Raw genomic sequence first — 72,089 nt, forward strand, 5'->3', positions numbered from 1 at the left:
GGATTAAAATAGTATTTCTCAAATGTGCTCATAAAATGGTATACTCAGAAATAGTTAAAACATAGATATTTGTCTTAACTACGTTCAACATTGGTCTCAGATTTAATTGACAGGCTGTGTGGTCAATACAAAAATATTTGACTATCAAAAAGGACTAGATTATCAGCATTTTGAATGCATCTCATTTTCAATTAAGAATTATCAATATGCCTCAATGCCTCTGTAACAGCTGAGATGACCCCCAAGAACTTGCTGTATCTGTGACAAAGTATGAAATGATTTTCAAAAATAAGTTTACTTGGGGGTCTGGCCCTGTGGCCAGTTAATAGCCTGTAGCCTGTTACAGCTTCATCCTGACATGCTGGTATCCCATGTCAGGGCCAGTTCAAGTTCCAGCTGCTCCACTTCTGATCCAGCTCCATGATAACACTCTGGGAAAGCCGCAGAAATATATGTAATTGTGATTTTTATCTCCTTACATTTTTATTGAATTGATTAGTCACATTTCACATACAACATCCTACAAATCAATGAAGCATGCAGAAAGCCTATTTTCTAAGCCCTTGTACATGCTAGTTTTCTAAAATATACCTATATGTAGATTGACAATTAAGTCAGGTAGTGCTATAATTTTTGTTTTAATCATCAACTGCTTTGCAAAAAAGTCAAGAGGTAAATAATTTACCCAGATATTTACCAAGCCTTTGCCCTTGGTACATAATCAACATTCCAAGTTTCTGACTGGCATTATTTCCATTCAGTCTTGATCATTCTTGCAGTACCAATCCTTTAAGGGAAAATATGATAGTAAAGTATTCCCTCAGATTTTCTTCAGTTGAAAATGTTTTTATTTCACCTTCATTCCTTCAGTGAAGTTCCATTGGCTATAGATTTTTACCTTAGCACTTTAAAATACTATGCCCATTTTTTTCTCTCTAAGTGCCTGTCAGAAATCTGTATTCACAGGGCCGGCACTATGGTATAGTGGGTAAAGCCACTGCCTACAGTGCCAGCAACCCATATGGGTGCCAGTTTGGGCCCTGGCTGCTCCACTTCTGATCCAGCTCTCTGCTAAGGCCTGGGAAAGTAACAGAAGATGGCCCAAGTCCTTGGGCCCTGCACTCAAGTGGGAGACCCAGAAGAAGCTCCTGGCTCCTAGCTTCAGATTGGCACAGCTCCGGCCATTGTGGCCATCTGAGGAGTGAACCAGCAGAAGGAAGACCTCTTTCTCTCTCTGCCTCTCCTTCTCTCTCTGTGTAACTCTGGCTTTCAAATAAAATAAACAAATATATTTTTTTGAAAAAAAGAAATCTGTATTCACTCAAAACATTTTCAGGACATGTTTACTTTTATCATGCTTGCTTGTAGGATAGGTTGCCCATCTTAGTCTTCAATAGTTTTAACATTATGTAGAGACAGTCAAAAAATCTTAATAGTTAAATAAAAAAACAGATGATTTACCTTATTTGTGGGTCTCTGAGATTTGCAAATCTATAGATTTTGATCTTTTGTCAAATTTAGAAAATTTTCAGGCAAATTTGTAAATATTTTCAGCACTTTTCTTTTTTTTTTTTTTTTTTTTTTTTCATTTCTACTGATACTCCTATCACATGAAAATTTCGTCATTTGTTCATTTACTAGAGAGTCCTGAGAATTTGTTTCTGGTTTTCATGTTTTCCCTTTGTACAAAGACTGAATGATTTCTATTGATCTATCTTCAAGTTCACTGTTTGTTTTCTTTTTCATTTCAATTGAGCTAATCTGATGAATTTTTTCTTGCATCTAATATATATTTTCTAAGTGACGTTTACACTTGATTCCTCATGCATCTTTGACTTGCTGCTGCTTCTATTTTAACCATTCAAATCAAGAGAATGTGTAAGGCTTTGAATACAATGTTAATAATCATTTTCCCACATACTCCCTTAGTGTTTCTACTTCTTTCGGTTTGTTAGGGCTCTCCTTCTGTCTTTTGTCTGGAAATCTGGGCTTCATTTATCGACTCTTTGACACAACTTGGTAACTACTCCCACATCAGTTGCTAAGTCCTAGGAGTATCATGGGAGTCTAAAACAACAATGATGTGTTCCAACCTCTTGAAAGCAGCTTCCACAAACAGCCAAGAAGGTCCCCCTTCCTCAGAGTTCTAGCTCCTGTGGTGTGCTATTTTGATCTATGTGATGTCTTGCCTTGAGGGAGTTTTAGAAGCTTACTTTCCACCTCTGTGAATTGGATAAGAGACTTTTTCTGATATCATCTTTGTCTACATGGCAGTGTTCATTTTTGTGGCTTAGGTTGTGTTCAGAATTTGTGGTCACGGCCTGGAAAAGAGTGGAAAGAGAGTAATTCACCCTCAGTTCGGTGTTGTCTTGAATTCTTCCCCAAACAATCTTCACTGATTTTCACCTTGCATAGTCCTCAAAGAGTAGCTTCATACATTATCGGCAGGCTTTGTATTTGTGCTCAATGGGACAGACAGGATATGGTTACTCCATCTTACCTGGAACCAAAACACAAAACTGCTTGCCTTTTCAGTAGGAATATGTTCCATTGAGGGAAACTACTCATGTGGATGATAAAATACTTTTGAAGTAATGTTGTTAAAATTAACATTTACCCAATGCCCACTGGTAATAATTTAATTTGAAAACTCAGTTTCACGGTTTGCACTTTTCATCATGTGAACTGTATAATATAACAGAACTGATACATATTTGAATCAAGGTCATGCAAGATAGCATTCTATTCTCAAATCCAATCATAAGGATCAAAAGGAATTCCATAATAAAATAACTGTTTAACTTAAGATCGTTCCACATCATATTACTCATCTATTTTAAGTATCGAGGCCATTTCGATTATTGATTTATAAAAATCCAGTCATTATTAAATACTATGTTATTTGTGCAAATACTTCCATACCTCTTTGATGAATAATGAAGGATATTTCACCTCCATTTAAATAACACTTCATTTCAAATAAAATGTTAAATGAAAACATACATAGCAGTGTACTTTTGTCTTTTTATATTTAAATGTTAGGCCTATAAAAGGGAGAATGTGCATTTTTCACCAACAATTTCAATAATTTTAAAGTTTTGCAAAAAATGTAGTTGTAGTAAAATGCTGTGGTGTTACATTTAAAAGTTTAGCTACAAAAAAACAAGATTATCTGTTATATATTACTTATTTAGTGAGTTAGTTCATTTACTTGTTATTATTTGATTGGGAGAGTGAAAGAGAGAGAGAGAGGAAGAAACAAGAGAGAGCACAAAGACAGAGAGCTTTCATCAGATGGCTCACTCCTCAAATGACTGCAAGATCCAGGACTGGGCCAGGTTGAAGCCTGGAACTGGGAGCTTAACCCTAGTTCTTCCACATGAATGACAGGAATCCACAACCTAAGTCAATATTAGCAGGAAACTGGAATCCGCAGCTTGATTCAGGTCTCAAACACAGGCATCAAATATAGGATGTAGGCAGTGTATTTGACATTTTTGTTGCTGAGCTAAATGTCCAACCATATTAGTTATAAAAGCTTTTTTATACTTTAACAATTTATATATGTGTTTTTATAATATAATTAATTACATCTATGTATATACTAACAAAATTTATTTGAATGAATATTCCAATTTTTCATGACAAAATTAATACCACTAACTAATTATTTTATGTATTTGGTCATTTTCTTGTGACAGATTTTATGTATTTTATGGAATTTTCATATCATTAAAATTATTTGCAATTAAGTACAGTCTTTTAAAATTCTTATCAAATTCATCAATTTTGAGTGTGAACCAATCCCTTGGGGCACCTAGTATAATGAGCAACTCAAATCTGGTATCTTAATGAGCAAATTTTCACTGAACTATCTTTGCATAACGATACAATTTTTTGTGATTAACATCTCTTCTTGATATTAAAATTCCATTACTTTGGAATTTGAAAATGACTCTGAACTACAACAGTGAAGCTTGCATTTAGCAGTATTATTTCTCTGACATCAGAGTGATCTGAATGATCTATTAAGACTTTTCTATGATTCTTTTTTTTTTTTTTTTACTTATTGCTTGGGGCCATTGAGATGACTTTAAATTCATCCTGCTGAGAGGCTAAGCAGAAGGGATTAATATAGGATATGTTCCTGCATTTATAAGGGCTAAACTAGGTTGTTTAGAATCAGAACACTGAATGTCTGAAGGTACATCTAGGAATGATTTTAACAGATTATTGCTCAATTGCAAGAAGGAAAGGAAAAATATATCTTCCAGCAATTTTTTTACTCAAATGTAATTGGAAAGCTGTGATACAGAATTATAAGTAGACTTCACATGAGCAATTATCCAGTTTCACTATTTTCAGAAAAGCTAGTTGGAGGGGCAGTTATATCATTCTGTCTCCATCATCTAAATATTTATTAATTTTTTACTTAAAAAATAGATCTTTTATAGGGAATGCTGTGATCCAAAATGAAACAAAGGGGCTCTTCCTTAAATTCTTTTGTCTTATTCCAATTTTGTAAATGAGAACTATTTAAATGTACCAGAGAATCACAATTTCTTGCAGGGTAATTCTGGCTTTAGCTTCAGCAGCAGAAAGAATTGCCTTTATGTAGCTTATCCTTTGTTTTCCTGGGGTGAGCTTTATTAATCTCCATTATAGATGCCTCCCTTAAAAAAATGTAGATTTGATTTTGGCACTGCCCATAAAGTGGCTAACTTGTTTAAAATTCTTTCTCTTCCTGTTTTTTATATCCTACTTAATGAAATCCTTATCATCAAAGACATTTTTGTTTCCTGTTAATCTTTATTTATCCATAATTGAGCTTGAATAAAAAGATGAATACATTTTTATGGTTCCAGAGATTTCTAAGTTTTTCTTCAGTACTCTTAATAAAATTATTTTTTCTAATAGAACAGTTTATTGATATTTAAAACTAACATATATTTAATCATTTTGTAGAGGTGTAATTAATATAGAGTAGGATATCAAATAGTTTTTATTAATATACACACTGTACCCACTATATATGATGAGCTTCTCAGTTCTCCTCTGTTTGTTTTTTTGTTTATTTATTTATTTATTTATTTATTTGATTCAGTTGCAGAGAGAGAGAGAAAGAGAGAGAAAGGTCTTTTATCTGCTGTTTTACTCCCCTAATGTCTGCAACTGCTATGGCTGGGACAGACTGGAGCCAGGAGCCTTGAACTTCTGCCGGCTGTCCCATGTGGGTTCAGGGGCCCAAGCATCTGAGCCATCTTCTGCTGCTCTCCCAGGCACACCGGCAGGGAGCCAGATCGGAAGTGGAACATCCAGATCTTGAACCTGCACCCATATTATGAGATGCCAGCATCACGAGGTGGAGGCTTAATCTACTATGTCAAAACTCTGGCCGCTCTGTGTTTCTTTTAGTTGTTGAAATTTATGAGAAGATCCAAAATATTTTATTCTTTGTAAAATGTATTTTTACTTCTATTTGACACACAGTAATTGTGCATATTTATGGGATACACTGTGACATTTCCATGCCTGTATGTAAGTGTGTGCTGATCTTAACGGGATAGTTAGCAAATCTATCACTTTAGACCCAGATTTTTAGCTTATTACTGCATGATACACAGACATTTTTTGGAAACAAATCACTCCATAGTTGAAATATATTTTAAAATGAAATAGGGACCGGTGTTGTCATGTAGTGGATTTAACTGCCACCTGGGATGCCAGCATCCCATCTGGATGCCTGTGAATCTCACTGGTTCCTCTTCTGCACTTGGGAAAGCAGCAGCAGATTACTCAGGTGTTTGGGTCCCTACATCCATGTGGGAAACTCAGATGAAGTTCCTGACTCCTGGCTTCTGTCTAGCCCAGCTCTGCGTTGTAGCCATTTGGGGAGTGAACCAGCAGATAGAAGATTTTTCCATCTCTATCTCTTTCTGTAACTCTGCTTTTCAAATAAATAAAATAAATATATTTTAAAATATTAAATGTTATTAAAACATTAAAGTTAGTAAACCTTATTAAAAACCTGATATAAAATTGTTAAACTTCTACAGAACAAAGTGATGTTGGATACCGAATTTACTTCTTGAGAGCAAGCAGAACAAGTAGAAATCAAATGTCTTTAAAATGTCAGAAATGAAGTTGATTTATCAAAAGTTAGGCTTTGTTGGTTTTTAAATTGTGTTCTAATATTTTTAATTTGCTATATTGAAGATTCTTTAAAACCTCTTATGGCCAATTGAAGGGCATTCAGGTGAATGTAACAAAAATGGAAAATTGGGCTCAACACCCGAAGGTACTTTCTAACAACTAGTCATTTTCCATTAGATGTTGAATGCATAATAATTAGGAATATTTTAGAAGGGTTTCAGCACTGGGAGAAAAAGCACATTAAAACCATCTCTGAGGATATAAAGCACTAATAATCTACAAGCTCAATGTGTCCATTCAATATTTAATTAGCCTCATCACATTTTTTTCCCCTCTTTGACTCATTTTGTTGTTAGCTCAAAGAAGAAAATAAAAAAAAAAATCACAACTATATGTCATTGTTTCATTTGGGAAGAAAAATAGTTGTAATTAAGTTTACTAATAAATAAAATGTAGTCAAAAGTTTAAATAGAATGAATATCATTATTTTCCTATGCAATTTATTAATGAAAATCATTGTTACAAATAAAATAGAGAATACTGTAATAAATGTTACTTTATGGGGTAATCATTAGCAAATCAGAAAAATTATTTTATAATGTTTAATATTCTCTATGACTTCTAAAAATTGAATTATGTTGGAACACTAATATATGTTGATGATTTCCATTATACATTGCCTTTCTTAAAACTCACAACACCTATATGAATTAGTGACAAATGATATTTACACATTATAGAAGCAGAAAAGGAAGCAAAAAGAAATAATATAACTAGACCAGCATAAATCAATATAACAAATAAGAAGGTGGAGATTTACATATGGAAAATAATTTGCAGTAATTCCAAATTCTTAGATTTTTGTATCCTTATAAATCTTTATCTCTATAATCAAAGCAAATTTATTTAATAAGGAGAAACTATGCAAACATATATACTGATTTTGTATGATACTGAATACTGATAAAATAGCATGTTTTATATATATATATATATATATTTATATTTATATTTATATGTCAGAAACAGATTTAAGAATCTTATTGTATTTATCTTCTAAACACCTGTATGAGTTGTGCTGTTTTTGCATCTCATATCTACAGGCAAATATACAGACACAGAAAATGAATTAACTTGTAAAAGACCATACAGAAAATTAAACAAAATTAGGGTTCTGTCTAATGCAGAAATGTTGATGACAACTTACCTCAGTTTTCTTGTTTGAAATATTGCTATTCATCTTACTTTGCTATGAAAATTTATATTGACTGTAGTTTTTTAATATCTGAATTAAAAGACATTTCAAATTATTGTAGTTATACTGGATTTCCAACGAATTGACTTTGTTAAGTTTTATGTACAAATCTTACAACTGATCTTTGAAGGAATATATGTTTACTCTCAAGGTGCTTTGAGAAATTGCTTTTCATTTTTCATTTTCAGAAGTTTGACTATGATGTATATAATTAAGTTTTCTTTGCTTTGCCTCTCACTTTTGAATTCAGTTAGGTTCTTGAATGCTGTGCTAGTTTTGCAAAACTCTTGTGTATGTTATTTTCTGCTTCATTTCTTCTTCTAGGACTCCATTTCCAGGTATTTCAGACATTCAGTCTGTTTTCTATGTTTCTCAGGACTGATTTTTTTTTTTTTTTAGTCTTTTCTTTCTCTCTAGCTTCAGTCTGAGTATTTTACGTTGAACAGATATAAAATAAATTGTAAATGTTTTTTCAATGCCAATTCTGCTGCTGAAATTATCCAAAGCGTTTTTATTTATGATTGTTTTGTTTTAGGTCATGTATATATGCTTAATACATGATATGCATATATCATGTTTATATCACATATATATGATTTATTTTATTAGTTATATAATGTATATATGATTTATTTATTCTGTCCTTCTTTGTGCCTGTTTGTCTAACAGTTTTAATAATTCCTTTAAATTTATATTATTTCAAATTGTTTTAAAATCTTTATGTGCTAACCTTAATGTCTAGCAGATTTTCTCTAGGTCTGATTTTAATGGGTGTTTACTTCTCTTCATTAAGGGTCTCATTATCTTTTCTTTAGGCATGCACAACAATTTTCATATTATTCTAGACAAAATATCAAAAGTAAAAAAAGAAGTTCCAAGTTCTTTCTTTGTACAAAATAATTTCCACTTTCCACCGTGAGGGAACTGATGGATCCTTTCACTCCAATCAGAGACCTAATGAGTTAGGAAAGAATTTGAATTTCAGGAAGAATCATTTCTGCTTTGCTTGTTTTCTGTTCCCTGAATATATTCCTTACAGATTTTTATTTGAAGATTTGGAAATTCTCAGTTCTGATACTTAAAAACCTTAGAGGTTTTAAGTTTCACAGTTTGTCTCCCTTCTTCACACAATATTATATTATATTTTTTTGCTTATTAATTTTTATATTTTTGGGTAACACCTATATAATTTTTTTTTGACAGGCAGAGTGGACAATGAGAGAGAGAGAGAGAGAGAGAGACAGAGACAGAGACAGAGAGAAAGGTCTTCCTTTTTGCCGTTGGTTCACCTTCCAGTGGCTGCCATGGCCGGCGCGCTGCGGCCAGCGCATCACGCTGATCTGAAGGCAGGAGCCAGGTGCTTATCCTGGTCTCCCATAGGGTGCAGGGCCCAAGCACTTGGGCCATCCTCCACTGCACTCCCTGGCCACAGCAGAGAGCTGGCCTGGAAGAGGGGCAACCGGGACAGAATCCGGCGCCCCCACCAGGACTAGAACCCGGTGTGCCGGCACCACAAGGTGGAGGATTAGCCTGTTGAGCCATGGCGCCGGCCACACCTATATAATTTTTATAATAGCCCTTTCTTGAGTAGAAAACAGGGTCCCCCACTTCCCCAGGTTTTACCTGTTTATTTGAAAGGCAGAGAGAATGAGATCCTCCATTCATTGGTTCATTCTCCAAATGAATGAATAGTGGGGCTGGGCTAACCTGAAGCCTGAAGCCAGGAACTCCTTTTGGGTCTCCCACAAGGGGACCAGGGCCAAGAACTTGGGCCATCTTCTGCTGATTTTCCAGGTGCATTAGTGGAGCTGGATCAGTCCCAGAGCAGCAGATTAGAAGGGGCTCTCATATGGGATGCCCTTGTTACAGGCCCGTGTCTTATACCAATGTACCATACTGTCACCCCCATCTTGGACTCTTACAACACAAAATAATATATACTGGAGAACTTACAATACTTTCTCCTTTTGTTACTACCTGTCGCTCTGATATGAGATGCCAACATTGTAGGTGGTGGCTTAATCTTCTGTGTCACAACAATGATCCATAAAACAGGGATTTTGAGGGAAAGGATTGTTTTGGGGCCAGCATAGTGGTACAGTAGGTAAAGCCACCGCCTAAGATGCTGGCAACTTATATGGGTGCTAATTCCTGTTCTGGCTGCTCCACTTCAAAGTCAGCTCCCTGCTAATGTGTCTGGGAAAGCAACAGAAGATGGTCCAAGTAGTTGGGCCCCTGCCACCCATCTGAGAAACCTGGAATAAACTCCTGGCTACTGGCTTTGGTCTGCCCCAGCCTTGGCCATTACGGATATTTTGGGGGTGTGTAAGAGGATAGAAGGTCTCTCTCTCTCTCTCTCTCTCTTTTTCTCTTTCTTTCCCTCCCCCTCATGTAACTCTTTCAAATAAATAAATATTTTTAAAAAGAAATGAGTGTTTTAAATACCACAAAACTCCAAAAAATGCCATTTTGCTTCCAGAAACTCTTAATCCCCCACTTAAAAGTAATTAAATAAATGGATTAAGAAAGAAAACACATTTAGGACTCTGGATTTTCAAGATTTTTGTACCAGAACTCCATAAACACCAAAACTGATATATTTTCTTTCCTCATTATGGTAGCACTGCACAGGCCAAGACTAGGCATCAGTATATGCTTGGATTTGGCAAACATTATAAAAAGAAAATATTCAACGAGAAACTGGTCACTTTTAAAGGGTTGCCTCTCTTCTCATTTAGTTCTTTGTATGTCTCTGTGAAAGAGGAAAAATGTGTTATACTGGTTATTTAGGCTTTAAAATTAAGAAGTTTCATACTCTGCTTTCTCCCAGCATGCTTCAAAGTAAATTGTGTTCTAGTGGCTTGAAGGAAGCTAACGATTTCTATACTTTAATCAAGACATATGCAGATGTTAAGTGTATTACATGCATATTTTGGAAATGGGGGTTTCAGATTTGTAAATGACTAATAATCCTTAAATCATAAAAATAGTTAATGTTCTTGTGCATTTGTTAAATATATTCCTCTAAGTTATTTGCTATATATACCTTCAAGTATTGGAATCCTTCTTGGTTAATCTTTTCCTTTTTGTTTAGTTTTTTAGAGATTTACTTATATGTTTACTTAAAAAGCAGAGTGACAGAAATAGGGAGAAACACAGAGAGAAAGAAAGAGATCTTCCATTCTTGGTTCACATCCCAAATGGCTCCCCCAGGAGCCACAACTATCGTGCTCTCCCATGTGGATAGCAGGGCCATGTACTTGATCCGTATACTGCTGTCCTTGCTGGTGCATCAGCAGAAAGCTCAAGCAGAAATGGTTATCTAAGGACTCAGTCAACAGTCTGATATGGCATGCCAGCATGGGGTAAACATTGTAACCCAACACTGTTCCCCTGTTTTGTTTTGTTCTTTTTCAATATCCCATGCAATGTCCATCTACACTATGTGTAGGGCAATTACTGCTCATCCAAGTGAATACCACAAATAGAAATATTAATTATCTACCTGGTCATGAGAGTGAACATAATAAACGAAGAATTTTGAGTCCAATTTTACTTTTGGATTTGAATGCATTTGTTTGCACAATACTTCTAAAGGAAATATAACATTGAAAAAATATACAAATAAAATGCACATATTGAGATTGTATAATTTTTCAGTGAGTAGAAAATTGTTCATATAATAAAACTACAGCTTGATTATAGAGTAAAAATTATGCACACCCGTTTTACCACAGCTGTAATGGAAAATGAGATCATAATCATCATCCTAAAAGACACCCCCAATGATTGTAATGTTCCATGATATAAAATTCCAGTACAATCACAATAAAATGTTGAGCTTTTGTTCAGTCATTCTCTTAGTGAAAAAAATCATAAGTTTCTCATTGCTGTACATTAAGATTGCATGTTTCTGCAGGGAGAGATCAATTGGTGGTGAATCTTTCTTCTATGACACTAGAGGGCTACGTAGGTGCAACTCTGAGCTGACGTGAGGGATGCGGACTCAATGAGTGGCCCGGTGTGGCCACTGCAGTGAGATCTTGGGATTCCTGCCCCTAACTGGTAAGGGGGGAGATCAGGACATGATGCTCTTTCAGTTTCAATGAAACAAAACAGGTCTAAGCCCACTGTTCCATTCCCTCTTGAGATATTTGCAAATGGGCTACTGCCCAACCTGAGCCCCCCACGGGCAATGGAAGCAAGTGATGGGTGGGGAGAGTCAAAGATACACCCCTCAGCACCTATCAAGTGTGTGGAAGGGAGCGCTGGGGATCCTCCCAGCCCCAAGTAAGGTCTGTTGTGCAGCAGTTTTGAGGAATAAATTACAGCAATAAATAGCAACGTGAGATATGAGGAGAATAACCTGTGGAAAATTAAAGTGGGTGCTTGAAGCTGGGGACATCTTGGTACGGGGTCTTGGACAGCCTCAACTCCAACAGTTCACATCTACCCTTGGTTTGAATGTCATACTGAAGCTCTGCTCCTGAGGTCCAAGTCGCATGGTCAGTAGCAGGGGCCCAGTGTGAGTCTTGAGCATAGGATGACCTTGGTCCTCTGGTAGGCGGCATGACAGAGCTGAGAGAGAACCCCTTTGTGTTCTCAGGCCTGGTTTTGTCTCCCAGACAGGATGGTTGTCGCCTCTGGCTCCCTGAGACCTGGCCTCCCTCACCCAGGACAGCGGCGGGAGGGCAGTGGTCTTCCGCTCAGCAGCCCAGAGAGCACGCTTTTGACAGGGACTCAGGTCCAAGGAATACTGATGGCGCCCCAAGCAGTGAGGACGGAAACACACCGACACGGATACTGGCAGTCAGTCTGAGTCAGGATTACTGATTTCACAGCCTAAGGTGAATGGCTATGGTGCAAATTTCTGAGATTCTTGCACGCCTAAAATTTTGCTTTTATCCCTCCCCCCCCCCCCCCCGCCACCTTTATTTGCAATCCTAGAGTAGCCCTTGTTTGTGGCAGTGTCCATTGGGAACAGGCGGTGGTGCATCCCTTCCTGCCGTCCTAGCACTCACTACAAGTCTGAGAAATATTTTCATCACTGCACAAACATATGGATACAAAAACAACACTGGTCAGAGTGTTTCAACCCTCTGTGTAGGTAAGGAGAAGGCTCAGTGAATGCCTTCTGTCTGGGTTGGGAATTAGGGGGTCATCCCTGGGGTCTCATGGCAGTCGACTGAGCTGTGCAAGGGCCATAAGACCCTCACATCAACCTACCTGAAGGTCAGGAGCAGAGCAGCAATCTCACCTCAAGTCCCAAGTCCAGATTCGGGTCCTGTGGCCAGAGACGAAGTGCACTCCTAGTGTGCTGCTGGCCAGAACTGCTGTGCCAGCGAGCCCCAGGGACTGGTAAGCTGGGGCACAAGCTTTTTGGTGCCAGCTGGGTTTGCTGATGCCTCAGGAAGGGGGATGAGGACTCAGTGAGCCCAGGCAGGTTTGCAGACCCTGCCCCGCCCGCAGGGCTGCATCCAGGACCCACCTAGAAGCACTCATGGGCTCCTGACTGCTCTCACAGCTGCTGAGGTCTGAAACTGTTCAAGTTTATGCACACAATAAACTGTTCAAGTTTATGAACTAAATACATTAGAATCTTTTTTTCTTTTTCTTTTTTTCTCCCTGAGCCCACTGAGTTTCCATACTCATTCAACATGTGCTTTGGTTTAGAAAAGCAGGTTTTGTGAATTTGGATATGGCTTTTTTCCCTCTCTGTTTTGCTTATTCTCTTTCCTGGGTGACATCTGCTATTTTCTATTTCCTGTTTCTCAGAAACATTCAGGAATTAAGTGACTAAAGGGGAGAACTGCAAGCCTCCATGGCCTCCAAAGGCCTGATTTCTTTGTGAGGTTTTTAAATCTCACACACACTTTCTCACAAGTGGAACCCATGGTAACAGAAAATAAAACCAAGCATTGTGTTAACCCTGCCCAGACCCACAGATTCTTAACATCTTAAAGTGGAAACTAGAGCTTAGCTTTCTCATTAATATACAAAACGAGGGCCTGCACTGTGGTTTAGTGGGTTAAGCCACCGCCTGTAGTGCTGGCATCCCATGTGGGCACTGGTTTGAGTTCCAGCTGCTCCACTTCCAATCTGGCTCTCTGCTATGGCCTGGATGGCCAAAGTCCTTAGGCCCCTGCAGCCGGTGACAGACCCAGAGGAAGCTCCTGATTTCTGGCTTTGAATAGGTACAGCTTTGGGCACTGTGGCCAGCTAGGGAGTGAACCAGCGGAGGACCCCTCTCTCTCTGCTTCTCCTCTCTCTGTGTAACTCTGCCTTTCAAATAAATAAATAAATATTTTAAAAAATAAAAAAATAAATAAAATACAAAAAGGGCTCCATACAATACTACACTGGGTGAGGCCCCTCTGCTTCCAGTCCCTATTTTCCAGAGTCACCTCACAGGTGCCACTACCACAGGGGGAGGCCTGGGCAGTACAGACCTTGTGTCCTGTGGCTCAAGTGCTGACGGACTGGGAGTGGGGTGGGCTGGGGAGTGCAGGGGGCCTGGCAAGTCCCCTCCGGCCCTCCGCAGGCTGAATCGCTGGAACTGGAGCCGCAAGGTCTAGCTCTTCATTTCCCGCCCGGAAGGAAGGGAAGAGGCGCCCTCTCGGGGCTGGAGTGCGCGTGGAGCGCTCAGCCTGGAGCCCTCCTGTGGCCCAAACGCCCTTACCCCCAGAGCACCCTGGCTGTCATCCGCAGGAGGTCAATGCAGGGCTTTGGGGTGGGGGACACCTCCGGAGTTGTTGTTCTTGTTGTTCTGAACTTCAAACCGAAAGAAAAGTGTGAAGCCAACTGAAGATTAAGCCCTGCTGGCTCAGGCCGGCAGCTCCCCGGAGGCTGGGGCAGTGAGCCAGAGTTCAGAGGGTGGTCTGCCCGGGGCCATGGAGGTGCCAGCGCTGGCTGAGAAGGCCCAAGGTGAGGGGTGAGGGGTGAGGGGTGAGGATGGTTTCCAGACTGGCCGGCCTGTGGGTGGGTGGTGACTAGCCCCTCAGCCGCTCTGGAGGCGGTCAGCTCCTCCCACCACTCTTGCTATTTGGCGGTAACCACTGCCCTTCTGGGCTCCTGTTCTCACAGGCATTGGGGGAGAAGGTGAGGAGGCAGGCTAGGGGCTGGGGCTCACTTCCGCCTCATCCTGGCCCTGGCAGAAGCTGCTTCCTCTTCATGGCTTCCCTGTCACTCAGGTCTACGGGACTCCTGGCCCCACGTGGGGGCTCTCCTGCACCCAGAATGGAGGCTTGTGGGCTCCGGATGGCAGGACACTCTCAGGGAGCAAGAGTGAGCCGCAGGTGCCCCCAGCACATCAGGAGGAAAACAGACAACGAGTCACCGCCTCAGCCGCTAGTCACCAAGGTACTGTCATCAAGAATCCAAGAGGTAGCAAAAAAGTCCGAGTCTCTCCACCTTGTTCAGTGAGGAAGGAAGGCAGAGATTTGTCTTTAAGTTAGCAAAATACCCACAAGTGTTAGAAACTGGTTCACTTTCTTTCAGAAAAGCATGCCATTTACTTCCTGTCCCAAGTATTTAATATTCCAAATGAGAAGTGGCAATAAGGGGCCGACACTGTGGTGTAGCAGGTAAAGCTGCCGCCTGCAGTGCCTGCATCCCATATGGGCACCATTTCTCCAGCTCTCTTCTATGGCCTGGAAAAGCAGTGGAAGATGGCCCAAATACTTGGGCCCCTGCACCCGTGTGGGAGACCAGAAAGAAGCTCCTGGCTCCTGGCTTCGGATAGGCGCACCTTCCACCATTGTGGCCATCTGGGCAGTGAACCAGAGGATGAAAGACCTCTCTCTCTCTCTCTCTCTCTCTCTCTCTCTGCCTCTCCTTCTCTCTCTATGTAACTCTGAATTTCAAATAAATAAAATAATCTTAAAGAAAAAGAAATGGCAGTAAAAAATTTCTCATCCTAATAAACAAATGAATATTTTTATGTTTTTGAACACTGGAAGATTTTTCATGCTATAATCCATGCTTAAGGTGTTAATTTAATCAGCCATAAATGTCAATATTTGATTGACAGATGCTTTTATATGAAGATATCTGGATAGTTGAAAGGCTTAAAGATATGTAGTCTTACTTATTAAAATTACTTTACACATTCTTTTTACTAACCAACAAAATTAAATAACATTATGTGTATCAAATTCTAATTTCCAAATTAATTTTCTTCCATATTTAATCCCTTAACTCATTGTTCTTTGTTTTTAGAAATCTTTCAGTATTGCACAATAGAGTCCTCCCAACCTCCAGGTAAAAATATTTGATCATCTCTAATGCTTTTAGCATCTCCATTCTTTAAGAGTTCAGTCTTATATTCCACCATCTGAAATTCCATTCGATTTCATTTCCTCTTGTATTCCAACCTCAACACATCTTTGTGTTTTTCAATCCATTTTTCACTGAACTGTTGATATTCTTACTACTTTATTCACTTTCTAGGTCTTGGCTCATTGCAGGTAGTTATCTTTCTTTCAATTTTTCAAGGACGTCAACTCTCTTCCTTTTCTCTCATACTTACTAGTCAAAACTTCAAATCTGTTTTTATTTTTTCTTCTTGAATTTCTGTGCCTGGACAAAAATACATAGCTGGTAAAGAACATAGCTGATAAAGAACACTTGAGAAGACACACACACACACAAGGGTGCACACATGTATACACACACATACACACATACACACATATGCTGATATGTCTCATGTAAAATAATGACCAAAATGTCAGAGATGTCTTTGAGGAGTTGTTGGTACTACAGCAATTCAAACTAATTCTGTGCTTCATTCTGCAGGAAAATTCTCTTCAGATCTCTAAGAACCCCCTGTCTTTTTCAGTTGATAATTCTGTCTCACATACTACTGAGGTTAGAAAGATAATTATGAGAGAAATTTTTCATTCAACTTATCTACCTATCAGCTTCTTTACATGACACTCTGCCAGGATAACCCACCATTTGCATAGCTTGTCGACTGAATCTCATCTCTACTCATTTTGCATTACATACCAAAGTTGCAATTATGTGTTTATTTTCTGCATCATAAATTACTTACTGTTCTCATCAATATACAAACGTATTATAATAAAATTTACAACTGAAGCAAAACAAAAATGAAATCTATTTGGACCCAACCTCCCCACAGACTCTTCACCTGTGTATTTTTGCAGAAAACTTCAGTAAATTAATATGGACACATCTTCAATTTCTTCCTCTTGAACTCATTCACAAAAACCAAGTCCAACAATGTTTTATATTATTATGATACATAAAAAATGCTTTTCTATTAAAATTATCCATTGCATCCCTATAAGAAAAATGTATGAAAAGTTAATTTTATGTACACTTTGGTGTTGTTAGTAGGCTTCACCATGTTTCATCAGTGTCTTCTTTTAGAAGGATTGTCATCTCCATTCTAGCGTTATTTGTCATGAAATACCTACACATTTACTCACATACTCTCAAAAAACAGATTAAATTTTGTTTGCTTTGTACTAAGGTTAGAAATGAAAGAATATATTTCCCTGTAGCTTCCACTAAATATATCCCCAATTACATTCTCCTATTTCCTCTCGAATATAGGAAATATTCTAAATCATGTATCATATCATTTGCATATCTTTATTGCATGCAAATATGTTAGGCTATATGATTAATTTGAAACCTTTAGGTTAAGTGCTATTTTGTGAGAATCATTCAGATTATTCAAGGAGAAAATTGTACATTTTCATTCCCATATCATATCACTAAATTAACGTGTCCTAATCTATTTATTCATATTTTTATCTAGAGAGAAGTTGGTGACTTCTAGATTTATTATTGAATTTAGCATTAACCTTGAATTTTATTCCTGATGTACATGTGAAATAATTTCCTTAGAATTTTTAATAAAGAGTAGAAATGTCATATAGTCATTTATAATCTACCTATTTAAACATATCATCAAATAATTTGTATCAAAACCTATGTTTTTATTTTAATTTTACCAACATTTTATTATAATTTCTATCATGTGTCATCAACACATATACTTTTCAGATTTCAAAATTTTCATCATATGGTTAGGTATACAATCAGCTATCCTCATGATTTTACATCTGCCCTATTTAGTAATGATATTAGTTATATTTACAGTTCATTAATGGCGAAAGATTTTACTTAATGGGAAAGCAAAATTTTTCATGCATTAATCTATGTTTTGTTTTGGTTTTGATTGCTTTTATCTACACAATTGCATGATAAGGTTCATTTAAATCTTGTGCGTATGTAATGGGATAATATAAATTTCTCATTATTGGTTTATTCACATCTTATGTTTCATATAATAGCTATTGTGAGACTGATAACATTCATCAGTGTTTTCTGTGTAATTAGGTTATTCATCTTCACTGTTGGATATTATTCTATTATAGGAATACACTATGGTATATTTATCTATTATTTTGTGATAGCGATTTTACTTCAGTTTATTCTGTTTTGTGTAGTCCCAGTTTTAGCACTGATATACAGGTATTCAAGTATCTCTTTAATGTATTGTTAGGAAGAACAAGGGTGGACCATAGTGTATATGAATACTCAGGACTGTAAAATAATGCAAAATTATTTTTCAATGTTGTTTTTCAGCATCTGACATCACTTTTAAAAATGCTCCTGCTCCTGTTCCAATCCAGCTCTCTGCTATGGCTTGGTGGAAAGCAGTAGAAGATGGCCCAAGTCCTTGGGCCCCTGCACTCATGTGGGAGACCCAGAAGAAGCTCCTGGCTCCTGGCTTTGAATTGGTACAGCTCTGGCCATTGTGGCCATCTGGGGAGTGAACCAGTGGATGGAAGATCTCTCTCTCTGTCTCTACCTCTCTCTGTAACTCTGTCTTTCAAATAAATAAAAAAAAAAAAACAAATCTTTAGAGAGAGAGAGAGAGAGAGAGAAACAAAGGTCTTCCTTATGTTGGTTCACTCCCTAGAGGGCCGCAATGGCCTGAGCTGCACCTATCTGAAGTCAGGAGCCAGGTGCTTCTTCTGGGTCTCCCACATGGATGCAGGGGCCCAGACACTTAGATCATTTTACTGTTTTCCCAGGCCGCAACAGAGTGCTGGATGGGAAGAGGAGCAGCCGGGATTAGAACCAACACCCTTATGGAATGCCTGTGCCACAGGTGGAGGATTAACCTACGGTGCCATGGTGCTGGCTCGCCATGCATTTTCTTTTTTTAATTTTTTTACTGACAGCTTTTACTGTGCTTTACAATTTCTGACTCTGTTTTCCAGCACTTTACGAGGGTACTGCACAAAATTTGTGGAGAATAAAATTAAAAGATAATTTTCTTTTAGAGCAAAAATTTCTTAAAAATTTCTGAAGCTCACATACTCAAGAGGTCTTCAAAAAGTCCTTGAAAATGTAAACTATGAAATAACTATGCATGAATTTCAAAATTTCGCAATTATGAATATGTGTTCTGAATGTACTCAGTGAGGACTTAGCGGTCATTCTCCTATGCCCCCAAGCTAAACTATCTATGATATGAAATTGTTGCATCACAGAGCAGAAGTCTTTACCTTTAAAACATAACAAAGTTTCTTTTTTTTTTTTGGCTTTTCTTAACTTATTAAAAATAGGTTTTCCATTTTGCAATAGCAACAGAAATGTGTTACTATTCCAGTTGTTCTGATTCCTAGTCAGCATTTTTATTAACACCATTTTATATTTTTTTTCATTTTAAGTGATATTTCATGTTATTTAACACAAAGTTCTCTGAAAAATAATGAAATTATGCATCTCTTTTTGTTAGTGTTGGTCAGTTGTACATATATTGTGTTCATGTGTTTGTATGTGTATGGCGAGGACATATCTTTGTCCTTACTGATGCTGAATTAGGCTGTAAGGTATATAGCAGTAATTTTGTGTTCTGATACAGCTCTTCACTGGATAAATGTATCAAAAAGATGCTAAATATTCATTTAGTCACCATCTTGAAATTTCTTTTTTAATCCTAATCAGCAGCTTAATGTACAGTTTTTAAAAGTGTTAATCAAAACCCTTGCTTTCATCACCTACATACAATAGCAGATGTTTACAATTTTGTATTACACCACTTAAAAAAAAGGAAAACTATGTCTCAGATTTTTTTTAAACGTGTAACATCAATGGTTCTTCCTACTATATTTTACAAATTATAAGATTTCAAGGTTTTGGTTTGTCAAAGCCTACTTTTGATGGTATTGAAAAAAGTGATCTTTTTCTGTAGCATATTTGTAACTTTTGGTAAAATGTTCAGTGAAAAATGATGGCTAAATTTGAAATTTTTAAAATTTATTTAGTAAATATAAATTTCCAAAGTACAGTTTATGGATTACAATGGCTCCCCCCCCCCATTAATTTCACTCCCACTCGCACCCCTCCCATCTCCCGCTCCCTGTCCCATTCCATTCACATCAAGATTCATTTTCAATTATCTTTATATACAGAAGATTGATTTAGTATATATTAAGTAAAGATTTCATCAGTTTGCACCCACACAGGAATACAACGTGTAAAATACTGTTTGAGTACTAGTTATAGCATCACTTCGCATTGGACAACACAGTAAGGACAGATTCCCACATGAGATGTAAGTACACAGTGACTCCTGCTGTTGACTTAACAATTTGACACTCTTATTTATGGTGTCAGTAAGCTCCCTAGGCTCTAGTCAGGAGTTGCCAAGGCTATGGAAGCCTTTTGAGTTTTCCGAGTTCAGTCTTATTCCGACAGGGTCATAGTCAAAGTGGAAGTTCTCTCCTCCCTTCAGAGAAAGGTACCTCCTTCTTTGATGGCCCCGTTCTTTCCACTGGGATCTCACTCGCAGAGCCCTTTCATTTAGGTCTTTTTTTTTTTTTTTTCCAGAGTGTCTTGGCTTTCCAGCCTAAAATACTCTCATAGGCTCTTCAGCCATATCAAAAATCAGTGCCTAACAGTGTTCACCCCAAAGGGTAACTGAATAGTTACATTTCAGTCAAAAACTCTCTCTACAATATAGGATTACAATTGTCAAATGGTGACAGTTTTCATTTAAGAAAGGAGTTTCAACCTCATTTCATGTTTAATGAAATGAATCTAATTATCCCCCTGCATTCTGTATTAGTAGTTAGGTCACCTGAGACCAATTTTTAATATTTGAATTCATTTCTAGTACTAATCCTACTCCAGAAGTAAAGAATATGGATATGATAATTTGTTTCTGTCATATAAAGATATGATTACAGTAGCCCTCTGGTATATGTTAAGTTTATAGAAATCTAGTTGTCTTATTTTTATACTCTTTCAAAATAAAATATAATAACTTGCAAAATCTTCCTTTGGCACACTTTATAGTGTTATTATTTGTGCTACATGGTTAGTAACAAGAGACTTACTTCAAATATAATCCCTTTCTGTTAATATGCTACATAATTTTGTGAATTGTTATTAAACATTAAATATTCATGAGTTTGTTTTATTTCTTCAGTTGTCAGCAGTGATACAGTGTGGTGCTGGGGGCTACTCTTTCTTGTGGACATTGTTATTAATCAGAAAATTAAAACAGGTTCCTTGAAGAATACACTACTTGGGGTAATAAAAATGTTTATTTTATATTCTGTTATTCATTCCAGGGGAATCTGTCAAGTATTTCAGCAATATTTTTCACGAAACATGAAGTCAGGCCTGGGGTTTGGTATGGAGATTAAGAGGCTTGCATCCCATATCACAGTACCTGTGTTCAAGTTCCACCTCCACTTCCAATCGAGCTTCCTAGTAGCTAGCACACACCTTGAGAGGCAACTGTTGATAGCTCATGTGCTTGAGTCCCTGTCACTCAGGTGGGAAAACTGGGATTTGGATCTGGGCTCTTAACTTCAACCTGGCCCAGCCTTGATTACTGCAGGCATTTGGGGAGTGAACCGGCAGATAATACAGCTCTCTATGTCTGTCCCTGCATGTCTGTCCCTTGCTCTTTCTCTTTCTTTCTTTCTCTCTCTCTCTCCTTTTCAAATAAATACAAATAAAATGACAAAAATTAAGTGAAATTCATGAATTTTCTCAGTAAGACAGTTAATGTTATCTTTCTTTCATTACAACATCATGAATATAACACTCCCTGTATTCTTCCATGCATTTTTTTTTTTTTTTGACAGGCAGAGTGCACAGTGAGAGACAGAGAGAAAGGTTTTCCTTTTCCGTTGGTTCACACTCCAGTGGCCGCCGTGACTAGCACGCTGTGGCTGGCGCACCGTGCTGATCCGAAGCCAGGAGCCAGGTGCTTATCCTGGTCTCCCATGCAGGTGCAGGGCCCAAGCACTTGGGCCATCCTCCACTGCACTCCCAGGCCACAGCAGAGAGCTGGCCTTGAAGAGGGGCAACCAGGACAGAATCCGGCACCCCAACCGGGACTAGAACCCGGTGTGCCGGCACCGCTAGGCCGAGGATTAGCCTGTTGAGCCAGGGCGCCGGCTGTAAGTGTCTACTTTTATGTTGAGTGTATGGGTGACAGATAACTAATCCTCTAAGATTTGCATGTATTCACATAAATATAAACTTTTTTCATATATTCACACTCAACGATATCCCCCCCCTTTCACAGTGGAGATGACTGCTGATCTGGTACCAGATTCTGAGGAATCGCAGAGATAAGAATTTAAGAGTCTCAGGTAAGAAAGTTGACATCATATGCACAACCTTGGGTGTTTGATTTTTGATACTTATATGTTGGACTGAGTTTATCCAAGCTTGGCAGACTTTCAGAACCTAGTCTATCAGTGATTGACTTTTTGTATGTTTGATTGTTTTGGGAAAAAAAAATTTTTTTGTTTTGTTTGAAAATCCATTTTTGTCAATTCAGATTGTTACTTCTGGGTTCATTGGTTTTAGTTGGCTACTTGCTGCTATGTTACTATGGTTATGGAAAAATTAGCACTTTTCTAGGAATATTGGATGCATTGTGTATTCTAATTACAAAAAGTTCCCTTCACGGTCCCCTGGAAGTATTTTTCCTGTCCTAGATATGTATAGGTTTTTTTTTTTTATAAAATTTTATTTCTTAGGAGTATAGGAGAATAAGTTTTACAGATCTATCAGACACCAACCAAGGGAAGCTGTAAGTATTCCATATAGTATAAATTGCTACATTAAATGAGAAAACACACCAAAAATAAATTGCACTGTATATGTAAACAGTGACATATATATATATATATATATATATATATATATAAACTGAAATGTGTTTTTATGGTGACATATATATCACAAATGGACCAAAGAGGAATAGACCTACAATTAATCAAGATTTTTTGGAATAGATAACAAATAATAGTTAATCATAAGTTCCTAATATTTATCATGCATATACCTATTCATTTTTTCCTCAAAGTGGAATGTTTCAATTTTATTCTAAGTAATATAGTTGTAATGTAGGTCTTCAGATTTTCAGAGAGCCAAGCATCACTGAATATTACAAAAGGAAAAATAAAATCTATTATAAACTAGAATTACAAGGCACCTTATTTTTTTTCCTAAAAAACATCATTATATTCTTAGAATTGTATCTATGTACTATATAAAATATATTCTCTTTATATTAATAAAAAGTGTCTACAATAAGTTGCTACAGGCCGGCGCCGCAGCTCACTAGGCTAATCCTCCACCTGAGGCGCTGGCACACCAGGTTCCAGTCCCAGTTGGGGCGCCGGGTTCTGTCCTGGTTGCACCTCTTCCAGTCCAGCTCTCTGCTGTGGCCAGGGAGTGCAGTGGAGGATGGCCCAAGTGTTTAGGCCTGCACCGGCAGGGGAGACTAGAAAGAAGCACCTGGCTCCTGGCTTCGGATCGGTGCAGCACGCCAGCCGTAGCAGCCATTTGTGGGGTGAACCAACGGAAGGAAGACCTTTCTCTCTGTCTCTCTCTCTCTCTCTCTCTCACTGTCGAACTCTGCCTGTCAAAATAAAATAAAATAAAATAAGTTGCTACAAAAAATTAAGCTTAAAGAAAAAAAACATTGGCAGAATTTCCAGTTCTGTTATTAGGAGATCTGATTCTATCTATAGCCTACTTTTACAGCTGGTGACAGTGAGAATTAGAATTGATAAGCTAATTTTGCCAAGGATTTACACCTAGAAAGGAACCAGGTAGACTTCAATTCAAAGAAGGTTGATCCAGAACCATACTTTGAACTCTCTGTGCAGAGTCCACATGTGGATATGTGAAAATTATCAATTTTCTCCTTCACTGTCATTAAAAAGTAGAAATAAAATAGAAAAGTAGTCTTAGTTCAGTGTGAGTGACACTATGGGAGTAATCTGATGGGTGGACATTGAGGCACAGTGGGTTGAGCTGCCACTTTGGATGCAGGGAATCCCATATTGTATTGCTGCTTTCCAGACCCTGGTGCTCTACTTCTGATCCAGCATTCTTCCTGCTAATGCATCTTTTTAGGTAACAAATAATGGCTGAAGTACTTGGGCCCCTGCCACTCATGTGGGAAATCCAGATGGAGTTCCTGGCACCTGACTTTGGCCTGGCCTACCCCTGGCAGGCATTTGAGGAGTGAACCATCAGATCTATATCTCTCTCACTTTCTCTCTCTGTTGTTCTGCCTTTCAAGTAAGATGAAAATTAATAAAAAAACATAAAATTAATCTACGATATGTAAGAATAGCTATGCCCAAATATAAATATACATACTTCTTTGAATGAAGAATGTAATGTTCTCCAGTAACTATAAATTTAATGAAATATCAAAATTGCCATGTAATTTATTTTAGAAATACAAATAATGTTAAGATATAGAGAAATTATTTTTAATATGCACAGTAGATCAAGGTTTAATGTTAATCATCTATAAATAATCTGCAAGTCAATTATTGATAGACAAAGAATATTATAAGAACATGATCAATGTAAATATATTATTCAACAAAATCATTTAAAATTTTAAATATGTGAAATAATGCTCAACTTCTCCAGCAGTGAAGGAAATGAATACAGATGCAGCGATGTGATTGGTAAAACATAAAATGATTATAACTAGTGCAGGAAAAATTGAGGGTATATGAACTCTCATACAATATTAATGGGAGTCTATATTTTTAAAGGCCAATTTGGCAGTAACTATCAAATATAAAATGTGCATAACCTTTGCCTCAGCAGTTTTACTTCCAGAACTTCTGCTTCAAATTGCACCAATAAAGGTGTATCAGCAGGGCAAAATTGCTTCATGGCTTATAATAGTAAAAGAAAAAAATGGAGTTTTTGAAGACTGTCTAAAATGTCATAAATATGAAATTGGTTTAATACGTAATGTTTTGACTAAATTAAAAGTTCCAGAATAAGACACCATTAATAATAAAATAAATATTATTGAACTAATTTGAGTATTAAATTATATATTCAACATGTGCTGTAGAAAATTACTAAAAATGCACATATGTGATACAACTAATACATAAAAATAAATGTGTATGCATCAAAATAGAAAAAGAATAACCTGATACACAAAGACATTCAGTTATTAGTAGTAAGAATTTAATGAGCTAGGAATGAGAGGTAATAGATGTTTTTTTTATAAACACATGAATTTATGAATTACATGTATAATATATTTAATTATATATTCTTGAATTATTAGATTTTGAATATTTTCATACTAAAGCATAATTGAGAGCATTCCATTTTTGAGGGTTGTTTAAAAGACAAATAATACCATATTTCCCATGGGATTTTTTTTCTTTTTAATTTCAAGTGACATCTAGGGACTGTTTGCAGTAGTATTACTTGTACAGACTATTAATAATGGATATCATCTTTCTCACTACCACATGTGTGAAAATATAATTGATGGCACTGAGTTTTGTGTTTAAGAAAATTCTTAATTGTTATGCACACCTAAAATTAGAGAACTATTGATTTAGATATGGTGCACTTTATTTTTGGATGAATATAAGAGAGAAGAAAGCCAAGGATAGAGAAGATTTTTTTTTCTGTTTCTATTCTTACTATTTATTTTTTAAATTTTGTTTAAGGAATACAACTTTTATGTTGTTTCTATATTATTGCTTTGGGGATTAGATACTCAGTATTCATCAAATCGTTACTCAAAACAGCTTTATGAAACAGGGTATCTCATTCCTATAAGGAAACTATTGAATACATTTTTCTTTTGAATAAATCATTGCAGCAAATGACATTAAAATTTTATCTGAGGCTCGTGATGTATGCAATTTTTTTTTTTTTTTTGACTTGCAGAGTGGACAGTGAGAGAGAGAGAGACAGAGAGAAAGGTCTTCCTTTGCCGTTGGTTCACTCTCCAATGACCGCCACTGCCGGCGCATCGCACTGATCCGAAGGCAGGAGCCAGGTGCTTCTCCTGGTCTCCCTTGTGGGTGCAGGGCCCAAACACTTGGGCCATCCTCCACTGCACTCCCGGGCCACAGCAGAGAGCTGGCCTGGAAGAGGGGCAACCAGGACAGAATCCGGTGCCCCGACCGGGACTAGAACCCGGTGTGCTGGCGCCGCAAGGTGGAGGATTAGCCTGTTGAGCCATGGCGCCAGCCTGGTGTATGCTATTTAACTAAAAAATACTTGGGGAATCACTTTTGTAGTTCTCATAATTTGCTATAGGAAGAATAGTTATATATATCATCATATTATTAATAGCATTGTATTCTGCCAGTGTTATATTTATTTATATGATTTACACAGAATATAGAGTACTTTCACATTTACATGTTACTCATATTGTCATTTTGCATAACTTTAATTCAACAGTTGAAAATTGTATTAAATATGTCTTATATTTTGTTTTATTTGCCAAGAGAATACAGATTATTTATTTCATAGCGTTTGAATTTCAGAAGTTAGGGAAGTACTAAAACTGTCTAAAATAAGCCAATGTAAAGACAATTTTAAGAGTTTAACATTTAAAGTGGAATATAAGGAAAGTAAACTTGAAATGAAACTAATACAAATTAAAATTATTGAGACTGAGCAAGAGAGGTTTAGAAAAGAACCTTTAAAAGACAGAAATTCTAAAATCTTCAAGAATTTCTTCTCTAAAACTTTGTTGTTTGAGTCAGAAAACAACAGAAATATACTTACTACCTATAAGTGAAAATTTTCTTGTTTATGCTCTTTTGAAAATATTATTATGAGTTTATTAATAAAAATCAGAGAATCTCTAGACTTGGTTAAAAATCCATTTTCATTTTTACAATTCTCTAAAATATCATTTATTTATTTATGAATATAAGCAGAAAATTATAACATTAAAAATGCAGGTAATATCATCACAAACAAAAAGCACAATTGCAGTTTTCATTTTTCTTCAGTAAGGCTTGTTATTTGATGGATTAATAGGGAGTGATATGCCCTTTTATATTTTGATAATGGTTTTCATATAAGATGCTTTGTAATCGCATATATTTTTGATGTGTATGTAAAACAATACATTTTAATATTCTTCCAAATGAGTCTGTCACAGACAAAAAAGTCACAAACCCAGTTAAAGGATGAGCAATTACTTGGAAAATTAGCAGGAAAATATTATAGCATGACAGAAACCAATGTAATGTTGGGAGATATATATTTTCTTGGAATAACTTTTTTAAAATAGATTTTTATTTATTAATTTGAGATACAGAGAGGCGATCCTATCTGCTGGTTCACTCTCCAAATACTTGGAATGGCCAGGGCTGGGCTGGGGCTGCGGATCAGAAGTGGAAACAACCAGATCATCTGGATGGGTGGCAATCACTGGGACCATTACTGCTATCTCTTAAGAAGTTCATTATCAGAAAACTGGAATCAGAACACAGAGACAGGAAACAAACCCAGGAACACCATTTTAGGATGTGGGCTTTTTTTTTTTTTTTTTTAACCAAATCTTAATTTCTAGGCTAAGTACACATTCCTGAGTAAACTTTACATCAAAGTTACTCCACTTGCAAAATTAAGTTCAAATATTTGTTGTTATGTTTTAATCTGCACAGCTAAATTTATTAAATATAAGAGCTGGTGAATATTTTTTTCATGCCTCATTCATATAAATGAGGCATTCTGGAACTCATGTTGGCTGTGTTTTTAAGAAAAGCCTTTTAAATCACAATTTTTAAATTCTAGGGTTGCCAACTGGACTTGAATTTTATATCGAAATTAAACTATTGTCTATATCTACTTTATTGATCAGGTGTTGTCTTCGACTATTTGAAAATATAACATATTTTCTGTGAATTAGTTGTATTTCCAGTTTCTATCTATTTATTAAGCATTGCAACTAAATGTAATTATTTATAAATTAATGGTTCCTGGAACAAACTTTGAATATAATTTAATTTATGTTTTAAATATGAAAACATGATTTGTCTGAATTTCTTAAGTTGAAAGGTAGAGTAAGAAAGTGAAAGAGAAACACACAGAGATTTCTCATCCATTTTTTCACTCCCGCAATGCCTGTGTAATAGAGTTGGGCCAGGCTGATGCCAGGAATCAGAAGTTCAATCCATGGCTCCCACATAGGTTAAGGAGAGCCAACTATTTGAGATATCAACTGCTGTCTACTGGGGTGCATATTGGATGGAAATTGTAATCAGCAATAGAACTGGGACTGAAAATCAGACACTCCAACATGCAGTGTGGACATCCCATGTGGTAACTTAACCAGCACACCAAACACCCAGTCCCAGTGAGGGATATGAAATAAACTCAGGATTCTTACATTATTATAATACATTATTTTTCAGTCATTGAGAATAGAGGCTTGTTTGTTGAAAAATAAAAATGCTTTATTTCATTGTCTGTTTAGTTACTGAATTCAGATTAAAAAGAGAACTAAGAACTCTTTAAATCTTCAACTATAACCTTTATCAACAGGAAATATGTACAAGTGTTCTTCTCTATTGTTTTTCAACCTCAAATACATAAGTAGCAAATATTGAGTATAGTCTTTTTTCTTTTTTTTATTTTTAAAGATTCATTTATTTATTTGAAAAGCAGAGTGACAGGAAGAGAAAGAGAGGGAGAGGGAGAGATAGAGAGAGACAGTCAGAAACAGAGATATATTTTCTATATATATTGATTCACTCCCCAGATGGCTGCAACAGCTAGGTTTGGGTTAGCTCAAAGCCAGGAGCCAAGAACTCTATCCTGGTCTCTAATATAGATGGCAGGGGCCCAAGTACTTGAGCCATCATCTGCTGCCTTCCCGAGTGCTTTAGCAAAGAGTGAGATTGGAAGCAGGCCCTCCAAGATTCGAACCATACTCTGATTAGGGAAGCTGGTTTATAAACAGCAGCTTAACCAACTTGCCACAACACTGGTCCCCAGTTCATTACTTTTAATGCAAAAAAAAATCTGAGGGAGAATAGATTCCTGTCACTGTAACTATTGGCTCCTCCAAAGGTGTGGTAAATTGATGTTGGCTATCAGAATATATAAAATACTTTGACAATGTTGAAATAAGAATGGTAAAATAAAATAGCATTCCAGATGATATTTAATTACATTGTTAATATTTAGAGACTCTAATTCCAAATTCAGAATTTTGAATTTAGCACACAATTCTTATTTTACCTCAATAATTCCTGATGTCCCAAAAACCTACAATAATAACTTTGCTACAAAGTCTGCACCTTTCTGTATTTTGAGGACCAATCATGAAGTAATGTGAAGCTAAATGCATTAGACATCATGATTCTTCTTCATAATAAATACAATGTATTACTCTCAAAAGTAAATGAAAATCACCCAAAATCTCCCATTCCTGTCTATTTTGCATGACAGTGATACAGCGAATCTTTGTCTTCACGTTGGTGGAGGATGGAGGAAGCTCTATATTTATTCTTGAGGTCCGGTTACTAACTGTATGATAGAGTCTAGGATCCACCATATGAGAACTCTCCACATCTTCCTCACCACCCTGTCCTTTGTCCTCTCATACTTCCTCTGCCCTAGGAAAGGATTTTGCTAACGTGGACCTGTTTCTTTTTGTTGATTGCAAAACCCTGCAAGAGAAGAATTGTTTCTTGTTGGCAATGATTTTGTACACAATCTGAGTAAATTCCTTGTTGCACGATTTTCGGGGGATGCAGGGTACCCTGTCTTCCTATTTTTCTTATTTCAATGTAGACGATTTTCTCTCCTTAAATATCCCTGTTCTTTTCATTTACCCCTTTTATCACTACTCAGAGATTGAGTGTTTTTTCTTGAGCATTAATTACAAGGAAATATCTTGATTGGGTTTAGATGGTTTATGGAAATTCCTAAGCATGAAGTAGATTTCTTTCTATTTATTCCTCATCTTTTTGGTATACTTGCCCAAGGCCTTAAACTTATGAAAAGTAATTGTCTCAGTAGTTGAGAGTGTTCTTTTGACTTACGCATTCATCTTGTTGCACTGTTTTATTCTCTAACATGGAGAGGTGAGACAGGGTATACTGGAAAGTGTACAGTGTCTCACAAATAGAACCCAAAGCCTCTGCATGGTTGTACCAGTGAAAAAGCTAATGGTTTTATCCTTAACTCCTATGAACACTCAAGGGTTTAACCATTCTTGGTTTGGTCATCTTGTCATCCTCCTTGGGACAAATTCAACTGTGCTCCTAAAGAGCCATTCCTATTTTTAGGGAATAGCTTAATGTTGTTGAAAGAAAACATACAAAAATGCTTTGCGGTCTTACCTTACATTACTACTACCTGAATACTCAATATTGTCATGTATTATTACAGCATTTTGTTAGAGATTTGTTTTGCTTTCATTGAAATGTCAATTTTACCAGCTTTAAAAATTTAAGTGAACCTTTCCACTTTCTGTCCTTATTCCTTTAACAGATCACTTTTGCTTATTCTTCATTGAGAAAAAAAGAAGGGCAAGTCTCATTTTCTCTACACAAACATTGATAGATTTATGCTGCTACTCTGTAATTCTTTATAAGAAAAATAAATAAACTGAATTAGCTCCTGTCAAAGTCTACTGATACTTGGCTGTGAATTTCTTATCTTCTCCCTTCAGAGATGCTTCTTCCATCAGTCATCTTCTTTGTTTTTCACAAGATTAAATGTATTCCATACTTCCACAAAGGCAAGAATACAAATATGCTCTGTTTTCTCTACTTATCTACATATCTACAAATAAAATAGTTTCCTTGGATGTGCAAGTCATTCTAGTAACAGATTTATATATTTTGATTCTTTCATGCAAATTTTGAGTTATATAAGACATACATAAGTGTATATTCTATGCTTTTCATTCCTCTTGAGTCAGATGAAATATAACCAAAAAAGGCTCATACTAATTGCTCTAATTACCATATTTACAAACACTTTTACCTAGTCTCATGCTATTCACCCTTTAAGCAATGTTAAATAAACATGCAAGTATTTACCTTATCTAAATATTTGATTTTTTTTTTTTACTTTCTTCACATTATATTATTTTACCTTTCCTTTAACCCTACTAATCATTTTTGCACATATTCATTTTGAGGCTGTTTATCCAATTGGAGAATTTATCTTGGAATCGTTCAAATTTGAGTACAAGGTTTGCTTATCTTGTCCTTCTGATTATCTGCACTGCTAATGCTTTCCAGCCCATAGCTTTATTTATTGTTTAAATTTTAATATTTATAATTATATGAAAAGCAAAGTCACACACACACACACACAGAGAGAGAGAGAGAGAGAGAGAGAGAGAGAGAGAGAGAAAGGAAGAGAGAGACAGAGAGATCGATCTTCCATCTACTGTTTTATTACTTAACATGCAACAACCAGAGCTGGACAAGGCTGAAAGCCCGGAGGCAGGAACTTCCTACTGGGTGAGGGTGGGTGACTGGCAGGGACTGAATTATATGAACCACCATCTACTGCCCCCAGGGAAGTGGAACAGGGACTTTAACCTAGGCACTCTGATATAGGAATCAAACATCTTCAAGTCTGCACCAAATGCCCATCCCTTGCCCATGCCTTTAAATGCAAAAACATGGTGAACTTTCTAAGCTGTATCTCCAGATTAATTTTTTCCTACATCTTGAAACATTTCCAAAACTGACATGTTAAAAAATAAAAGTCTTATTTAATTATCTTTGAGCATCCCATGTAGTGAGTTTGGGAGTTCTATCTATCCTCACATCAAATAAAAGTTTCACTACCTAGTTTATAATTCTCTAAGTCCCAAATTAGATTATTTTATTTACCTCATGCTTAATATTCAAGCCTAAAGGTAAAACTCAAGATACCTCAACATTAAATCAGTTATTTACTTGATATTCAAAATTCCACACATTCAAAATAATCATGAAGCCTTCTATCCAAGTGTGGGAAAGTCAGCAAACTTTTCTTTTGTGCTTCCTTCCACATTTATGAGCTAAAATTATCACTTTTATAAGCTAAAATTCCACTTACTGGCTTATCATTATAATCTGACAGCAGAGTCTGTTTGGTCATAAAGGAAAGATGAAGCAAACAAACCAAAGTTCTTGCAGATCACAAGATAGATCACAGCCTTCTGTGAGTTCCGATTCCGAGTTACTGCAATATAAATGAACTGCGTCTTTCCCCAGAACTAGAGCGAACTCTATAACAATAGTCTCAGTATTATCTATGAAAACATCAATGGACCCATTAATTTTTTTCTGAAATTTTTATTAAGTAATTACAAAGTGCTAGACAAAGCTAAGGAGCAGAAGGAAATAAAAGATGAAAGAGAAATGTTTTCTTCTATGGAAGAAAATGAATATAAATCCAAAACAACTAATTATGTAAACAGTTAATGAAGAAATGCATATGGTATAGTGTGACTACTCTAGATGTAAGCTTGATAGATGTTAAGTGACTCAGCTTAGTCTCCATTCTCTGAAGCAGAAGACAGCCTTCACATATTATTTAGCGCTCATTTTGGAATAGTTAAAATTGAACTGTTAGTCTGTATTTAATCTGTTTAAACACAATTATTCAAGTGTAGTTCTTTTTCTAATAATATTTCTATGATTAGTAATATTTGTAAGGTACCCCTTTTATATATTATTGATATTTTAATTTGTTTTACTCATGCATAATTAGCATATACCTCCTGTTGAAATCATTAGTGAAGTAGATCAAGATGGTTAAATCCACACTTAATGCAAAATTGCAACAATTAGCTTTCAGTAGTAGAATGCATCATTATTTTCCAGGATATTCTAGTGCATGCTGTAGGCACATGGGCATAGGGACAGCAATAAATTAGAAAATTACTAAATAAATGACAAGTAAATAAATTAAAATTATACATTTTCATTTAAGTTTATATTAGATTCATGATTGGAAAAGAACGAAAGCATGGGCATTCCAAGAATTAATACTTGTAAAAAAATTTAAGAACACAAGTAGTGTTAATTTCCAAAATACATTGAATAGCATTCTACCTATCTGACTTCCTTTGGAAGGGTTAAATGGACTATTCAATACTTTTATTTTTCTCACTGATGCCTCAAACTTTCATAAGAGTTACAACATATGTAAAAAATGTCTATATGGAAACTTTCTGTAGTTTTTAGGTCCTAGATTACCACTGGATTACATAAATTTATCGTGGGGAAAAGGAAAATACAAATGGACCCTATATTCCAATTTATCATGGGAGCTAATATTGAGGAAACATTGCTACACAGGGAAGGGAAAGTTTAAAATCTTCTACTACCTCATTTGTACTACTGTATGCAGGATTAGAGCTTATGCTGTATTTTCAAATTATGCTTCAAAGTTATTCTAAACACAAATAGAATAACAGGAATATAAAATGAATCTAGCAGCAGGATAATGTGTTAGGATATAGACTTCAGGGTTAGCTTTCAATTTCTAGAGCATTTTTTTGGATAAAATGATTCAATAATAATTTAAATATTGCTTCCTGGAGATTACATATTTTATTATATAATCCTAGAATATAACATATGATGTGCACAATATTAACTTCTGCTTCATATTTCTTTCTTGTTTTATTTTATAAATGTAACAAGGAAAAATAATAAAATCAAAATTTGATTGCTAAATGTCACACAATCAGCATTCTTTTTACAATTACACTCGGGTCCTGACTGTTGATGTACAATGCAAAACTTTATCCATTTTAATATTTTTTTTGTTCTAGTACTAGTGGTTGAACTCTGTAATTAACACACAATTATTCTTAGGTGTTTAAATTTTAACTGAAAAGTGATCCCTGTTAAATATAAGAGTGGGAAAAAGAGAGGGAGGAGATGTACATTTTGGGGCACGCTCAATCGGACTTACCCCAAATGATGGAGTTAGAAACGTGCCAGGGGATTCCAATACAATCCCATCAAGGTGGCATGTACCAATGCCATCTCACCAGTCCAAGTGATCATCTTCAGTTCACAATTGATCACACTGATAGGTCTAAGAGTCAAAGGGATCACACAAACAAGACTAGTGTCTGCTAATACTAACTGATAGAATCAAAAAGGGAGAGAATGATCCATCATGGGAAGTGGGAGACACAGCAGACTCATAGAATGACAGATGTCCTAAATAACACTCTGGCCTCAGAATCAGCCCTGAAGGCATTTGGATCTGGTTCAAGAGCCCATGAGAGTATTTTAGGCATGGAAAGCCAAGACACTCTGGAAAAAAAAAAAAAAGAAAAAAAGAAGAAGACCTAAATGAACGATCTCTGCAAGTAAGATCCCAGTGGAAAGAACAGGGCCATCAAAGAAGGAGGTACCTTTCTCCGAAGGGAGGAGAGAACTTCCACTTTGACTATGACCCTGTCGGAATAAGATCAAAGTCGGCGAACCCTAAAGGCTTCCATAGTCTTGGCAACTCATGACTAGAGCCTAGGGAGATTACTGACGCCATAAACAAGAGTGTCAAATTGTTAAGTCAACAACAGGAGTCACTGTGTACTTACGTCTCATGTGGGATCTGCCCTTAATGTGTTGTCCAATGTGAAGTAATGCTATAACTAGTACTTAAACAGTATTTTTACACCTTGTGTTTCTGTGTGGGTGCAAAGTGATGAAATCTTTACTTAGTATATACTGAATTGATCTTCTGTATGTAAAGATAATTGAAAATGAAAAAAAAAATAAAACCTTGGTCTTAAATTGGAAATGGCATAGAAAATTAATCAATTCTTAAAAAAAAATATATCCTGTAGGATCTCTGTCCTTAATGTGCTGTACATTGTGATTTAATGCTATAACTACTACTCCAACATTATTTTTCACTTGGTGTTGCTATGTGAGGGCAAACTGTTGAAATCTTTACTTAATATATACTAAACTGATCTTCTGTATATAAAGAGAATTGAAAATGAATCTTGATGTGAATGGAAGGGAAGAGGGACCGGGAAAGGGGAGGGTTGCAGGTTGGAGGGAATTATGGGGGTGGGGGGAAGCCATTGTAATCCATAAGCTGTATTTTGGAAATTTATATTCATTAAATAAAAGTTTAAAAAAAAATTACTCTCGGGGTCGGCTCTGTGGCTCACTTGGTTAATCCTCCGCCTGCGGCGCCGGCATCGCATATGGGCACTGGTTCTAGTCCCGGTTGCTCCTCTTCCAGTCCAGCTCTCCGCTGTGGCCCGGGAAAGCAGTGGAGGATGGCCCGGGTGCTTGGGCCACTGCACCTGCATAGGATATCAAGAAGAAGCACCTGGCTCCTGGCTTCAGATCAGTGTAGCTCCTGGCTTCAGATTGGCGTAGCTCCGGCTGTAGCGGCCATTGGGGGAGTGAACCAATGGAAGGAAGACCTTTCTCTCTCTCTCTCTCTCTCTCTCACTGTTTATAACTCTACCTGTCAAATAAATAAATAAATAAATAATTACTCTCTAAGAGATACCAAACAAATTTGAATATGGAGAACTATCTTGACTTTCCTAGTTCACTCTATATCAAATATGAGACGTGTCTTTTTGTGTATAAAAAGAGAATATCAATACGGAGAAAATTAGTTTTGGCATATTTATAACATACAATGTGCATAACCTAGGCCCTATATCTCAACAAATGTGAAACAATAATATTGTTTATTCAAATGCAAAGTTTAATTTATTTCGTGGTAAAACTTACTTTATACTTAGAAAATATTATTTAATCTTATTTGTTCCAAATATTATGATTTAATATTTTAATAGTTGTATTCTTAAGAAAACATTATCCCGCTATATAGTTTGATAAAAGCACTGTGAAGTAGTTTATTTTGTGACTCATATTTAAATTTTTTAAAGATTTATTTTATTTACTTAAAAGGCGGAAACACAGAGAGAAAGATGGAGAGAGAAAGAGAGAGAGAGAGAGGCAGAGAGAGAGAGAGAGACTTTCATCAGGAGCTCTGTTTGGGTCTCCCACGTGGGTGCAGAGGCCGAAGTTCTTGCGCAATCTTCCGCTACTTTTCCAAGTGTTTTATCAGGGAGTTGGAACAGAAGTGGAGCAGCCTGGACTCAAATGGGTGCCCATATGGTATGTTAGCACCGCAGGCTGAGACTTAACCTTCTATGCCACAGCACCAGCCCTAATTCATATTTAATTATTGATGGAGCTATGAATTTATCAACAAAAGGTGGCTTAAAAGCTAGTACTTTTGAATACACAGTTATATTAGTGATCGTTTCAATGCTTTTGTATGAAGAAATAAAATAGCATGTAGAAAGAATCAGTGAGTATCTGGCACTAAAATACACTGTGACTTAAAGCAGAATATATTTAATAGTATTCAAAATTATGGCCACATACAAAATGACTTTACAAAGTTCTTGTAATGAAGGGGTTAAATGCTAAGGTGTATTTCCATGAATTTTTGAAGATTCTTGCATATTACTTTACTCACAGACTATTGTAAGAATAGCATTTATAAAGAATATTTTCTGTGTTAATTATAGTGGATCATTGATAGAGCAGACCAATGAACAGTTTTAAATACTGCACATGTGAAAGGTAAGCACATAACAAACATCTTAACAATCGCATAAACACTGAATGCCAAAGTTTCAAAATGGTACTGTATTATCAGAAAGCCTAATTTTCACCATTTATAGGAGAAACATATAAAGCTCAAAATAACTTACAGGCTATAATGGCATAGTTACATTGATTTTAGTTTCTATCTATCTTTAGTTTTACCAGGAACCATGTGATGTGTTCTACACAAAGTGCTAAGAACAAACTTAGAAAAAATTTCCCTCACATTTCCTAGTTTTTACTTTATTCTGAAAACTTAAAAACATATTACCTTACATAACTGTAAAAACCTTACAATATTCCAGTTTGCTGCATTTTATTATTTGTCTTTTTTTTCATTTAATTTAGTTCTATATATATTCTAAACTTACAAGTCAGTGGTATTATTTAAAAGCTGATTCAATTTTTGAAACTTTGCTTTATCTGTGTTACATGCAGTTTTTATGGAGTTCTTTCCACTTCAGAGATCTGATTTTGTATTGAGAATAAATTTCCTTTAGTTAAAAATTTCTTGGGGCCAGCACTGTTTCTTAGCAGCTTAAGCCACTGCCTGCAGAGGCAGCATTCCATATGGGCTCCAGTTCAAGTCCCCATTGCTCCAATTCCAATCCAGCTCCCTGCTGATGCACCTGGAAAAGCAGCAGAGGATGGTCCAAGTGCTTGGACCTCTGAACCCATGTGGGAGACCCAGAAGAAACTCCTGGCTCCTGGCTTCAGCTTGGTCCAGCCCCAGCTGCTGAGGTCATTTGGGGAGTGAACCAGCAGATGGAAGACCTCTGTCTTGCTGTCTTTCCCTTTCTTTCTCTCTGTAACTCAGATAAATCAATAAATAAAAATAAATAGTTCAAATAAATAAATTCAAGTTCAAATAAATAAAAACAACTCAAAATTTATCATTCAGATATGGTGTCAATGATTCTATTAGGTTTCTGCTATTCTGAAAATTGCTTTATTTGGTTTTGTTTCTTTGAGTCATGTATGAGTGCTATATAGTTTTAAATTTACTGTTTTTCATTTCAGATTAAAAAAAAAAAAAACACTAGTCTTTGTATACTGTTTGAAAACAGCCTTGAGTGGGTGTTCATGTTGTTCTGCAATGTGCCATTTGTATCTTATCCTTTGGCACCCTGTAAGACTTCCTCTGTTTCATTTGTTTTAATGTGCTTGTGCTATTTCTGTGCTTTAATTCTATCATTTCTGTATCCATGCCTAATGACTGATTGTTCTATCGGTCACAGATCACATTTTCCTGTTTATTCACACACCCAGAAATGAATCCTAGATATATGGCATGACGAATATTAAATTGTAACTATCTTGGCTTTATAACCTTTCTTCAAATAAGGTTGGAATTTTACAAATCTGGATTTAATTTATGTGTAAATCAGTCCAAGACTGTTGTAGCTGGTTTTTAAGCTTTGTAAAGCTTTAGCACTTGCATTTTCTCTAGAGATATTTTAGCCAAACTCATAATACAGGAACTTTTTGGCCTTTCTTTTGTGAACTCACTGAAATTTTAATGACATTTCTCTATTCTGGTGTTTGGAATTTGAACATTTCCTGTGCTGTCTATTGCATAACATGAAGTTCCGTAACACTTTCTCTTTCTACTCTAGTTGTTCCTTGCCCTTTTCATGGAGACTTAATTTCTGCATCCACAACTTGTTCATCAAAAGGCTTAAGGTGATCCCTTTGCAGATACATGTATATATTTGTCTGTTCTATCTATTTCTTCCCATATGGTGTTTTCCTCCTCAAATCCAGAGAAACTCAGCGTCCTCAAATTCTGATCTCTGTCTTTTTAATTAAGAGCAATAGTCATAATCTGTTTGGATTCCTTGTCAAGCTGGTATGTGGTAAATTTGTGAACCATACCACTGCTGCAATCATGATCCTCATGCCGGTTGTGTTCTCTCAATTCCTGTCACCTTGTTGTCTCTATCGGAAACTGCCATTTCCTTTGATTTGTCCAGTGAGTTAGTTTTTTATGATAAGGGTGTGTATATATATATATATATATATATATAGAGAGAGAGAGAGAGAGAGAGAGAGAGAGAGATCTTCCATCCATTTTTTATTCCCCAAATGCGCAGCCAGGCTGAAGACAGGAGCCAGGAGCCCAGAGCCAGGAGCTTCTTCTGTGTCTCCCACATAGGTGACAGGAATTCAGACACTTTGGCCATCTTCCACTACTTTCCCCAGGCCATTAGCACAGTGCTGGAGTGGAAATGGATAAGCTAGGACATGGAACACTGCCTATACGGGATGGCAGTGTCACAGGATGTGGCTGCAATGGCCACACCACAATGCCGACCCTTTTATAGCATATTTTAAAATGCATGTTTGTAAAGATACCCATGTAATATTATAATACTTAAGATCAACATTAGGATATAGAGATATTATACAATATTATTATATAAGATACACATATTATAGCCTGTTAGGCCATGCGACCCCCAGTCTCCCGCAGCTGCCTGCCCCAGGTATGACACAGAGCCTCGCCTCACTATGGCCCGCAGCAAGGCTCAGCATGCTGGACTTCATGCTCGGTGCCAAAGCTCATGATGAGACCACTCTGAAAGGCCTCCAGTCGATTTTCCAGGAGCAAGGGATGGCAGAATGGAGCATACCTGGCAAGACCATGACTGTTAAGCCACCTACACAATCAAAAATGGCAGTGATGCACAGGGTAAAGGAGAGATCCACAGTCTTGAACAAAGTAGAAGAAAGAATGAAATTGAGTCAGGACAGTGCTGGGAGGGTGAAGTGGTTGCCGCCCATTGTTCGAGGAGCCATTGACAGATAGTGGCCCACTGCCGGGCACCTGGTTGAGGATGACATAGGTGACATGGTGTATGATGAAGGCTCTCCTTATCAGAACATTAAAACTGTACACTCGAATCAATTCGAAAATATTCCTATCCTCAGTGGGGATGTAAAATTGGGAGAATAATTTGGTGTATACCCAGGTGAGCATGGGCAGTGGAAAAGATTAATACACAAAGATGTACTGATTCTGGGAGGTGGAGATGGAGGCATATTATGTGAAATAGTCAGACTGAAACCAAAGATGGTCACTATGGTGGAGAGTGACCAAAGGTGATTGATGGATGTGAGAAATGCATGAGAAAACTGTGTGACCACGTCTTAGACGATCTTAGCGGAGACTGCCATGGGTTCTAATAAAGACTGCATTCCAGTACTGAAGGGGTACGCCAAAAAAGGGAGAGGGTTTGCCTATTCGATTAATGATTTAACAGCTGTTCCAATCCCTACGTCTCCAGAAGATTCCACATGGGAGTTTCTCAGACTGATTCCTGAGCTCTCTAGGAAAGTACTGAAACAAGATGTGAAGTACTTTACTACAAGGGAACTGTGTCAGTGTGACGGAAGCTCTGTCACTCTACGAAGTACAGCCCGTGCGCCTGTATTGTCCTGTGGAATTCTCAAAGGAGTAGCCTGTGTCCCTCGTACTTGGAATCGTGGGTATTTTACACTGGAAGAAAGCGAAACCTTGAAGACCAATAAGTATCCCTTACTCGTGGGTGCCGCAACTAGCATTGCTGACCGCCATTAAAACGAGTCAGGCAATTGATTGTGAATTCCTGCAAGTTATTTTTCTCTTTTTGAATTATTTTTAAGTTAAAAAAGGGGAAAATGTATATTTTGATGAGCTAGACTGTTATTTTTTTTGAAAGTCAGACGAAAGATGATGAGACAGCACAGTGAAGAACATGAAATATGCTGACCCTAGAATGTGATTTTTTGTTACTTTTTATTTCTGTGCGGGCTTTTTTTTTTTTTCCTCTTGGTTTTTCTAGACCTTCCATTTGGATGTTTATAAAAATGAGCATCATTGTTTTGTTTTGGAAGGTAGTTCTTGATGGTGCTTCTTTCCCCCCAAATTGACTTAGATGTTAAAATTTGGTGCCTATAAGAGAGAGTTTAAAAAAGAATAGCAATGCTTCAATTAAAATTTCAAGAGACAAAAATAAATATTATAAATATACATTTACACTTGCAAGTTTATTCAATTTTTTTTTAATTTTTTTTTTTTTACAGGCAGAGTGGACAGTAGAGGGAGACAGAGAGAAAGGTCTTCCTTTTGCAGTTGGTTCACCCTCCAATGGCCGCCGCGGTTGGCGCGCTGCGGCCTGCGCACCGCGCTGTTCCGATGGCAGGAGCCAGGTGCTTCTCCTGGTCTCCCATGGGGTGCAGGGCCCAACCACTTGGGCCATCCTCCACTGCACTCCCTGGCCACAGCAGAGAGCTGGCCTGGAAGAGGGGCAACCAGGACAGGATCGGTGCCCCGACCGGGACTAGAACCTGGTGTGCCGGCACCGCAAGGTGGAGGATTAGCCTGTTAAGCCACAGCGCCGGCCAAGTTTATTCAATTTTTATAGATTTTATTTATTTGAGAGAGTTAGAAAGAAAGAGAGAGGAAAGAGAGAGAGGGAAGAGAGGGAGAGAGGAGAGAGACAAGAGAGAGGGAGAGAGAGATAGAGGGACCTCATCTCTTTGGTTCACTCTCCAAATGCATGCACAGTGGCAGCTTGGAGCCAGTAACCCCATTCAGATCTTCCACATGTGTGACAGGGGCACAACTGGTAGATTTATTGCCTGCTGTCTTATCTCTGATGGTTTATATTAGCAGAAAGCTAGACTGAGCAGCGGTAATGTGCTGGAACTCTGGCAGGAGCCTTAACCTCTAGTCAAATGCCTGGCCCCTGTGTTTGACTTCTTTAAAAATTAACAGCGTATGTAATAGAAACTTGGAAAATATCTAGTAAGTTAAATGAATAAATTCTAAAATCTGTTCCTAAAGATTGAACTATATTTTAAAAGAATTTGCATTTAAACTTTTAATCAGGTTCAATTAAGCAATATGTTCTATAATCATAGGATGCCTGCACTGAGATAGTCATTGCTCTATGGTGTACAGCAGTATAAAAAAAAAAAAAAAAAACGAAACCCTGTTGTTTGCAGCAAAATGGATGGAACTGGAAACCATTATACTTAGAAATAAGCCAGTCCTCAAAAGACAAATACCATATGTTCTCTCTACCTGTGGAAACTAGTAGAGTACCTAAAAGGTAATTTATAGAATTGAAATTGACAGTTTGAGATGTGATGATTTTGAACAGCCCTTATTTCAACAACAGATGAGCAGTTTTTTTTTTTCTTCATACTATTTGATGAACTGTTTACTTAGTGTAGGGTTACTATTATGAGTATAAAGTTAACTCAAAATAGATCTTTGGGGGCTGGCGCCCTGGTGCAGTGGGTTAACGCCCTGACCTGAAGTGCTGGCATCCCATATGGGCGCTGATTCAAGACCCAGCTGCTCTACTTCTGATACAGCTCTCAGCTATGGCCTGGGAAAGCAATAGAAGATGGTCCAAGTCTTTGGGCCCCTGCATCCACAGGGGAGACCCAGAAGAAGCTCCTGGCTCCTGTCTTCAGATAGGCATATCTCTGGCCATTGCAGCCATCTGGGGAGTGAACCAGCAGGTGGAAGACCTCTCTCTCTCTCTCCTTTCTCTCTCTCTCTCTCCCTCTCTCACTCTCATTAAAGTCCCTCCTCCACTCTATAACCAGAATCCTATTTCTAAGACTCAAATATATGGGGCTGGCTCTGTGGCGCAGCGGTTTAATGCCCTGGCCTGAAGTGCTGGCTTCCTATATGGGCGTCGGTTCTAATCCTGGCTGCTCCTCTTCTGATCCTGATCTCTGCTATGGCCTGGGAAAGCAGTGGAAGATGGCCCAAGTCCTTGGGTCCCTGCACCCATGTGGGAGACCCAGAGGGAGCTCCTGACTCCTGGCTTCAGATCGGCGCAGCTCTGGCCATTGCAGCCAACTGGGAAGTGAACCATCGGATGGAAGACCTCTCTCTCTCTATGCCTCTCCTCTCTTTGTGTAACACTGACTTTCAAATAAATAAATAAATCTTTAAAAAAAAAGAAAATAGATCTTTGTAACAAATAAGAATGGTCATGGAGAAGGAGGAGGAAGAAGGGTGGTAGTGTGGGCAGGAGGGAGAGTATGGTGGGAAGTATCACTGTATTCCTGAATCTGTATATATAAAATACATGAAATTTGTATACCTTAAATAAAAAAAATATCAACAGCAACAACAACAACAGAATAGTCATTGCTCCTCTGCTTGTGTAAACTATCATTATAAAATTGGTGGTGATCATCTCACTTATGGAGATTTAAAAAAGGAGTGGTTCATCCTCCTCTCTAGATGTTCTACTTGGTGTTCTTGTCTTAAAGAAAACACTTGCTTGCAGTGTATATACTTTGAGATAAAATAAAATATCCATCTTTGGATAAAGCACTTTTCTTACTTCTGTTGGACATATACTATTTGATTTATATCTAAGTCAATTTAAGACTTTGTTTTATTATGTTTCACATAATAAATGATTGCTCGTGGATTGTTGGTGGTCTCATATTTCTCCAAAACTCTCTGTACATTTTTCTTTCATTCTTTTTGTTTTCTGTATTCCTCAGTGTGTATAATGTCAGCCTCTCCTCAGCTCACTGTTTCAGTCTTCTACCCAATAGTACCCACTCTTGAGTAAACTGTTAGTCATTTCTGGATAGAAGGAAATTCATAAGTTTTTTTTTTTTTTTGTACAGCGATGGGCATTTAACTTAGTGGTTAAGATGCTTACATTCCACATCATTGTACTTGGTTTCAGTTCTTAACTCAGGTGTCTGTTTCCAGGGTTCCTCTAGTTCACACCCTGAGAGCAGAGATGGTGGAACAGTTAATTGGGTTCCTACTACTCCACTAAGAGATCTGGGCTATATTCCTGACTTCCAACTTTGTCCTTCACCTAGCCCTGGCCACTGTGGAGATTTGGGGATTAAACTATTAGACTTGCCTCTCAAAACTTTTAAAAAATAAAATTTTAGTATATGTGTTGCCGAAGCAAGCACAAAAAAAATAAGATTTTAAAAACAAATTTTACATATATTCAGTGATTATCTATGTACCATTATATGAATTTCAGGTCTATGAAAATTTGAGTATATTTGTAAACATATGTGTATATATATATATGTATACATGTTATGTGAATGTATATGTGTGTGTTCCAGTTTCAGAGCTATCTTCTCATGGCCATTCTGGAGGTGTATTTCAACCTTGCTCATTTGTTGCATTATTATTTTTTATGGCAAATATGGTGATTGACAGGAGAATCAATAGGCTTCAATTTTATATAATGTGCTATAATTATATGAATTAAGACCCTCACCATAATATAAAAGAGAGAATGGATTTTGAATTGTGACTTTTTTATTTTCTATACTTTCATCATGATCACTAAGCTTATAGGTACAAACTTGTAATTATCTTTAATTTGTTTAAGAGAAGATAAATAATAACATGTAGATATTGTAGCACGTAAGTATATTTACATGCTCACAGGTCACTTTCAAATACAATAATTTTTTAACTGTAAACTTTTTTCTACAGGTATTTTATTCAATTAGAGCATTGGCCAAAAAAATGATAAAATACAAATTTTGGCCAACAGATCTCTCAACTACCTTCTCAATACCAAAAAGTAAAATAATATCAAGAAACATTCTGTTCTGGTCTCAGAGGGGAGGGTAGTTGCCAGAGAGAGAGTTTCATGAGTTCTTTTCCTCAGATTAGTATAGAAATAAAAGCCAGGAAACAATTTGCAAAGAGGCAGAAATTTTATTTCACAGAAAAGTGTCTGCTCCAAGAGGAGCCCAGGTGGAGTGCTGGAATGGGAGACGGGCTTTGAGGAAGTGTCCAAGGTTTTGAAGGCATTCTACAGGGGTGCCCATTGGATGAAGGGTTTCACATCCTGTATGTTGATTGGCTTGGGGCTCATGGAGATAGCTGTGCTCTGTTAGACAGCCTTCTCCTCTACTAGCTCTGGGTTGAAGACTGCAACTGACTTGAAAGCATGATTGAAAACTGCAAAGTCACAAATACAGCACAAGAAACAGTGAGAGAAATGCAGGCCGGTTGGGAGACAAGCTTTCCAGCCACAGCTGACAGCCTGCTTGTGAATGACATTTTACCTATGTCTGAGGGGTCCACATACCCACAACCCCACTGGACAGCCTTACCAGGCACAATAGCAAAAAACTAGATCAGAAATAGAGTGTCCAGGACTGGAACCAGTGTCTACATGGAATGCTGGTGTTGCAGGTGGCTGCTTTACCAGTGCTGGCCCTTTCTTTCTATCTTTCTCCCTCTCTTTCTCCTTTCCTCCCTCCTTCCCTCCCTCCCTCTCTCTTCCTTCCTCCCTCCCTTACTTCCTTCTTTTTTCTTCCTTTCGTTCTTTCTTTCTTTTTGAGATGTATTTATTTGTTTGGAAGGCAGAGTTACAGAGAAGCAGAGGCAGAGAGAGAGAGAGAGAGAGAGAGAGAGAGAGAGAGAGAGAGAGAGAGAGAAGTTTTCTACCCACTTCCATCAGTTTACGGTCCACTACCCAACTGGTTATAATGGCAGGGCATAGGCTGACCTGAAGCCAAGGGCCAGGAGCTTCTTCAGGGTCTCCCATGTGGGTGCAGGGGCCCAAGCACTTATACAATCTTCTACTGCTTTCCCAGGTCATAGCAGGAAGCTGGATTAGAAGTGGAGCAGCCAGGGCTCGAATTCACGCCCATATGGGATGCTGTCACTGCAGATGGTGGCTTTACCCAGTACGCCACAGAGCCAGCCCCTGCTGTCAATTACTTTAGGGCTGGGAAGATTTTCCACTTTCTCACATAACATTTCTCTGCCTATTAATTTGTCTTTGACATCTTAGAATATTTGCATCATTTCCATATCAATAGTCTTTTGTGTTAAACTCTGAGCCCCAAGATCTACACCCTCATTCTCTCTTTACACTCACACAAGATTTGCACAATAGATGAAGCCTAGATAGGCCACCCTAAGAAATGCATCGATTCACTATTCCTCTCAACCTTGCTCCTGACTGCATTTTAAAATGTCTCTGCAATATTCATTAACTGTGAAATAATATTTGATACAACTGAGGATATATGTGACATTCTACAGTATTTAAAAAAAATCACAGGGTCAGAATTGTGTTGCAGCCAGTTAAGCTACCACTTTTCATGACGACATCCCATATCAAAGTGTCCTTTCCCATCCAACTCCCTGCTAATGTGCCTTAGGCAGCAAAAGATGACCCAAGCCCATGGGAGACTCAGATGGAGTTCCAGGCTCCTGGCTTCTGCGTCTCTAACTCTCTGTCACTCTGCCTTTCAAATAAATAAATAAATCTTAAAAAAATACTAAAATCATAGGTCCTAGCTTTGTGAAATTGAGAAGTAATTTAAAACAGCCTGTGTCTTAGTTTCCTTACACATCTAATGGGTTAGATTTGCTAATACTTATGAAATGTTATGGTGCTTAATAAAAACTCAGTAAATACCACGTGCAGGCACAATGGGAATAAACATTCTATCTCCTGGCCAACTGATTTTTATACTATAAATATGCTAATTTAACTATTATACAAAATAACCTTATGCATTTGATAACCTCAAATTCAACCTAAGTAGTATCTTACCTATACTTACATGATTGCCTTTCAATTTAATTATCATATTTTTCCCCTATTTCTGTGAGTAAATTCATCATTAACTGATTTTTTCAGTCAGAAGTTCAAGGACTTTGCTTCCTCCAACATACACTTTTTTAAACTATTCTTTTGCATTTATTTTACTTCATATGTACACAGTAATTAAGGTTTGTTGATCATCATTCTTAAAACAGTCCTTTATCTCATTCCTATTATCATTCCACCACGAAGAAACCCTTTTCCCAAAGATATTCTCACCTTTCATCTTTTACCTATATCATTCCAATAGTTCCCACATGGAGACTTTAATAAAAAGGAAATCAGGTCACTAGAATTACAGAGTAATAAACACCTTGTAGCACGGTGTATCATATTCTTCATAACTTACTTATTTAGTTCCTTGCAACATGGCCTGAAGTCATAATAATCAAAATACAGCAGCTCAAACACATCATGCTATTTTATTTCTCAGTACTTGCTCTAGAGGGATTGTGCTGCTTATGTTTCACAGTTTTTCCTGTTGTGAAGTTCTACTGCTTTTCCATCCAGCAAAGGAAATGGAGACTTACTGGCTTAGTATACCCTACAGATAAATCAAGTACAGCTCATCAAATATTATGTTTCATGGTTTGTTTATTCATATTTCATTAACTTAGCAAAAAAGACCAATACTTATCAGTCTTCTTAGCTTGGAAAACTGAGTATGTCTGGTTTATTGTCCTTCTCCTGATAAATTCAGATTCATAGTAAAATAATAATTAACATTTATTGAATGCCTAAGGCTATGAGGTAATAGATCTAGGATTATTAAATAATAATGAGTATCACTATACTGAATTCAGTTCTCCAAATTTATTGAACTTATATATTTAGAGAACACTCACTATTTTTATTGTTTGTGATATACAAAACCTACAAAAGTGAGAACCAAAATATTTTTCCTGCCTTAGAAGGAGAGACAATAATATAAATATATTCAAAACTGACAAAAATAAAAAAAAGCATGTAGATGTAAATAAACTGCTATATGGGTACAAAACTGCTGACTAACTTTACCTCATATAATTCTGTGAGTGCTAATGAATGAAATACATTTGTTCTGAGACTTTAAAAGTACACAAGAAATTTTATAGGATGATAGCTGAACTCACTGTGCATTCCAACTTGGAAAAGCAAATAAATAAGAATTAAGATTGGAAAAACATATCAAAATTAAAAAAAAAAAAACAAGAAATTCGATACTCAATAGGCATGAAGAATTTATCGAATTTTAAATGTTAGAAAAGTTTATTGTAGAAACTTTTTTTTAAAAGATTTTATTTATTTACTTGAGATGTTGAGTTACAGACAGTGAGAGGGAGAGACAGCAAGGTCTTCCTTGCATTGGTTCACTCCCTAGATGGCCGCAATGGCCAGAGCTGCTTAGATCTGAAGCCAGGAGCCAGGTGCTTCTTCCCGGTCTCCCACGCAAGTGCAGGGGCCCAAGCATTTGGGCCATCTGCTACTGCTTTCCCAGGTTACAGCAGAGAGCTGGATTGGAAGAGAAGCAGCCAGGACTAGAGCTGGCGCCCATATAGGAGGATTAACCTACTGTGCCATGTGGCCGGCCCCCAGGTAGAAACAGGTTTTTACTGGAATCAACAGGAAGGAATCACGAGCATCAGAAATGACATATACATGCTTACAAATACAAAAGACTGTAAAAGTGTTTACAACAGATGTAAAAAAAAATCTCAATATATAAACTAAAGATGCACATAAACTAAATATAATTCCTGGATATTTGAAATATATGAAAAATTGTATTATAATACAATATGTATGGTTTGTCAATCAAATACACAATATATATGCACAAGAATGTACTAAAATGTTTAACTAAAATGAAACCAATGTAGTGGAAACATGTATTTTTATATATAACAGACATAAAGTAACTATATCAGTAGTAAACAGGATTCAAAATATAAGATATTCAAAGGCAAAAATTACCAGAGTGGTTATAAATGCAAACATCATGTTGTATATGAAAAAAAAAACATTTTACTTGTGAATTTACATAAAAATGAAGAAAATAAGGAAAAAAAAATAAAAATGGAGCCAAACTATATATACTCAGTTATCTTCATCTGATGCACATGTCTTACTTTGCTTTTCAAATAAAATAAACATATTATAAAACTGGAAAAATTAAATAAATGTTTTCTGGAAAGAAAAATTTTAAAAATATTGGTGTTTAATCTTATAAGCTTTTCCTAAAATCTTTGACATCTAGACCTTGAAATACTTCAGTAATGTTTTAATGAGTTGCCAATTTTTAACAAATATTTGTCTCAACAAAAACATTATTTTCTTCCGTTGTTTTTATTTTTTATGAAAAATTAATAGACATATAAAAATTGTACATATTTATGTGGCACCATGTCATGTGTAATGTTCAATTGGTGAGAATATATACATATATATATATATATATACACATCTTCAAACAATTTTTGAAGACTTATTTATTTGAAAGAAAGAGTTACAGAGAGATATCTTTCATGTGCTGGCTCAGTCCACAAATGGCTGTAACAGCCAGAACTGGGCCCATCTGAAACCAGGAGCCAAGAGCTTCTTCTGGAACTGTCACATGGGTACAGGGTCTCTAGTAGTTGGGCCATGTTCCGTTGCTTTTGCAGGTGCATTAGCAGGCAGCTGAACTGGAAGTGGAGAGGACAGGGCTCGAACTAGCACCCATGTGGGATTCCAGCACTGCAGGAAATAACTTTACTCGCTATGCCACAATACCTGCCTATGTCTCTTCAAACACTTAACATTTGCTTAAATATATTGTTTTAAAGATCAGCTTTAATTGGCTTTTTAGTATATTAATTTTAAGTGGCTATAAAGAACATAGAAATCAATTAGCTTTATTCTGAACTATATGGTTAAGTTTGTATCAGAATAAATAATGAGATTCCCCAAAAAAGGAAAAGAAAACAAGTCCATCACTCCAGTTCTATAAGTGCTGACATTTTTTAAAAAGTATGTACTGGACTGACTTTTAAGTTATCAACTGTATCTGTCCTAGTTTCCTCAAAGGCATTTTATACTTGAAAATATTGTTGTATTGACATAATTAAATCTGCACAAAACTTGAAGGAAGAGATGAACAAGAAAAGGTTACAATAAATCTGTCTCTTTGTTTTTTACAAGGCAAATGGCATCTAAACAGTCATCTCACATTTGGAAGAAAAGCATACTCTATAACCCATGAACCCTCCTCATAATGGCATCTTGCTCGTAGCCTTGACTACTAATTGAAAAAATGGAGCATAAAATTACTAAAGTAGCATAGAGAACTCATATTTCAAAATCACAAGAAAACATAATTGATTAAAAGAGCTATCAGCAGAAGAGGTAGAGTGTTACTTAAAAAATGATCATATGAACTACAATAGAAGAGTAGTTGGGAGATGAGAAAACATAGAATGCCACTCATCCCATTACTTTTTCTGAAGTTAGAAGTATTAAATGCCATGACTTTAAATAAAGTGTGACAGTTGGATACATTTGACAGCATTAGGATTTAGAAAAGAACGTTCAGGGTCAGTTACAGTCCAATGTTCTGACTCGATTTCGTGGTTGTGTAGTATGTTTGAGGGATTCCTCAGCTCTTCCTTGATTCCCTTCAGCAGTGTTATTTCCATTAACAAGAATCTCCTTTTTTTGCTTTGCATTTAGTTCCATCCTAGAAGTCTTCCCTCATTTTGGATTTCTCTTTCATTTAGTCACTGTTTTGTCAATTCTAAAGTTAATGATAAGGTGTAATAGAAGAAATGATTCCCTTCTTAATAAAAAGCACTATTCAGAAATCATGGCATCCATGTAAATCATTGTTCTATTCTGCAGTGTTACTAGCTTAATTCCTGTATTTCATTTATTTTTTTCTGAGATATCAGTAGTACAATATATGTAAGTACTCTCCCTCACCTGCTCCCCTATAATTAAGTGACTACCCCAGGGTCATCTATTATTCTAAAAATTGCAATATTTGGTTTCTAAGAAAGTTATAATTACACAATCTAGAAAGATTGTTCTGCAATTGGTCACCATTATATTTATTTATTTTTTTAAAAAACTGATAAATTTGGGTAGATATCCTGAGATTTAAAAAGTGAATAAGAATTATGAGATAAAGAAAAAGCACATGACCTTGGAAAATAATATAATGGCTGCTTCCATTAGCAAAGTGCAGAAAAAATAAGAAGTTGACATCAACAGTGAGATCTAGAGGAAGATAAGAAGTCACCAGTGGAAAGAATTAGAAATAAATTATTTCAATATAAAGAAATGTCAAGGGCAAAATATCTGGGTAGAGATAGCATCCAAGACATTCTAGTTATTGAGAGAGGACACTGGCTAGAATTACTTGAGTACATAAAATATAATGAAGCTGAAGGAAAAGAATGGTCCTATCGCTTGGAGACAGATTACAAAGAGCCTTAATAGTTATGTTAAAATAAAAACATATGTATTTAAGTTGACAGAAGCCTATGTTGATTGCAGTCATGAATTTCTTCCTGTGCTTGGCTATTACCTTATACGTGTGTGTTACTTTACATTGCATTTTCTTCTTTGTCTGTTCTATGAAGAACAGGGCCTCTTACACTTTTGTTTAGCCACAGATATAGCATAATTCTGGTGGATGTTGAGGAACATTTAATTAAATGGTTTTTTAAATTAAATAGTTAAATTAATGATTTAAATGTTAAAGAATTTAATAATGGCTTTTCCCAGCTTACTAAGATACTTGAATTACAATGCAGAAAGTTTTTAGCACTATTCTGTAAAATTTTATTGATTATTATTTTAAAAAATCATTACAAGCAACTCATTCTTAATTTTTAATATTCATTTATATATTTTCATTTTATTTGAGAGAGTAAAGAGTGGAGGAGAGGTCTTCCATTTGGTTCTCCCCAAATGCTTGCAACAGCCAGGTCTGGGCCAGATTGAAGTCAGGAATCTTGAGTTCCATAGATATCTCCCACACAGATGGCAAGAACTCAAGTACTTGAGCCATCATCTGCCCCTTCCCAACGTGTGCAATAGTAGGAGGTTGTGTCAGGAGCAGAGATGCTGGGACTCAAACCAGATACCCAGATGTGGGATTTGGACATTCTGAGTGTTGCCTTGACAAACACTGATCTGAAACTTGCAACTAAGTTTATTAACACTATATAATGAAAACGTATAAAGAATAAAGCTGTACTATTTGCTTAGATTTAAGTCAAAGACAGGTATTAATAAAGACTCTTCAAAGGAGATTATTCCAGAAATTTCTCTAAGCCATCTGATCATAACAAACGTTTGTGAATATGACCTTACTATGGAAGACACTAGCGTGCCATTAAATTAAACTCAAAATTTTGGAACTATGCATCTGTGCCTTAGTAGAATGTCTGCTCTTTAGTGATTACCCAGAGGCATGTGCTGGATGGGGTCAGGGAGCTCTGGTCGGTGCTTGAGGATGGGCTGACAATCTAGGATGACACCCAAGATGCTCATTGTAGATCTCCTCTACTGTCAGTAGGGGAAAGGGTATGATCACACCTCTTGGCATAATCACAGACTTACCTCCTGTCTTCCAAGATCTGTGCAGTCTTCAGTGTGAACATGGAACCCTCTACAATGATGCACCGCAGGCTGTCAGTGAGCTGTGCTCCTCTGACACTAGATGCAGTAATTTTCCAGATACCCAGATAACTCTATGGAGTATTGTACAGTGACAGAATTCCCACAGTCACAGCACACAAGCCTCCACAATCATGGAGTACAGATGATCCTCTCTTCACACTGCAAGGCTGAACCATCTGTGGGGAGAGTAGCGTTGCTTCCAAAGCCAGAAGCCTGTGGGTTCTCCACCTTGTCAGGTTGAATCCTGGATCCTGTGATAGTTTGTTAGGATGGGGTTACCGCACAATCCTAAGTGAATTTCTAACCATCAGTCAACTCTCCCAACCAATATCAAAGACAATAGGAAATGTGCATTTTTCCCCCTCTGGTAAAACCACGTGGTGGGGCACCACAGGGCCGCTGCAACCTCTATTGGTGTCAAGATGGCATTTTCTTCCCACCAGTTATGAAGGGAGAGGGAGAATGAATGTGCCTTTCCTTCGCTGGATTAGGTGGGTATCCTGCCACCTGCTAGGACTCCAGGCCAGATTCAAAGTCAGTGTGGTCTTCAGGGATCTCTCTCATGCAATAACCTGCCCTCACCTAACTCTCAGAAGCTGGTGTCTACTCCAGCCCCACTGTGCAGTTGTATGTGGTGTCCCTGCTCGCGGATGTGGGTCTGCTCCTTCCATGCTGCTCCGTGGCATTCCACTTCTTCTGTAGAATTTCTACTGCAAATTTCTCTCCAAATCTCCTCCGCTTTTTTCCTGCTATCTTCACCTTGTCAAAAGCAGCATGTCTTTTCCCTATTCAGACATTTACATGTCTACCCCATTGCAGCAGGATGTGATGAATTGGCTGCCTAGGATGGGAAAAAACTTGGTAATTTGTGATTTGTTAAACTTCACCTGTTTGTTATACTCCTAGGTTGAGTTTCTGTTTGTTTTCAGTCTAAGTTAGTATGAAGTTTGTTGCCAAAAATTCAAAATATGGAAACAGCCTCAGGCTAATAGCCTGCTTATTTGATTTAAGGAGTGCATTAGACTTACCTCTCTGTTGCATATAATGATCCAGTCTCAGCATGTGTCTTGGAACAGTCAAAGATCCTATGGGCATGTTTTCATATGCCTATTTTAGTCTTGAGAAGTCATTAATTTTTCTTCCTTATTACAATAGGGACATCCTAAGATTCCTAAATTTATGAGCATTTTCTCAAGTTAGTCTTTCACATTTAATTAATAGGAAGGAGTAATGGTTTGAATCCTACTATATGTATTTGATATTAATTTTTTTAACATTCACTTCAAGTAAGTCTTTACAGGATAAGAACACGATTTTATTTGTCAATATTTTATTTGAAATATTAATTAAATACATTTAATAAAATACAAATAATTCAAATAGAGAAGCAGTAGAGAGAACAACTGCTTTATTTATAATTTATTCCATTATAAGCAAACATATGTCTTAACACAATTACATTTAAGGGGAGGTAAAATATAAAATGGACAAAATTATGGCGTATACTGGAAAAAACAAAACACACCTGATATGACTAACAATGATTAAATTCTTAAATTTGTTTTGCCATCCTAAATCTATTTTATTTGACGATTATTAACAGGTCACAATGACTTTTGGCTATTTAAAGGAATAAATTTTAGGTATGATGGAAAAAAACCTCTTTACATTAAAAATATTCAAAACAATCATGTCTGAGAGCAATTATGCAGGAGAGTAAAAAACTCTTGAAATGCCATACTAGTTATTTGGGTCAATATATCCTTTAAAGTATTTTTTGAAGAGGTAACTACTATGGGAAACTTGAAGTTTATCAGCTTTTTGTTTCAAATGTTAATATCAACAATTAAAATGTTAAAATGCATTCAATATAAATGTTCCCAGGAACTTGTTCAGGCATAAAGAGTAAGTTTTACTTTGAGATGTCAATTATAGATTCTATTGAAAATACTACATAGCTTATTAAAATATTCAAAATCTCATTTAAGTTGGAATTATTATGGAAAATGACATTAAATCACTGGCTCTCCTGGTAATCGATGTTCAATGGAATAAGGGATAAGACCAACATTTAAATAATCTTCCCATTTACAGCCAATCTTTATAATAAAGATTTTTAATTATTTTGGCACATCCCAATTTATCACTCAGTACAAAAAAGAAAATGATCTGTATGATACAAATGGTTCTAATATCATAGGCTATACATAAAAGAAGGGTTGCAGGAGGAGAATCAGCAATAGTTCGCCGTTTAAAAGCAGATGTCAAGGATTCCCAAATTTTCCTGTGTTTTAGCAGGTTATACTTATGTATTTTTTAATCTACAAAATGAAAATGATGATGTTTTTAAACAAGGGAAAATCTGAGCTTAACAAGATAAAAATTATAGGTGAGAGCGTATATGAGCTATAGAGGCAAATCATATGACTTCTCAGTAAAAATTAACAAAACGAGCATAATGGTAGACTGATTTGAAGATTGAATGAGGTAACTCATTAAAATAACAAGGTGTATGACATATCTAAGCACTGAGATATTTGTCATGGTCAGAATATAATCTAATGCTTTGAACTTACTTATATTATTTTTGTAAAGACAAAGACCATGTTAAATATATTATGCACCTTTTAACGAAAATAAGATAAAAATATATTGATTGGTATTTGAATTTACTATATTTTTATCTCTCAAATTCAAAAAATAAACAGTAAATGAGTTTTCATTATTCACATTTTTTTAGTCCTGTCTTTCTCCCAGTTTGTTGATCTGTCAACAAAAACATTGGCAAAGATTCCTTCTTTCTCAAAAGAATTAGCTATCAATCCCAGGTTAATACATAATAACTACATAATAGCTCATGTCTCTAAGATGGCTTAAAACCATTGAAATCTGCATCTCAGTTTTATTTTAGCTGTAAACTTGACAAAAATTTTCTGTACTCCATGAGTGACTTGAGATTGGGACTTATGGACAAAGATCAAGATTTGGTAGGGAGAAAGAAATCAATGTTTTCAGGATAAATACCATTTATAACTATAAGGAAAATAGAATATGAATTATGAGTCTCTAAAATATCTTAAATAGCCTTTAAGTTTAATGAGATAATATTGAGAATATAGAAAAAAATTTAGCTATTACAACACATTTCCTCAAATCAAAGGCTTATTAAACATTACGCAATGTGAAATACAAATAAGTTCTTAAAAGCAGAATTTGAATGTACAGTTTGGCACATGCTCAATGGGACTTGCCCCAAATGGTAGAGTTAGAAATGGGCCAGGGTATTCCAATTCAATCCCATCAAGGTGGCATGTATCAATGCCATCTCACTAGTCAAAGTGATCAGTTTCAGTTCATAATTGATCATAATGATAGGATTAATAATCAAAGGGATCACATAAAAAAGAGTAGTGTCTGCTAATACTAACTGATAGAATTAAAAAGGAGAGAATGATCCAACATGGGAAGCAGAATACACAACAGACTCATAAAATGGCAGATGTCCTAAACAGCAGTCTGGCCTCAGAATCAGCCCTTAAGGCATTCAGATCAGGCTGAAAAGCCCATGAGAGTATTTCAGGCATGGAAAGCCAAGACACTCTGGAAAAAAAAAAAAAAAAACCTAAATGAAAGATCTCTGTGAGTGGGATCCCAGTGGGATCCCAGTGGAAAGAACAGGCCATCAAAGAAGGAGGTACCTTTCTCTGAAGGGAGGAGAGAACTTCCACTTTGACTATGACCTTGTCTAAATAAGATTGGAGTTGGCACACTCAAAAGGCTTCCATAGGCTTGGCAACTCATGACAAGAGCCTAGGGTGATTACTGACACCATAAACAAGAGTGTCAATTGTTTAAGTCAACAACCGGAGTCACTGTGCACTTACTCCCCATGAAGGATCTCTGTCCTTAATGTGTTGTCCAATGTGAATTAATGCTATAACTAGTACTCAAACAGTATTTTACACTTTGTGCTTCTGTGTGGGTACAAACTGTTGAAATCTTTACTTAATATATACTAAATTGATTTTCTGTATATAAAGATAATTGAAAATGAATCTTGATGTGAATGGATAGGAGAGGGAGTGGGAGATGGGATGGTTGCGGGTGGGAGGGAAGTTATGGGGGGGAAGCTACTGTAATCCAAAATCTGTACTTTGGAAATTTATATTTATTAAATAAAAGTTAAAAAATAGAATCTGGATCCTTGGATCAGGTTCTCCAAGATTCTTAAGAGGTAACCATGTTCAACTGCTTGAGCTTTGCTTGGCAACCCCTTTTCCTGCTGTATTTCACCCTGTTTCTAAAGTGAAGATCAAAGAGTAGCCTTTGTTTTGAGAACATGGAAGTTTAGTATACATTATGTAACTTGTTCAGGATCACAGTGTACAAAATGCCATATTTTTATTATTACTGTTTCTGGAAAGGAAAATTCTACTAACGTTAATTTAGTGTGAAAACAGAATAGATTTTTTGTAAAAGAACAGAGCTTATTTTGCAAAGATAAAATCCATCAATGGGGAAAACCAACAAGTGTTTCCACAAATGCCTAAAATTAAATACAGAAATACAAGAAATAAGGACAGGGAAGACAACATGACTCCCCCAAAGGAACACACCAACACTTTAATATTAGATTGTGAAAATGAAGAGATTGATTAAATCCCTGAAAAGGAATTCAAAAGAATGAGCATAGGATTACTCAGGGGCAATGAGAAGAAAATTCATGAGTTAAAGAAATCCACACATGACATGGATGAAGAATTTTCTCATGAGATGGAAATTTTGAAGATAAATAAAGCTGAAATATTATGAATGAAGAATTCAATATGTTAGCTAAAAAGTACAATGGAAGGCCTTAAAAAGAGACTTGATGAGACGGAATAAAGAATATCCAAACTAAAAGACATGTCTTTTGAGATATCTCAGTCACAAAAAAATGAGAAAAATTGAAGACAGTTTTTGAGATTTATGGGATACTATCAAACAACCCAACATTTGGATCTTAGCACTTCCTGAAGATGTGGGAAAAAAAAAAGAATGGATTAGAAAGCCTATCCAGGGAAATAATAACAGAAAACTTCCCCTAATTTAGAGAAAGATAAGAATATCCAAGTACAGGAAACATACAGAAGTCCTAATAGGCTTGACCAGAAAAGATCTTCACCATGACACATTGTAGTCAATCTTTCAACAGTAAGACATTTAAATGTGGCCAAACATGATTTCTGTACTTTGATTCTGTGCTTGGCATATGATAATTCATCATTCAAACAGTTGAGTAGAGTTCTCTAAACTTACTTCGGTTGTGAATGTTACCCAATTCATGTATTGCTCTTTGTTCAAATAAACTGACACATTTAATTCGAAGTTTTTCTTTTACCTCACCTGATGCAGTCCAGGCAACTTAGCATTCACTGAATAAGATCAGTTACATCACATCTATTTTTTTTTCAGTAGCATTCAGAACAAGTGGAGAAATGTCTATGAGAAATTTCAGCTGTCAAGAAAAACTTGAGAGGAAGGAAGAGATTTTTATGTTCACAAAGCTTACATATTTCAATTTACATGACTTGAATATAAAGCTAGAAATAAAGAAAAAATACTGTCAATGTGATTCATCCTCACATGGATATACATGTTATACTTTAAGTGGCATTTTATTGTAATGAATTTCTTCAGAAAATGTTTGTACTATCTTTCTGGATTCTGCCAATGAATACTTCTTCAAAAGTATCACTTCTTATTAAATTTAATACTCCAGCCAAACTTTAGTTACAATTCCACATCTGTCCACTCATTTCATCTCTAGGTCTTATATATTTTTTCTTTATCTTGTAGTGTCCTTTCTCCTTCCCCTGGAAAATGGTCATATATCCCTCATGTCTGAAAACCGAGGTCATTATTCATGAAAAGAAAATATTGGTGACTCACAAAATCTGTGTTAACATATCAAGTCTACCCCTTTGCTGTGTTTATCTCCACTTTAGGATTTGGAGCTCTAGCCTGTAAAGCCTGTTTTTCTGCCAGATTTACAGATATTGAGAACTCTAATGAAAGCTGAGGCTATGTCTGGTTTACTACTGTCTCTCTGATGCTGACATAATACTTGACAAATAGTGGACAATCAATTAATACATTTTGGATTATGGGTGGTTATAAGTGATTTATATAACTGCATAACCAATAGTATATATAAAATTTTTGTGAACACATCTTTTAAAATAATTTGTTTATTTGATAGGCAGAATAACAGAGAGGGGGAAGGGGAAGGAGAGGGGGAGGGGGAGGGGAAGAGAGGGAGGGAGAGGAAGAGGAGACTTATGTTCCACCTACCAATTCACTCCCCAAATGGCCATAATAACCAGGATTGGGCCAAGCCAAAGCCAGGAGCCCATAAATCCATTCTGCCCTCCCACACATGTGGCAGGGGCCGAAGAACCTGAGCCACAGTCCACTACCTTCCAAGGCATGTTAGAATAAAGCTGGATCAGAATTTAAGCAGCCAGGGCTTCACCTGGCACTCTCATATGAGATACATGTCGCTGCTTAATGTGTCACATCACACCACCAGCTCCCACAGTAAGTTTTACTACTGGAAACCGAAAAATGCTTTTTAATCTGCTTTGTTGTCTGACCGTGTGAACTGAGGACGTGTGGCTTTAAACATATGAGAACATCTTCTGACCGAAAATTTATCTTGAGCTTTTCAATTGCTTTAGAAATTATGTAATTTCATATTTTCAGGTGAAGAAACTGAGCAACAGAGAACTATACAATATATCATAGATAAACACAAACTATTGACAGATACGACATCCAAATTCAGTTTTCTGAGTCTCAGTTTCGTGAATTTAACTTTTTTAGAAACTATCAATATAAAAATAACAAGTGTATGTGTGTATATTGTATAAATTCCTTAATTCTTACACAACTAGATTCATTGCTAGCACTATAATCTATCCACAAGCCTACTTTGAAAGGGTCGACTCAAGTACACACAAGGATTATATTATTTTCATCATTTTTTATTATTTTCATCTTAAAGATCAATTAAATAAGGGCATATATCTAACCTAGTGGTTAATCACCCACTTCCCATATTTTGGTGCCTGTATTTGATGTGTACCTCTGTCTCCTGACTCTGGCCTCCCACTTAAACAGATTCTGGGAGAAAGTAATGATAGTTTAAATGATTGGTTATTGACATTGTCCCCAACTCAAGGTCATTGTGGACATTGGGGTAGTGAACTAGCAGATGGGAGCGCGCTCTCTCTCTCTCTCTCTCCCCTCCTCCCCCTTCCTTCTCTCCTTCCAAGCCCATTTGTCTCTCAAATAATCAAAGAAATAATTTTTAGAAACTATGCAAAACATTTTAAATATTTATCTAATATCGTTCTAAGAGTTGCCTTCCCCAAATTTAAACATGAATCCTTCTTATTTGCTCCAAATTCATCATAAGGAATAAAGACTCTAGAATCTCTAGGAATTACTTTCACTCTGAATGCAGCTGAGTGCTGAGAGCTATAGTAATCATTATAATTTTATTGGCCACATTTCTTGCAATAGAAAATCTCTAACCTCTAACTTAATCCCACTCTAAAAGTTTCTAAAGGATATTCTCTGCAGGATCATAATTACACCTCTCTTATTACAGATTTTAGCTCTCTTTCTGATCTGCTACAGCCCTGCTGGAAACAGAGTTTCTTAAATGTTCATCTCTTTCTCTTTCTGCAACTACTTTCTTTTGTGGAAACAATCCCTGTGGTTCAAATCAGAGTGATCTCCCACTAGGGTTCAGGAATGTGGATAAATAAATGCTATCTAATTTTTGTACAAACAATGCTACCGACTACATTGAATAAGAAATAAGTGAAATAAACAAAAGATAAAAACAGGAATGTTGATTGTGTAATGTATTCAGCTCAGATTCTGGAACCACAGATTTTGGGTCCATATCCCAAACCTAGAATATTTAATATTTTTAATATTTAATAGTTGCATAATCGTATGTTACTAACTTTCTCTGTTTCTAGTTGTTTGTGTTTTCTCACTGCTGGAATAGTGATAACTGTATGATTGTCTTCACATTTTTATTATGAAGTTAAAACCAGCCAGTTTTTTTTATTTTTGTTATTGTAATTATTTTTTTATTTTAATTAGTTTTTAACAGACTCAGTGTAATTTGTAGACACAGTTCTAAGAACATAATGCATTTCTTTCCTTCCTCCTTCCTTCCCTCTCTATCTCCCCTTTTCACCCTCTTTCCTGCTCTCATGCTCTTTTTTGTTTAGTTTTGAGATATTTTAAAATTACATTACAGTAAAAAGGCTTAATACTTCACAAAAAAGAAGTTTTAGAAGTAAAAAGCAAAAAGACACTATTTTAGTGGGGATATAGACCACAGCTATAAATAATAATTAAATGGAAAAATAATCATTTAACCCATATACAGTACATTTTGAAGTGATCACAGAATATTAAAACTATAGCAGTATAACAATCTTTCTTCAAGTAGTGCAGGGTCTTAGTCCACCCGAACAAGGATGGACTGGGCCCAAGGAAAGGTAAGCGTGCAGCTCACCCGTTTCCCAGCCTCGCGATCCTGGAGACAATCAGAGGCAGCGGGGAGCCAAGTCAAGCAAGAACTCATTTATTGAGCACATAACAAAGTCTTTTAAAGCACAAAACTGCAGAGTCATTGGGGCAGGGCATAAGGACCAACCAATCACTTTGAAGTCATTTTACGGGGTGATTTTTATAGGACTAGCCATATGTCTATACATTCGTTATCAGTTGTCGTCACTTCCCCTGATGTTCTGTGGCCAATTAGCTTTGGTGGTAAACAACTTTGGGTTCCGCCCACCTTGCTTCCTTTGGGCGCCATCTTTGAACTGCCTTGTGTGCCTAATTTCCCCACAAAGTAGGTTTATTTTATTTATTTGAAAGACAGAATTAGAGAGAGAGAGAGAGAGAGAGAGAGAGAGAGAGAGAGAGCTCTTTCATGCACTGGTTCTCTTCCCAGTTGGCCACAACTGCCAGAGCTGGGCCAGGCCAAAACCTGTAGCTAGGAGCTTCATATGGGTCTCCTTCATGGGTGCAAGGTCCAAGGATTTGGGCCATTCTCCACTGCTTTCCCAAGCACACTAGCAGGGAGTTAAATAGGAAGTGGAGCAACTGGGACTCTAACTGGTGTACATTTGGGATTGCCAGTGTTTCAGGCTTTCCCTGTTATACCACAGAGCAGGCCCTCTGTAGTATAACATTCTTAATCATTGGTTTGACAAAGTTATAAAACAAAATTTTACAATACCATATTTGTAGCATTATTGATACACACAAACATTATTTATTTTATTTCTTTTTTCTTTGTTTTTAACTTTGAGCTCTCAGATTTTATTTGTCTTTCTGGGTCTGGTATATTTCACTCAACACAATGTTGTCCAGTTGCATCCATTTAGCTGCAAATGTTAGAACTTCATTCTTAGTTTTTTTATAGCTGAATAATATTCCATAACGTATATTTGCCATATTTTCTTTACTCCATTTCTCTGATGAACACTTGGTTGCTTCTAAATGTTGGATATTGTAAAAGTGCTGCTGTAAACATGGAGTGCAGGTATCTCTTTGATACATTGTGTTCAAGTCTTTTATGTATATAACTATTAGTGGGATTGCTGGGTCACATGGCAAAGTCTACTTCTAGTTTTTTTTTTTTTTTTTTTTTTTTTTTAAGAAATCGCTACACTGTTATCCATAGTGCACTTGGGCCTCATTCCTTTGTAATCATAACCTCTACTCTACCACCAATGGCTCTACTCCCAACCTGTGTGTACTGATGGTCCTCTTCCCCACTTCATGCTGTATAATTGTTCAAACCTGGTAAATGCCACTCTTAGGATCATTGGTTACTATCCTCACTCTGTCTTTTATGACCTTGTCTAAATATGATCAGAGTCGGCAAACTTGGAAGGCTTCCATAGCCTTGGCAACTCATGACGACAGCCTAGGATGGTTACTGGTGCCATAAACTAGAGTGTCAATTTGTTGGGTCAACAACAGGAGCCACTGTGCACTTGCTCCTCATGTGAGATCTCTGTCCTTAATGTGCTGTACATTTTGATTTAATGCTATAACTAGTACTCAAACAGTATGTTTCACTTTGTGTTTCTGTGTGGGTGCAAACTGTCGAAATCTTTATACTAAATTGATCTTCTGTATATAAAGAGAATTGAAAATGAATCTTGATGCAAATAGAAGGGGAGAGGGAGCGGGAGAGGGGAGGGTTGTGGGTGGGAGGGAAGTTATGGGAGGGGGAAGCCATTGTAATCTATAAACTGTACACTGGAAATTTATATTCATTAAATAAAAGTTAAAAAAAAAAAAAAAAAGGCAGGCGCCGCGGCTCACTAGGCTAATCCTCCGCCTTGCGGCGCCGGCACACCGGGTTCTAGTCCCGGTCGGGGCACCGATCCTGTCCCGGTTGCCCCTCTTCCAGGCCAACTCTCTGCTGAGGCCAGGGAGTGCAGTGGAGGATGGCCCAAGTGCTTGGGCCCTGCACCCCATGAGAGACCAGGAGAAACACCTGGCTCCTGCCATCGGATCAGCGCGGTGCGCCGGCCGCAGCGCGCCTACCGCGGCGGCCATTGGAGGGTGAACCAACGGCAAAAGGAAGACCTTTCTCTCTGTCTCTCTCTCTCTCACTGTCCACTCTGCCTGTCAAAAATTAAAAAAAAAAAAAAGAAAAAAAAACAAAGAAATCTCTACACTGTTATCCATAGTGTCTGCACTAATTTGCATTCCCACCAATCATGAATAAGTGTTCTCTTTTGTCAAAATCCTCACCAGAATTTTTTACTCTCTGTCTTGGATTTTAGCCATTCTGACAGGGGTGAGGTGATATCACATTGTATTTTTGATTTACGCTCCCCTGACAGCTGATGATGTCGAGCCGTTTTTTCATATATTTGTTAGTTATTTGTATTTTATCTTTTGAAAACTGTCTATTAATATCCTTCCAATTTCTCAACTAGATTGTTTTTATTGTTGTTCTTGTTTTTTTAAGTTGCTGATACATTCAATATTTTACTCCTTTGTCAGATAGATGGTTTGCAAATAATCTTCCCATTCTGTTGAATGTACCTTCACTCTGTTGATCATCTCATTTGCTGTGGGGAAGCTTCTAAGCTTGATACAGTCTCATTTGTTTAGTTTTCATTTTGAATTTTATTTTTTTTAATTTTATTTTATTTTATTTTATTTATTTATTTATTCATTTGACAGGAAGAATGGATAGTGAGAGAGAGAGACAGAGAGAAAGGTCTTCCTTTTTGCTGTTGGTTCACCCTCCAATGGCCACTGCGGCCAGCGCATTGTGCTGATCCGAAGCCAGGAGCCAGGTGCTTCTCCTGGTCTCCCATGCAGGTGCAGGGCCCAAGGACTTGGGCCATCCTCCACTGCCTTCCTGGGCCATAGCAGAGAGCTGGCCTGGAAGAGGGGCAACCGGGATAGAATCCGGCGCCCCAACTGGGACTAGAACCCAGTGTGCCAGCGCCGCAAGGTGGAGGATTAGCCTGTTAAGCCACGGCGCCGGCCTAGTTTTCATTTTGTTGTCTGTGTTTTGGGGATATTGTCCAAGAAGTCTTACCCTACACCAGTGTCTTACAGTGTTTCCTCCATGTTTTCTTCTAGTAACTTCATAGTGTCAGGTCTTAATCATAGGTCTTTGATCCATCTTGAGTTGATTTTTGTACATTTTGAGAGATATGAATTTGATTTAATTCTTCTACATATGTACATCCAGTTTTGCCAGCACCATTTATCAAAGAGATTATCCTTATTCTACTTTATGGTCTGAGCAATTTTGTCAAAACTCAGTTGGCTGTATGGATGTGGATTAATTTCTGGGTACTCTGTTCTATTCCATTGATCTCTGTGTTTTTATGCCAGTACCAAGCTGTTTAATTACTGTCGGATCATAGTATGCTTTGAAAACAGGTATTTTAATACCTCCTGCTTGGTTTTCATACTCAGGATCCTTCGGATATTCAGAGTCTTTTGTGATTCCATATGAATTTTAGGATTTTTTTTTAATTCTGCAAAGAATGTCATTGGTATTTTGATTGAGTATTTTGATTGATTTGAATCTGTAGACAAGCTAGTATTTTTAAAGTGCTTAGAAGAACACCTGGCATATTGTACTTGATATTACTTTATGCTAATTTAAAAAGCAGGTTTATATCAGCATCTTGTAAAGTTCAGGTCCATGGAACTGCAAAGTAGTATTCTATAAAATATCTGGAGCATGTTTTGACAAAGTAATTCTGTACCAAAATAGAATGAGGCAATAACACTTGCAGTATACTAAGTTTTGTCTGTAAATTATAATACAATAGATATAAATAATACAGAGGCTATAGAATGCATTTTTTTCCAGTTTATACATAAAATCCATTTTTCTGAAGATTTTATTAAAACCTCTTAAATTTGTACTCTTTTCAATACAAATGGAAGATTTTGCCTTAAGAATATGCAAACAAGGAATATTTCAACACTATGAAATGCTATATGCTACATTCATAAATTATAATTAAGCAATTTTTGTTATAATGTAGTCTTCTACATGGTGTATAATTTTTGCATAATATACTTGGAATGCATACAAAGGACAATTTAGAAATGATGTTTATTACTTTCACCACTGAAAATTATTGAACTATACTCTGTATCTTTGAAGCATGGAATCAAGTCTGGTTTCCTAAACATATTGACTATACCAATGGGAATTAATTAGTGCCTGCAGCTATTGGGAAAGTATGTAATATCAGTTCAATTCTGCTCATTTTTGTATCAGTTTTAGAAGAGCAGTTGGCTAAAGCTTTCAGAACATTTTACAAGTGAATTTGGTTCACATTTAAGAATAATTTAATAATCATTACCAATCTCAAATGCTAAATATTTGATAAGATTTTTTGTATAAAAATTGAAAATTAAAATTTTTTCTGACTTCACTTACACAGATCCAAAAATATTTATTTATAGTGGCATTATTCATTAATGAGAGCTGGCATACTGTAATTTCTATTGGTGCTTATTGACTATCAGCTCATACATTATAAGTATATAGTGAAATTTTTTTAAAAGTGAATTATCTATATATTAAAATAAGTGTTTTATGGCTATTCCTCACTAGGATTTCCTACTTCTTTGTTTTCTTTGTTATAGTTGAAGTCCCAAGTTTACCTAACAAACTAGTGCACATTGCGTTTCCTTTATGAAGCTCGTTGGGATAGTGATAACACATAAATGTGTGTGTGAGTGCATGCATTGATGTATGTGTTTACATATTTGTCTATCATTCATTTGATTTTTACAAAAATCAAAGACTTTTAAAGTATCATTTGATTTTTAAAAAAAACTCTAAAAAGTGTATGCATGGCCTTATTTTCCTTCTAGAGATAAGATTCATTATGAGAAAGCTAAATAAACTTCAATATTTAATTTCTTGTATAGGAGTCCTTTATTTTGACATTTAAATAAAAATTTGAAAACAAGCATAAATCATAAATACACAGGTGCATCATGGAAAATGTGAAAATCTTTAAAGATTTCAATGTTTAATCTAGGTATTCCTGCTACAAATATTAACAAAGTCACATTCTGCATGCTTACAATACTATGAAATTGCATCTTGTGGATTAATATTCATAACATGTGCATTCCTTTTGGAAACTCCAGGGAAAATAAAACACTGCCAGAATTAAGTAATGGTTATTAACACAAAATGTTGAAATCATACTAATTGATGTCTAAATATTATTAAACTATACAATAGTGGAAAGAAACACAGCAATATGATACATGATTCAAAGATCTATATTTTAAAGAGTGTGAAAGGGTCATAATACTTAATATCACTAATGGTGTGGAAAATGAAATGATTCCTTTCAGTTTTGAAGGAAATGTGAATTAATTTGCAAATTCAATAACACTATAATGTGTTTAGTTGTTACCTTAAAATGTGCTTTGTCTTTTAATGTCGAGTCAATTTTTATGTCTTACAGAAAGAATTCAGAAGTAATTCCAAGTAGCAATTGTAATATTGTTTGTAATAATGTCCTTCATATTGACAACAAAACCAAATTGCAAGGAATACAAATGTGTATTAGTGATTTTTTTTAAAAGATTTATTTATTTTATTTGGAAGGCAGAGTTACAGAGAGGCAGATGCAGAGGAGGAGAGAAAGAGAGAGAGAGAGAGAGAGAGAGAGAGAGAGAGAGAGAGAGAGAGAGAGGTCCTCCATCTGCTGGTTCCCTCCCCAGATGGCCACAGTGGCCTGAGCTGCTCCGATCTGAAGCCGGGAGTCAGGAGCTTCCTCCAGGTCTCCCACGTGGATGTAGGGGCCCAAGGACCTGGGCCATCTTCGGCTGCTTTCCCAGGCCATAGTAGAGAGCTGGATCTGAAATGGAGCAGCCAGGAATGCACCCAAATGGGATGCCAACACTGTGCTGTGCCACAGCATTAGCCCCATATTAGGAAATTTTTAAAAAAATATTATTTGTGCACAATAATGTAATATTATTTCTATTGATTATTGTTTCTTGGCATGAAAATATAGTCGACAGTCTGATGTGTTTTGGAAGAAATTTGGAAAATGTTTTCTATGTAGAACACAATCATCACGTCTATATTTTAAAAATTTAGTTATTTATCTTATTTATTTGAAAGTCAGAGAAATAGAGTTGGGTGAGCAATAGAAAGAAACAGAGATGTTCCATGTGTTACTTCCCTCAAATGCCTGCCGTGACCAGGGCAGGGCCAGGCCAAAGCCAGGTATCGAGAACTCAATCCTAGGGTCCCATGTGAATGGCAGGGACACAACTGTTTGAACCATTGCTTGTTATCACTTGTGGTCTGCTTAGCAAAGACATGGATTTGGGCATGGAGCCAGGCTAGAACCCAGGCACTCAGATATAGATGCAGGTATCCCAAACAGTATCTTTTTTTATTTTTTTCTATTTTTATTTATTTATTTTTTGACAGGCAGAGTGGACAGTGAGAGAGACAGGGAGAAAGGTCTTCCTTTACCGCTGGTTCACCTTCCAATGGCCACTGCGGCCAGCGCACTGTGGCCGGCGCACCATGCTGATCCTATGGCAGGAGCCAGGTGCTTCTCCTGGTCTCCCATGGGGTGCAGGGCCCAAGCACTTGGGCCATCCTCCACTGCACTCCCTGGCCACAGCAGAGAGCTGAACTGGAAGAGGAGCAACCGGGACAGAATCCGGCGCCCCAAACAGTATCTTAATAACTGTGTCAAATGCCTGATCCTCATCATGATTTTTGAAAAGATCATATTTAGGGGAGTACATATACATTTCCACAATGTAATTTCAGGAGCTGTCAGTATAATATAGTAAAAATTCATAGTTTGGATAATTTTTTATTGTTTATTGATTATCTTAATTGAGTTCAGTGTGTGTTAAATTGTAGAGTTATCTTTTTATCTCACAGAAGGTTAAATAGATTTACAGGAAGAACTAGTCAATCTCATATTTTCTGGAAGAATGAAAACATCAGTTTGTAGAAATATTAAAAATTGAGGCTATTCAGATGAACTCAAAACTGTTCTATTAATATAATTCAGCATCCTGCCTGCTATTGTTAAAATGTACACCTTAAATATTCTAACATCATGAGAAGTCATGAAATGATTTATTTTCACTCTGAAATCAGCATTTGCAAAATGTCTATCAGACCCCGTTCAGTGCTAACTCTGGAGTGACAGTAAAAGAGTAATAAGTAATTTGACTCCCCAGTTGGCTGCAACAGCCAAAGTTGGAACTATCCGAAGCCAGGAGCCAGGAGCTTCTTCCAGGTCTCCCATGTGGGTTCAGTGGCCCAAGGACTTGGGCCATCTTGCACTGCTTTCCCAGGCCATAGCAGGGGGCTGGATTGAAAAAGGAGCAGCCGGGGGCCGACGCTACGGTTCAATAGGCTAATCCTCCGCCTTGTGGCGCCGGCACACCGGGTTCTAGTCCCGGTCAGGGCTCCGGATTCTGTTCTGGTTGCCCCTCTTCCAGGCCAGCTCTCTGTTGTGGCCAGGGAGTATAGTGGAGGATGGCCCAAGTCCTTGGGCCCTGCACCTGCATGGGAGACCAGGAGAAGCACCTGGCTCCTGCCTTGGGATCAGTGTGGTGCGCCGGCCACAGTGTGCCGGCCGCGGCAGCCATTGGAGGGTGAACCAATGGCAAAAAGGAAGACCTTTCTCTCTGTCTCTCACTGTCCACTCTGCCTGTCAAAAAAAAAAAAAAAAAAAAAAAGAAAGAAAGAAAAAGGAGCAGCCGGGTCTCCCATATGGGATGCTGGTGCTTCAGGCCAGGGCTTTAACCCGCTGCGCCACAGCACCAGCCCCACTTAGTACTTTTTGAGAGCAATCTAATTGTATTAATTAGATTTATTATCAATTATTATAATCAATTTTATTGTAATACAATTAAAATACAGAGTATAGTACATCAGTGTTATACAATGATTGTGTGTACATAGGTGTTTACAAGTGTGTATATGTATCTTTGTATACATGAGTTAGTATAATTTTAAATAATCAAATTATTTGAAAATTTATTTTGAAAAAACTAATCTAAGACAATTAAATGTTGTTAAAAATATAAAGATGCACTAATAGTTCATCTACATTTTGAACTAGATATTTCCAGGTATTTTTTGGAAACCAATTGGTTGCGTAGCACTGTGCTTGTACGTAGTGTGTATATATTTCCATGTATATATGAGTTCTCTAATTTAAATAATTTTCAAACTTAGAACTATTTATATACAGTCATCTTTTGGTAAGCATGGGAAACTGGTTCCAAGACGCTTATGGATATCCAGATCTGAAGATGTTCAAATTTAACAAAAATAGTGCAGTATTTGTTTATATATTATACATATCCTCTCATATACTTAAATCTAGATTATAATACCTCTAAATTATTTATAATACTTAATGAAATGTAAAAGCTATATTTATTGTTATTGTACTGTGGTTTTTAAGAAATCGGAGCAAGAAAAATATCAGTATATATACATTTTTCCCAAATATTTTCTACCTTTAATTGGCTGAATTCATGGATGAGATATGGAGTAGTTAGTATCTGTGTGTTTTTTCCTTGAGATGCAGTTAAATTATTTGAGAATGCTGTATTCCTAAATCTGTATGTATGCAATTTGTTTACCTTAAATAAAATTTAAAAATAAATAAATAAGTAATGAGAATCCTAACACATTTTCATCCTTTAAGTACTTAATTCTCAGATTTTTGGGTGGGACACATTCAACTTTTATTCTAAGCAAAAACTTCTATAATGCTTTGTTCTGACACTTTTCAGTACTGTATTTAATTCTCTGTGAACTCTGAGTTTTCCTACTTGGTTGATGAGGCTATCTATTATATCAGGATGTGTCAGGTCTGGCTATAACTTCTCTACAATTTTTTAGCTTTTTTTTTTTCCTTAGCATTGAACACTTTTCTCATATTAATGCCTAACTTATACTTTCCTGAATTCTTAAGAGGGAATATCTAGCTATCCATAGTTCACTGTTTGTGCTTCTCTCCTCTGGGTGATGCTGTTCCATAGTCCCTAACTACTGTGTTCTCTCTGAATTCTGAGCTATGGCTCTTCAACTTATGTAGTTCATTAGGTTATCCTTCTTATGTCATGTTCTGGAAACTTTCTGAATGTAGTAAGCTTGTCATTCGTGCTTATCTGTCTCTTCAGGAACATTGTCCTTTCTTCCAATACTTCCAGTTATTGAAAACTGTGATTTTATTTACTCTTCCTATAATTTTCCTCTTTCAAGAAGGGGAACAGTGGAAAATTCTTTATGCTATTTCACTTTGTTCAAAAACAGACAATTTTTTCATTTTTTATTATCGTATTTATTCTACAATTTAAAAAATGCGACTTCCTTTTTGTGCTGACATCAAAGAGTTTTCTTTCTGCTTCTTTTTCTTGTATACCATGTCTAATCTGTGAGCAAACCCTTTGAGATTTGTCATCTCTATATATCAAGAATGACAGCTTTAAATCAGATTCCCCTAACACTTTGCTTAAAGTCAATATCATTACTCATCAAGACTGAAAAAAATGCATAGTGGTATTTCTACATTCATATTTGCCCCCTTAAATTCAATTATCCTCACAGCAGGTATAGTGATACTCATAAAATATTGCTCACTACATAGCATATATTTATTCAAAATTCTCCATTTGGTTTCCATTTATCCTGAATGAAACACAAAGTATTTCCCCCATTCTTTGAGCCTTTTTGATATTTTCTTATCACTTTCTGTTCATTTTCCCTCAGTTGCCCTGGAATATTATTAGCTACTCAGATTTGCTGGCATTCTATCAACTTGCCACAGAAATATGCTTTTTTAATTCTTTCTGGTCGATCTCATCTCAGTCTCCATGATATTTTAAAATGCACATTCTCATCAAGCTTTATCCTAACTTACCATATTTTCAAATTTTATTACAATAGTTGTACAATACAATATATTAATAATTTACTGTCTGATATTCCCCTCGTTTCAGTGTCAAAATCATAACTTTTAAAAACTATGTTACCTGCCATAGTATCAGTCCAGTGTAACATTAGTAAAAAAGAAAAGATTGTTACCTGTAATGAATAAGTCTCATTATTATTTACAATATCTGTGGCCTAGGGTCTACCAATCTACTATAAGAAATAATGGAAAAAATATAAAATCTAAAATGTGTATTTGAATTAATAAAGTAAAATGATAGAAATTTAATGAGGACAACATGAATCATACTTTTGTACTACACATCTGATAAATGTCTAAAAAGTAAAGCATTAGCATATACTTACTCAATTTGATTTTATGCATGTAGAAAAAAAGAAATCAGTAAATATTGGTTAACATTTTATTATTAAATATCAAATATGTTTAAGACATAGTATCAATGTGAGATACAATTTATACTGTTATTTGGGATTTTAGTTATTTGTTATTTTAGTTAAAATTCTACAGATTCCATAAGTCTTAAATAGAGTTCTCAGGAAAAAAAAACACTTAAGTGCAATACCCTATTAATTGCTCTATTGATAAAGTCATCACTGAGCAAACAACATAAATCCTAAAGAAAGCCTAAATATTAGTTATAATAATTTTAAAGATTTAAAGGTTTAATAATTTTAAGATTTATTTATTTATTTGAAAGTCAGAGTTGCAAAACTCCAAATAGTGGCAAAGTACTGTGCTGGGTCATGCCCAGTCCAGAAGCTACGTGCTTCATCCAGATCTCCCATGTGGATGCAGGAGCCCCTGGTTTCCCGGACACATTAGCAGGAAGCTAGATCAGAAGTGGAGTGGCTGGGACTTGAATTCATATGGGCTGCTGGTGCTGCAGATGGGTGGCTTAATCTATTGCACCACAGCACTGACACAAATTACAACATTTCTAGTTTAAGAAGGGAAATACTTGAAAAATGTTAACTTTAATTTTAAGTTAATAGTCCACTAGTAAGGGTATGGATTTTTTTTTTTTTTTAACAGGCAGAGTGGACAGTGAGAGAGAGAGAGACAGAGAGAAAGGTTTTCCTTTGCCGTTGGTTCATCCTCCAATGGCCACTCTGGCCGGCACGCTGTGGCCGGCGCACCACGCTGATCCGAAGGCAGGAGCCAGGTGCTTCTCCTGGTCTTCCATGCGGTGCAGGGCCCAAGCACTTGGGCCATCCTCCACTGCACTCCCGGGCCACAGCAGAGAGCTGGCCTGGAAGAGAGGCAACCGGGACAGAATCTGGCGCCCCGACTGGGCCTAGAACCTGGTGTGCCGGCGCCGCAGGTGGAGGATTAGCCTATTGAGCTGCAACGCCGGCCTTGGATGGGTTTCTTGATGTATGTATTGTGACAGTATGTTCATATTGGATAAGGTTAGAATATCTATTTTGAATGTAATTTATCTTTCCTATGGACTCTATGTTGGCTAAATGAATGGAAGTATAAATACCAATAGAATATATTCATCATACACATTTAATAAAACCCATGCAATCCAAATTATGTATTTTACAATAAATGTTATTAATATCCTCACAGAAAAAAATTAAATTTCAGCATTTTCTTCCACTAAAAGTCTCTGTAATCATCCTAAAAATCCATCATATGTTATAAAGTATGTTTCAAATTTTGAAAACTCAATCACTGTTCAAAGTTAATAGGGCTAATTTAAGAAAAAAAAACAAAGGAGGCAGTTAACCTACACAAGTGTAGAGAAGATAAAGGAACATTAAAATTAGCCATATAAACAAAAGTTTGCGTCATGAGTTCAGATATTAAATATTTGTAAGAACTCAGCCATGGCTAGTTTGACTCTTTGAGTCACAAATTTCTTGCTTTCAATAGAATAGTCAACACTGGCTATGGTGCTTCT

At 36.5% G+C, this 72,089-nt stretch overlaps 1 pseudogene; it reads left to right on the plus strand.

The window, feature by feature from the left end:
- Nucleotides 1-38,848: 38,848 nt before the first annotated feature.
- On the plus strand, nt 38,849-39,881 carry LOC133762047 (spermine synthase-like; annotated as a pseudogene).
- Nucleotides 39,882-72,089: the final 32,208 nt, after the last annotated feature.

Source organism: Lepus europaeus, chromosome 6 (assembly GCF_033115175.1).
Source record: "Lepus europaeus isolate LE1 chromosome 6, mLepTim1.pri, whole genome shotgun sequence".
In the NCBI taxonomy this organism is placed as follows: Eukaryota; Metazoa; Chordata; class Mammalia; order Lagomorpha; family Leporidae; genus Lepus; species Lepus europaeus.